At 41.0% G+C, this 72,089-nt stretch overlaps 2 protein-coding genes and 2 long non-coding RNA genes across 7 annotated transcripts; 2 read left to right on the top strand and 2 right to left on the bottom strand.

Moving 5' to 3' along the window:
- Window positions 1–16,276: 16,276 nt before the first annotated feature.
- LOC145445171 (uncharacterized) lies at window positions 16,277–21,405 on the bottom strand. The gene is made up of 2 exons (XR_013916909.1): window positions 17,547–21,405; window positions 16,277–17,311 (listed from the first exon to the last, which is right to left on the bottom strand). It is a non-coding gene; the product is annotated as an uncharacterized LOC145445171 (long non-coding RNA).
- Window positions 21,406–22,371: 966 nt separating this feature from the next.
- Window positions 22,372–26,816, top strand: LOC145445170 (uncharacterized). Of its 2 annotated transcripts, none has more exons than XR_013916907.1 (3): window positions 22,372–22,708; window positions 24,354–24,845; window positions 24,966–25,490. It is a non-coding gene; the product is annotated as an uncharacterized LOC145445170 (long non-coding RNA). The 2 variants fall into 2 exon arrangements; XR_013916908.1 differs by lacking the exon at window positions 24,966–25,490 and adding an exon at window positions 25,544–26,816 and having other exon boundaries at window positions 22,382–22,708; window positions 24,354–24,533.
- Window positions 26,817–34,487: 7,671 nt separating this feature from the next.
- Window positions 34,488–35,898, bottom strand: LOC145445169 (uncharacterized). 3 transcript variants are annotated; one of them, XM_080323315.1, is made up of 5 exons: window positions 35,626–35,897; window positions 35,494–35,563; window positions 35,031–35,202; window positions 34,797–34,938; window positions 34,488–34,736 (listed from the first exon to the last, which is right to left on the bottom strand). In XM_080323315.1, the coding sequence occupies exons 3-5, from the start codon at window positions 35,153–35,155 to the stop codon at window positions 34,668–34,670; spliced, it is 336 nt and encodes a 111-aa protein (XP_080179441.1). In that variant the 5' UTR covers window positions 35,156–35,202; window positions 35,494–35,563; window positions 35,626–35,897; the 3' UTR covers window positions 34,488–34,667. The 3 variants fall into 3 exon arrangements, with proteins under 3 accessions (XP_080179441.1, XP_080179440.1, XP_080179438.1); XM_080323314.1 differs by lacking the exon at window positions 35,494–35,563 and having other exon boundaries at window positions 35,626–35,898; XM_080323312.1 differs by lacking the exons at window positions 35,494–35,563; window positions 35,626–35,897 and having other exon boundaries at window positions 35,031–35,487.
- A 943-nt stretch (window positions 35,899–36,841) lies between these two features.
- LOC145445168 (uncharacterized) lies at window positions 36,842–69,337 on the top strand. Its single transcript, XM_080323311.1, has 11 exons — window positions 36,842–43,073; window positions 43,135–43,280; window positions 51,209–51,442; window positions 52,210–52,367; window positions 52,432–52,509; window positions 52,573–52,725; window positions 56,492–56,724; window positions 59,846–60,176; window positions 61,977–62,452; window positions 64,313–64,599; window positions 67,579–69,337. The coding sequence occupies exons 1-11, from the start codon at window positions 42,973–42,975 to the stop codon at window positions 68,697–68,699; spliced, it is 3,318 nt and encodes a 1,105-aa protein (XP_080179437.1). The 5' UTR covers window positions 36,842–42,972; the 3' UTR covers window positions 68,700–69,337.
- Window positions 69,338–72,089: the final 2,752 nt, after the last annotated feature.

Here is a 72,089-nt window from a genome sequence, read left to right as displayed (position 1 = left end):
AATAGAACACTACCTCGCGATTTCACACGCAATCATAAAACACATCATTGTAAGGGTCTAGTTCGTCCGGTGACATTTCGAAACGGTCATCGCCACAAGAGATCGGTATCATTTTGAAACGACATCGTCACAAGTCTATTGACGTCGATTCTGTTGGTCATGTCAATCCGTTTCACAATCCACCGTTTTTCAACTCCCCGCACCATAGTGTTACGACACAGACAAGAAGCGTCGGTGGAAATGTTAAAACACGGAAAGCACACTTTGGTGTTATTTGACATGGATTATACACCCGACGAACCTTACATTCGAGTGATGCATTGGAATGACGCTTGTATTATTGACGTAGAAGGAACAGAAATGTATCGATTTATTGGTTTCGTACATATCCAACAAAAACCAGGGTATGTGATTGTGCGTGGTTCGCATATTCGACTGTGAACGCTCTATTTGTATACGCTGTATAGTTCACTTTCACCGTCATGCGAATAACCCATGTTACGGTTCGATGTTTGTGTGTCTGTATGTCACGCTTCAGATTGACTCAGAGTCATTGCAATGTGGCTTATTGGTCTTGTTATCGGGTGTGATGACATTCGATCTACATCAAAACTACCGGCTATGATAATGTCTGTGGATCGATGTTTGTATACCAACACATTGCATGCAATGTCACACACCTCCATTTACGCGTATACTGATGTGGGCAAACAAGCGCGACGTATGTCTGGATGGTATTTTTTCGTGGAAACACAGGGTGTAACATGTTTACTTTGAATATTGTTCATTGGTTTATCGATTCAGAGTTGATATCCGGATCCGGTTACATACTTTATCAGGGTTTCCGATTTCAAACTGAATGTCGAGACATACATGACCAATAAAGACACAATATAGTAAACACGCGGGGGAAAACTCGACCTGGAATTGTTATCGCGATGGGTGACATAAATCCAACCGATTTCCGAACACCGTTATCCACATACCAACCATCGTCGAGGAGGTGTTTTATTCAGACATTTTGACTCTGGAAAATCCAAAGCGCGAACCCGGACATCGCAGAACTATCGAAGCCTATTGTCCAATTTTCCAAAACATGCATTTCTGTGTACAAGAGCATATTGTATGTGGTTAACCGATGATTTTGATGGGTTGCATCAGCACAAGTGAATATGCGATTACACAAATGTATTGGAGTTGTTGTTGGTGTATATTTTGTCGCTATCCGTTGTAACAATATACAAAAATATCAAATTGTCAGGTGTGTTTGTCAGATTTCAAAATGAAAATGGTTTTGTTACTCTAGGAAAAGCTAGATGACCAAGAGAAAATGTATTGTTACACTGGGTAAACGCCAGATCCCCAAAGGAAAATGATATTTTTACTCAGGTAAACGACGGACCGCCAAGTGAAAATGGTTTGTTACCCGAGGAAAAAATATATTTCCAAGTGAAAAAGGTTTGTTACCCGAGGAGAAAATAGATTTTCAAGTGAAAAAGGTTTGTTACCCAGGGAATAAAATATGTTTCCAAGCGAAAAAGGGTTGTTACCCGAGGAAAAAAGATATTTCCAAGTGAAAAAGATTTGTTACCCACGGAAAAAAATAGATTCCCAAAGGAAAGGGGGCTTGTTACTCTGGGAATAAAATATGTTTCCAAGCGAAAAAGGTTTGTTACCCGAGGAAAAAAGATATTTCCAAGTGAAAAAGATTTGTTACCCACGGAAAAAAATAGATTCCCAAATGAAAGGGGGCTTGTTACTCTGGGAAACGATGGACCCCCAAGTGAAAATGTTTTGTTACTTGGATTAAACGATAAATCTCCAAAGAATAATGGTATTTTTACTCAGGTAACGGCTGACCTCCAGGTGAAAATGGAAATTTTACTTGGGTAGGTATCGTATGTTCAGTGTCAGTGATGTTGTTAAACGTTGTTGCTTGACGTCGGTATCCCGTTAGTGTATTATTAGGAGTGTGAAAAGGATTTACACATCTTGTGCAGAGTATCAGAGTGTTGCGACAGTAAAGATATTTTTCGCGTGACGAAACAAGATCGCTGTTTAAATTTTAATGCATTTCGATTACCGAGTTGCTGTACAATAGAGATGACTCTACATTAAACCGTGCTGTGTACTTCGATTAAAACCACAAGACCACATGTAAATCTATTCGCACAACTCCGAGATGTTGATATAGTGTTACTAAAATTAATTATTACATATTTACACAACATAAAAATAACAATTCATATCGTAGTAAGTTTCTTGAACTCGTGCTTGATGAAAACGAATGGTAACAAGTATGCTTTTGTGTTTAAGTGAAAAATAATTATTTAGAGTAGTGACAGTTTGTGACCAACGAATGCAAATTGATCATGATATTACAATATACGCTTTCGTCAACATAACGACTTGGCGTAGAAATACTTTCACGTTTTTTGAATAACTGGATTCTCGAGACTTGTTACTTGTACGATGTACCATTGGTGTGCAAACTATAACGACCATTTTGTATGATAGTATGTTTTATTTGTATTGTTGTGAGGACAACCATATGATGACTCACCACTTTTCGTTAGCAAAGTAGATTGATTTGTGTGTAAGATGTAAGCACCGTAACTAGAAAACATATGCACTCTGTTGTTGGAGTAGCTGATTTATTGCTATGACATGGACATATCCTGAAGCCTTGGTTTGTTGTCTTACGAAAGATGACGCGACCTCGGTGTCATAAATTGTGTTTACTAAACTCGGGTGGATACCACAATTGTGCTGGACTTACACATGGTATTCACATACTGTACACATACAAACTTTTGTGTAAACAACTCTGATGTTTCTGTTCGTACTAGTTCTGTGTTGAACTATTTGATTATCAAGATACGTGAACATCCATTGAGGCAATAAAGTTCTTGAGGTATCGAAGCATTTTGAAAGCGTAGTCGACCATTCTCTAGTATCGAGTGACGTCGAATATTTTTGTGACGTAAATATTTTTCATATGCCTTTGGTAAGAAATGAGTTATGCAGGATAATCATACACAACCTACAAAAGTAAAACTTGTTGGGTTTGATTGTATACTTTGTATCGATGTCTTTGTGATGTTGAAAGACGGCTGTGTTTACATTTGAATATAGTAAGCGGAGTAACTCAAGTAATAAATTTTACTCGTTTGAAAATACCGAACAATGGATAACAGTATCAATATGAGCGGTAATTATTTTTTCGTGATATACAATCAATCTTCCAAGCATAACTTTTCCAAAAATCGTCGTGACATAGTCGGCTGTTACGAATTCGAAACAAATGTACTTCGATTATCACGATCAAGGGAATTGAGATCAACGCAGTATTTCGGAAGTGGTATGTTCAATAATCACTAAATGACAAAAATATCAAACTCGGTTACGTGAACGATACAGTTACAAATCGGATGTAAGCTTGATTTTCAGATGACAGTCTGATGATGTAAAGCTCAACCACTCCAGTGTGTTTATTGCAAAGTGTTTGACACAAACAAAATATTTAACGAAGACCCACCACTTGGTTTCATTACCAGGTGAGTGAAAATTGTTTTCTATTGGATGGATATGATTTACCTTTAGAAAAACGATATAGACCGATTAAGCGACGCTGTTTCATACCCAATGAGTGAGTGAAATTTCTTAGGGGTTTGATTTAGCTAGTTAATTACCGGTGATTCAATCACATACAAGTATATCGTGTTTTTTTTTTAGTGATTGAGTATTGTGACGACATTTACTTTGACGAATGACGATGGGAAAATTTCCAATTTCTCTGATCGTGTGCGTTGCGCAAATAGTTCTAGTATGCATTCAGTGAACATCAGACAAATTGACAACGAATTTCAGTAGTTTGGTTAGATGATGACAATTATTCTGGAGGTTCAAATCGATATCACTACTATGAGCAGCAATACAAAGACATTTTCTGTAGATTTCAGTGTAGCACATACTGTGATTTTATTATTGATATGAGTTTGTATTAACCAAGTCTGTGGAATAGGACGCATCGGTAAAGATATTACAATTGCTTCTGTGCTGATCAAAACCTTGAAGTGTAGATCTATAGACTTCACATTGTTTGTTTTTTTACATTTAGGACGTACAATGGTGGGTGTGAAAGGATTAAATATTCATCACACGATTCGAACGATCCTGGATTAATTTCCCGATCAAAAACATTTCGCACATGCAAGTCCTCGTTTTACAAATCGATGCGTTAATTAAAAATATCCCTGAAAAGTTTGTTGATATCACAATAACCAACACCGGTGTAATTACGTCATGATTCAATAATCAAGTCATGATCGACTATTACAAAATCTCGTATGTCAAACTAAAGTATCAATCCTTATTATTACACCATGATAATATTCAATATAACACCTGCGTTCGATTGTAAGAAATGAATTCTCAACTACGTTGCTCGGACTTTGAAATCTCGTATACTCAAAACATGTGTTAATCTCAAGTTGCGCGCACCGAGTAGTAATTACTTTTGTCTTACAAAATATACCGAGTAGTAATTAGTTTGTCTTGCAGAATATACCGCGTAGTAATTCCTCTATCTTACAGAATAGTAACGACTTTTCAAGTTGAATAAAAAAAAAGATGTGTAGGGATATGAATACAACCGAACTTGTTATGGATTTTAGGTTTTAGTGATTGTATGGACTCGTGTATGTTTGGCTGTTTTTCATACTGATACTGTTTGAGTTGGTCGGGTAACGGATTTACTTGACAATGTTTTCGTGGTTGACTCTTTGAATATCGTAAGATGGTAAGATGTCAGGACGTAATACTATTTCCGTACACTCAATTACAACAAAACATAACCCGCATTCAAATAATCCGTAAGCTACAAGTGGATTTAAACTTGATGCTGTTTTGTGGTTAACTCAAGTCAGTAGTCATGTTTGTGTTGATTTCGGGAATGATCATGACGAGTTGGTCGGGTAAATTAGGTAATGTGGTAGTAACTATGACCTTACCGAGTTGCTGACATTCAAATATCTTTTACGCTGTAATATACGGATTTAATTGTGATAAATTATTTCTCAGTTATTGTTCAGACATTCAAATCTCGTATACTCAAAATATAATATGTCCAAGTCAAAACGTATATGCACCGATTAGTAAATACTTTGTCTTCAGAATAGTAACAACCTTTACAATCGAATAAAAAAAGACCGAGCATACGAATACAACCAGGATGAATTAATTCAAATTCACGAGTTGCAGTGATATAATCAAGTAATTGAAAACTAGATTTTTAACAATTGGTAATGTTGTGAATAATTCTTTTGAGTATGGTAAGATGTAAAAATATCTCTTTGACAAACGGAAAGCCAGACCGTGAATAGAGTTGTAATGTTTCATTACTTGTTTCAAATCAAATGTGTGTATAATATCGAAACGGGACTGTGGGGAAGTTGGTAGTCATGTTTGTCAATCCTATTTCAATTCACACTATGTCAAAGTCCAAATATTTCATTTTGGATTATCTGGATTTAGCTTTAGTACACCCCGCGAATGGATTCCGACACCGTACTATAACGTTTTTGATAATAAGGACTCGAGGATTTTCAATCAACAATACTGGAATTTTTTGATAATGTTAGAGCTGGCAAATGATTAGTTGCGTGTTTTTGTTAAGAGTTTGATTTCCTGTTGATAAAGACAATAACTGTATAATACACATACTTGTGATTCTTGATTCTTGTAGAGTTATAGTTGTATTGATTCTATAAGTGCGAAAACAGCGGCGCGGAATGTGCGAATAATTCGATGCGGCTGAAAGTCGGCGTCAGTAATATTCGGTTACGGTCGAATCAAAAGATTTCTCAAAATAATTAGAATTGTACCGAATTAACACATTCAGATACGAATCAACTTGGTTTGTGTAGTAAGTTTCATTTCAAGTTGACAAATTGACACATTACTTGTATATTCACATGATTCTTATCATACAACTAAAGTCAACCACGTTCCGAAGTGTCAAAACATATAGCAAGCACCAGAAAGTGTCAAATTGTTGGTTTTCGAATCACCGTCTGCGACGGCTCTGTGACAAACTAATTACCGAAATATTACCTTGTGAGCGATCGGTATGTCTTTAACACCAAGTCACTAAAATGGTTATGCCCGAGACATTATCTTGTTAGCGATCGCGAGATTTGCAATCTATTTTACACTTTTTGAAGTGTTAATTTACGAGTGTGGTTATTTGCTGGTTGCTTTTTGTGTCACTGCTGAATACTGAATACTCCTGAATGTAATAGTGCTGACTGGATTAGTGTAATAATCGATACGATAGTGCGCGGTTGGCCGTGAAACAATTACGCACGCAGGTCATTCGAAATATAGGTCGCACGCACTGCTTAATCCTCTTGCAAGCCACGTTTCCGTTTGTGCGGTTATTGTTGGTGACTATTCAACACCGCGCGAGAGATGCCTGAAAGTACGAATCACGACCGCACCCATAAGAACACATGGCGAATCACCAACACAATCTATACGCGAAAGTACGGCATGCGAAAGTACGATGTGCGAGAGATGCCTACACCCGAAAGTACGATATGCCGACGCAACCATAAGAACACATAGCGAATCACCAACACAGCCTATACACGAAAGTACGACATGCGAAAGTACGATGTGCGAGAGATGGCCACACCCGAAAGTACGATATGCCGACGCAACCATAAGAACACATAGCGAATCACCAACACAGCCTATACGCGAAAGTACGACATGCGAAAGTACGATGTGCGAGAGATGCCCACACCCGAAAGTACGATATGCCGACGCAACCATAAGAACACATAGCGAATCACCAACACAGCCTATACACGAAAGTACGACATGCGAAAGTACGATGTGCGAGAGATGCCCACACCCGAAAGTACGATATGTCAACACGAGTTTCTCAGCCGCTTGCGACCCCACCCATAATACATAAGAGCCGCATGCCACCCCCGCCATAAGACGAAATAGCCGCATGCCACCCCCGCCATAAGAAATAAGAGCCGCATGCCACCCCCGCCATAAGACGAAAACGTTAGCTCGCCACCCCCGCCATAAGACGAAAACGTTAGTTCGCCACCCCCGCCATAAGACGAAAACGTTAGTTCGCCACCCCCGGTTTCTCGTTAGCTCGCCACCCCGCCCATAAGAACCCCTGCCACCGGTTGAGCGATCATATATACTACTATCGGGATATCCATTTTTGGTCAGAATGGATTTAATCCAATCTAATTCTGCGGGCAATTTTTCTTTAGAGCAAATCATAAGTGCTCGATGCACAAGGGTGGAGATCAAATTTAATTTACGCTTTTTCGGGCAAAAGGAGTTCCACCTAACATAATGGCCGGTAAATGTTGGTTTTCGATAAACTGATGTGGTGAATTGGTGACCCGTTTTTTCTACCAATACATCAAGAAATGGTAGGGAACTATTTTGTTTTTATCTACTGTGAATTTAAGAGATCGATGCATAGAACTTAACGTATCAAAAAAGGCATCACACTGTCGCTCACTTTGAAAAACTACAAACGTATCATCAACGTATCGATAATGCATAAGAGGTTTATCAGAGCCCGAGAATAACTTATTCTCATGGAACCCAACAAAGATATACGTAAAGAAACACGTAAAATCGCGCGTAGCGCGAAGACCATTTTCCAATTGAGTAAATTGGCAAGAAAATATTCCCCAGCATATAGGCCTAATTCCACAATGCATCTCGTACCCCATGATGTGGTGCTCCGTAACCCGGACTACGGACCCTGGTTAAGAATATAAATGTCCAATCGCCCATGAATTCATTGGTGTTACAGCTGTGGAGCGTACTACTACCTTACTTTCCACCGATAATAATATGGATTAAGATATCAGACAACACGTAACATGTAACCAACTATACGTCACGGGGGTCAAATAATGCCAATGGCTGCCATACTGACCTGATTAGATAGCTATATACCCTACGCAACGCAAGCTACCACCTTTTGATATATTACTGTTCCCCATGACAGTTTCATAGATTGTTGCGTCCGTAGGATTGCCAAGTCACCGTTCCGGGTCGCAAGTCCTTCTCCGATTTTAACGTTTTTGACTCGACTCAACTCAAGTCATTTTTATTTAATTACCCAGTCAATCCGAAATCGAGTAATTTTACGAAAGATCGCACAAAACCAAATCACAATATTTTCAGTCACGAATCATGAACGGGTCATGTTTTATCATCATTAACAAGAAATGTTACGTAATAGCTGATCTTCTACCGCATGGTAGTTTTTAAAAGTGATGTGGTGGTGTAGTTTGTTGAGATGTCAGTGTTTTTATAGCAGTTTTAGGTTGAACTTCAAGTTTTTATATCTAAAAAAGATATGTGGCACTGGAATATATTGTCGAATACTTGAAATTCCAAAATGCCGTCGCGGGCCGCACAAAATGCTCTCGGGACCGCATGCGGCCCGCGGGCCGCGTGTTTGAGACCTCTGTGCTATGCTGTCCCATACCCCAGTCTATTGAGGTATGGGCCGGCCCATACCCCAACCTGCTAAAAGGCCCATACCTCAAACACTCCATCTTGGGGATTCTTATCATAATTTCAAGATCCGAGAGATTGACAAAGCTTGTAACTATTCTCTACAGATAGCATATTTCTATAGCTTTCACACCATAAATAAGTCTAATCCAGTGGTTCCCAACCTTTTTCGACTCATCGCCCCATTTTGAAGCTCCGCACCGATCATCGCCCCCCAAATATTGGGGACCGAAAAACAGCACTTCGTCAGGCCCCCAAAAACGTTGGTCTTTGGCCCCACAGGGTGATAAGCCAGACCCCCCTCAGTCAGTGGGCTTTTTGTCGCTACCAGACATGGGGTAATCGTGATTAGTAATCGTAATCGATTACGACGATTACAGCATTTCCAAGTAATCGTAATCCTAATCGATTACATTCGCAAAAAAACCGAAGTAATCGTAATCGTAATCGATTATTTCACATATCTAATCGATTTCTTGGTGAAAGAACGATTACTTTTGATTTTTAGAATGACTATTGGCTGAAACTGAACAGTGAACAAGGAAGAGTGCCATATTTTACCATGTTATTGGTAGGAGATGTCGGCTTTTCAAGCCCCGCTGCTCATTATCACGTCACAAGCATTAGCTTTGCTCTTCGATGATTACGTAACGAATTATCCACACATAGTAAATATATATTCGATATATATGTAACCGTGTGATTCTAAGAATCGTCGGCATGTCGTATATCAGGTTAATAATATACTCCAGACATCACCATCTAACACAGGCCTGGGCAATGCGGCCCGTGGAGCGATTCTGTGTGCCCCGCCAAAGGTTGCTTGAAATTCAAAATATAAAACCTACTTTATAATGTTGCTGCTTGTAAAGTAAAGTCAATGAAGCAAATTATGCCGTTAGAATTAAAGTCACAAGAAGTCACCAAACCTTCTTTGTTGCCATTGTCACATTACGCATTACACGGTCTGTGTTTCAAATTCTACGTGATGTGTATCCAAATCCATAATTCGTAAAACAAGTGAATCAGTGCTCATCATTTCTCTGAATATATCACCACCCATAAAGGATGTCAAAAAAGAAAGCTGAAAGTTGAAATTCAATGATGGCTAATAACTGCTCACCACCCATAAAGGATGTCAAAAAAGAAAGCTGAAAGTTGAAATTCAATGATGGCTAATAACTGCTACTTTGGCTAAACAACGAGGCCATTTCGGCAAGCTGCACAGTGCCCACGTCTCGGAAACCAGCTACCAAGACAATAAGCTAGGCTATATATTACCCTCAGGACCGTAACACCCGTACCCCAAACCCCCCAATTGGATGGCGAGCTCGACGGGCGCCCAAAATTATTTTGTGAATGAACATAAATTATAGGGTATTATTTTGAAAATTTATGCAACTTAATTCAATTTTTTTTCGCCCTCGGTGCGATTTAAAGATCAATTGTTTTTAGAATTGGGCATTTCGGCGTTAGCCATTACCGCGCCACGAAGCACCAAAATAAATGAACTTTAGGCCAACACGGGATTCCGAAAAGGCACTGCAATTGCAACTGCTGATCAAATTAACTAAGTAAAGGGAAAAAAGCTCGACGGCGAGAAAATCTTGGCCGAAAAGGACTGCCCTTATGTTGACCGAAAACCTCGAAGTCCAATGGTCCATAGGCAATATTTGCCAGTGAAGAAATACTAATCGGGAATCGGGTGCGTCTTTTTAATTTGGTACGCTTTGGCGATTTCAATATCTTTTCACATAGCAGACGAGAGGTCACGAAATAACAACATGTAGCGAAGTAACGATACCAACTGGCGCTCCCGAATATTAAAAAATATAGCAATATATATGCAATTACCAATATTATTGACCGATTAAATCATGAATCATGAAAAAATTCTGCGCTTCGCGCGATTAGGGCATAAACGTTTCCAATTAGTGTATACAAGACATCTCGTGCATCGTGGGTGCAACTCTATGGGGGGCCCAAGACCAACGCTTGGGGGGATGACGACGGGTTGTTTCGGTCATTCCAAGTACATTTTAATGTATTGATATAAAAACGCGGATAGGGGTTTAAAGAGACTGTAAAATGTATTATGTTTAACATTGTTTCAAAATATGACAGCAAATAAATATTTTCTGGGTAATTAACCGTCACTTTGTCGTTCCCCAATATCAACACATCCACTGAGCACCAATTCGTGTAATTCACTGCTCCCAATCTAGAAATAAAATCAATACGCTGGATATTCTAAAATTTCTCACTCGGCCCGCCAACATATTTCTGCTTTTCATTTGGCCCGCGGAGAAAAATAATTGGCCACCCCTGATCTAACAGCATAATAATAACCGCCACTCTGCCTAGTTTTAAATAGTAACGTTTCTATGTTTGGTTATGCAGTTTTACGGTTGAGTATGAGCCTATGACTGCGTTCACCGGACAAAGATTTGAAATTTTGTACTCTTCAAATATTACGATTTCCACATCAAATCGTTACAAATCAACGTCTGTTGATATAAATCATGACCGGGTTGTTCTTTGCTGTTGTGAGTAAAAGGCAGTTCGCATTATATGTGTTAAATGGATTGTAGGCAATATGCATGCGTAAATGCGTATGTTCATCGTTCAACTGCGAGAAATATTATGCAATATTGCAGAATTTTATGTTCACTTTATCTTATTTATTCTAGTATGCCCCTACCTGAAACAGGCACTAATCGGTATTTCGCAATTCTTTACCGGGGCCTACGTATATGCCCTGTCTTTACTCGACATTTGAATGTGCCGTTATAGCCATTCGCCGTTATAGCCATAGCCACACCATATTAGCTTGCGTTGTAGCTAGAATCAGGACCAAAACAGCAGCCCCCGCAGGGTGATCAATCAAACGTCTGGGGGCGATTCCCCCCAATACCTCTGTTTTACAGTCGACCTTGCCACAACAACTGAAAGACACGATTGAGTCAATATGCATTCGGTGTGTAATCAACAATTATAACATCTTCGGACGGGCCCGTTGATATTATTACTTTGTTGCATGTACGGTTGCATTTAAAACAAAAATCAATTTAAACAAACGTTTAAAACAAGGCCCATGTTTTAAACATGTTTTTATTGTGTTTTTTTTTGTTTTTGTTTTTGCCATGACGTTACTAATATTTAATTGCGACATCGCAGTGGATTGACGTTGGCAATTGAAAATATAGGATAAACATGGCTCTTTCGACGAAAACGGCTTCCGACCACTGTCATAAACAAACTAAAAATATATTTAACGAGTTCTTCACCGTTATGCAGCATTTTTACGGTCGGCGGTAATCATCATCAGAACGCCCATTCTGTACCAATGATCAATATCTACATGTTAAAACTGTTGCACCGACAACGATTGTAAGGGTTCCAGCCTTCCCACATCGTATACATAGACTATTATGGGTGAAAACCGTTCGTGGGCTCATACTACATGGTCTTTCCTATACGTAGGCCTATTTACACACTTACGGTATAATTAGACAACGTTTGAAAAAAACAGTTTTTTTTAAAGGCATTTGTTTAAAACATTGTTTAAAACATGTTTTAAACAAACTGTTTTGAAACACCGTTTGTTTTAAATGCAACCCTAGTCGCATGTTGTTAACTGGCGATCTCCCGCCTAGTCAAAAGATATTGTAGTCGAACAAACGTTGCAGATTAAACTGAACGAAAAACACTTCGTGAGACGCATACACAAATTGTCTTTTCTTCACGGGATGTATCATTTTCCTCTATGGGTACACCGGGTGGCATTGTACTGCGGGGCTTATGTTAGGATAGGACTATTTGTCGCGCCCATTCAGCGCAGCTATGGACAATGGACAGTGGACACTGGATAGTGAACACATATACATGGACGTTTCGGCCAAGATCTTTCTTTGGTAGCACATGTTGGTCATACGTCTGTATATGTCTTGGTGTCGTGGCCCGGTCGTGGTCGGCACCGAAATTTCGATTTCTATATATTATGCATAATATTTTCTTGATGGGGAGGGGTATGCACATTAAAATCAAGATATCTAGCGACATGAAATCGCGAAGGGTGAGAAAAATTTTCAAGTTAAATTAATCATTCAAAAACACTCTTTAACTTATTTTGATTTACGAAATAATCTGGCCCTCTTTGAGCTCGCGCCCCACCGAATAAGGGGGTTTGGTGTGCGGCAGTTATGGCCCTTTTTAGAGTGCAAATCGTTGGATCTGAGAAATCATCATCATCATCATCATCATCACAAGTTGTATTGTCTTCCAATATGTCTTCAAAAATAAATAGAAAAAGTAAATGTAATCGTGAGTAATCGTGATTACTTTTCAAATGTAATCGTAATCGTAATCGACTACTTCCAGATTTTGCTGTAATCGTAATCGTAATCGTAATCGCGTGATACCGAAGTAATCGTAATCGCAATCGATTACATTCATAAAGTAATCACCCCATGTCTGGTCGCTACATATCGGCTATACCCTACTTCATGTACTGTTTGGTGGTAATCACCGTATTTCGCCTAAACGCGCGAAGCGCGAAAAAGTTATATAATTCATGTTAGAATCGGTCAATATGATCGGGAATTGCATAATATTGATATCAATTTTATATCCTCTTTCTGCTCACGTAATCAGATTTTCCGGTAGAGCTGAGTGTGGTGTGTGTTGGAAAAGGTAGGACCCCTAAATAATAATTTAACATCTTCGGGCGGAATCGTTGCTATATTGACTTCGTTACATGATACTCTTTCGTGACCTCCTATATCTGCTATGTCAGAAGATATGGAAATCGTCAAAACGTACCAAACTAAAAGACGCACATGATTTCAAATTGGTATTTCTTTACTGGCAAATATTTTTTCCTTGCGGGATGGCATTTGTCCTGTAGGGTTAAGGTCGCCAGGACAGGAACATTCGGCGCCAGTCATTGAGGTGCCTATGGACAATTAAACATATATCTATCGAAGTTTTTGGTCAGGACAAGGGCATTCCTTTTTGGCCAAGGTCTTATCGCTGCTGATCGTTCTGGCATACTTCTCGGAGTCGCATGTTACATGGCCTCTAACTTCATATGTCTTGGTGCGTCGTGGCCCAGTAATGGCCGACGCCGAAGTCTCCCATTTCCATAAATCATTCGTATTTTTGTTGGGTGACTGCGGTATCTCAAAATAAAGATATATTAAAATATTAAAAAATTTTGAAAAAGTTGCACGAATTTCTAAAAAAGTTACTCCATAATTTATGTTAATTCACGAAATAATTTTGGGCCCCCTTCGGGCCCCACACCCCAATTGGGAGGTTTGGTCCAAAATAGCCCTTTTAACGCGCCATCGCCCCCTTCGTTGTTTTCGCCCCCTATCGCCCCCCTCGTCCGTTTTCGCCCCCCTATCGCCCCCTTCGTTATTTTCGCCCCCCTAGACCGCCAAATCGCCCCCTGGGGGGCGATATCGCCCACGTTGGGAACCACTGATGTATATAATACTAAACACAGTGAGCAGTCTTTCACTTGGTACCATAGTTAGTGGCACAGCAGGAAATCTTTCTTCATTTCGGTTCCACCGCTCCCTTGCAGGGGATCTTTCCTTCAATGGTTTAACCAAATATTGATATTGATATTCTTCTGACAATGCACCTGGAGCCTTCAGCACATCATTAACAAATAGCTGATGAAAATGTGCAAAACAACTCAAATTGTCCACGTTTGCAACTGCTGCACCCATCCCCCATGGGCCTTTGACCAGCATTTCAACAATCAATTGATCAATATTTTACACTCTTTCATCAGAATTGGCCAATGTCATCATGGAATCAAAAATTTTCGTATCAATTACTGGCTTTATTCCACGTTTGCTTGATTTTCTTGCCCTCTATGCTCGCATATTTCTTATCATGGTGGCTCCGCAGCCGCAGGCCTCAGTCCTAGACGACTTCATACATTACTGGTATAATTAGCTCTGTTGGTACCGAACCGGGAAATGTTTGGACGCGACGCTTTTCTCTATCATTACGAGGGTCAGTCGCAGTCCAGCATGATTGAAGTTCTCATTTCTCTTACTGATTGAAACCTTCTGCAGACATCTATCCATCCAGCTGCTCTCTGTCTTTGGTGATCGATTACTGCAGGGGGATTCCCACGAAGTCAGTGGGGCATAACGGTGGTTAGTGATCTATAATATTTTTCACATAGGCACGCCGACTGCCCTGTATGCAGTATGCATTATATGCAGCTTGGCCATTTATTTTTATAATCGACCGTCCTCACGTCTTTCTCCGACTTCTCTTGACTCCCTGCCACCATGTTGTGACGTCACGAAAATGGCCGATATTTTTTTACCTTCAATGGCCGATACCGATATTTCTCTCCAAGCGTGATATCGACTCGATATTATCGGCGAGCCGATAATCGGTCGGGCTCTAGTCACCGGTGTTGTATATTCGTGTTGTTGCTCTAAGGTCGAACAGTTTTGTTTTCTTCTGATATATATGATCTTCATTATATATATATTCGCTCTTTCGGTAATCTCGCATGTTCAACGAGTATGGCTAATAGTTTTATTCAGAAAATAACTAAATAAAGTGAGATGTTGTACGTTTAGGAATATGATTATCGAAGCGTGACTTCTAGAATATTTCGGCGATTCAAATTTTACGTCATCGCGCCGGACAAAGATTTGACGCGCAACAGGTCGCAGCCAGGCATAGTTCGCTCTTTCTGTATGGTAAATGCCGTAAATATATAGGAATTACGCGAAACAATAACTTCATATTGTTAATTTATTCGCTAAAAGCTTTTCGACTAACTCTCATCAGTAGCGAACGTTAGTGATGGGGTGAATCAAATTCGAAATGTAAGAACTATTTCGTCTGTATGACGTAATAATAACAAAAACAAACAACTAGTAGACGGGCTAGATACGGTAGTAACGGTACAAAACAAACGGTACGAGTACATATTCGGTTATAAATAACCAAAAACACAACACATAACATTAATGAAATATTCCAAGAGTGTAGAGGCGTTCCTTCTGGCGACAGAGAATCGGCTTTCGTAGCTTTATGATCGTAGATTCCAGGACCTTTAAATGAAAAAGAGAACGGCCACGAGCAAGTATAGAAAATTGACTGTCGTTGTAATGATCAGCACATTCTGGATGGGATAAGAGATGCTGTCCAATAGCCGAATTACAAGCAGTAACTTGATCATAATCACTCTTGGAATATTTCATTAATGTTATGTGTTGTGTTTTCGGTTATTTATAACCGAATATGTACTCGTAACGTTTGTTTTGTACCGTTACTACCGTATCTAGCCCGTCTACTAGTTGTTTGTTTTTGTTATTATTACGTCATACAGACAAAATAGTTCTTACATTTCGAATTTGATTCACCCCATCACTAACGTTCGCTACTGATGAGAGTTAGTCGAAAAGCTTTTAGCGAATAAATTAACAATATGAAGTTATTGTTTCGCGTTATTCTGAAGTTCTGTACCACAAATCACTTGTTTATATAGGAATTGTGACTGACTGAGGTAGCGGGTTAACGGTATATACGCAGTAGCATATAGCTTATGGGGTATTTCGAATTGCCTGTAGTATATAGGCCTGGTTACATGTTCGACTCGACTTGGCGTTCAAGTCGTCTCCGGTGACGTCACGCCTCATCTCCAAGCTGACTCGTTAAAGGGCCCTGTTTACATGATCCTTCAGGAAGCTGTATCGTGGACGACCCGGTGTCGCTTTACCCCTTACAAATATATATCCGTAGTAACTAGTAAGTTTGGTGGGCAAAGGTACAACGACAATGTGTGTTTGGTTGTACTCTGAAACGTTTCTTATCCTCGAAATTAACGAGGATAATGAGATACTCATAACATCGATATTTGTAGAGGAAAATAATCTTGTTTATATAATGATTGTAGAGGAAAACAACAAGTATAAGTTATCAGCTAGCTTTTTCGGCGTCAACGAAAATGGGCCGTGGAGTATAGGCGGGAGTAACGACTGTTTTGATATTTCAGGCATCACTTGTCAATGCGATTAAAATAAGGTCATTAACACTCAAGTGACCCACTTGCAACCCCCATGTGGCCTCTAGTTGTTCGGCCGCTCCTCTGTAACAGACTACCCCATGTATGCCGGTGATTCAAGAGTCACGATACAACAACTACTGCAGAGATTTTATTGAAGCATCTTGTCGGCATGATATACCAAATAGGAAGTCAACAATACCAAGAATGTCTATAAAAACTGTCATAAAGAGCAATATAGAACACTACTACTAAATTGCTACCCACCAATTAAACTTTGAGAAGTGCCAATTTCAGCACCCTCACAAACACATAGGCTACCATGAATACAAGATCAAAACGGCAAGCTGAAAATCGTGAACACCCGCACGACCGCATCATATCAGCAGAACACTATAACCCAGAACCCAGAACTAAAAACAAAGCAATAATCCTAACACCGCTGCGCTTCATCATCACCAGGAGAGTCACAAATCTCCATATCATCCTCCCGGGAGAGACACCAGCTCCATCCCATCACACGCGCGCTCACATCAGTTTATCCAGTGGAACAGTATGTAGGAAATGCAGCAATCGTTCATGTATTCCCGTATCGATATAGCACGCTGCAAGGCCGCTTCTTCATCAGTTCACTATGCATGTCGTAGTCGAATTGTAGTACAGGTACAATCCACATCTCTTCCGAACTGTAGTCTGAGAAGTAGAAATACAGATGCAACGTTTTACCTTGTAAGCCATTTTATGTAGCTGATGACAGCAACTAGGCTACTACAGATCGAAGTGTCGCAGCCAAATAACAAAGAACACATAGGGAATCTCTAATAAAACTGCCGTAAATGAGCACGGTTGCTACACCGGTTACCGGTACACCAGTTACCGGTACTGGTGTACTACATATATATTCCATCGTAAACAAGCGAGCACTTACAAAGTAACCCCACTTTTCCTTGCCATGTTTGCCCAATTTCTCAACATCAGATGAAAAACACGAATTACGATGCCAAGAGCCCGCGCGGCAATACCCAGCGCCGTCGAACGAAAATCGCCGGACGCCGAATCGCCGATGGCCGAATGCTCAAGCCGATCGTAAACCACATTACACAACAGCTTCAGGCTCGAGTCGACTTGAAGCAGTTTGCCTTTCTCTCTTCATCGAATACGAGAGAGTCGGATCGACGAGTCAGCTTCGAAGCTGACTTAAACCGTCATGTAAATGGGCCTTATGATGCCTAGAGCTGTTTGACTTTCTGCAAAACAGGTGTAGACAACTATAGAAAAGTTTCAGCTTTTCTAGGCTAGAATTAGAGCTAAACCGTTTTTTCCGAATTAGATTACAATTATATTGCTGGCATTTCGCTCTAATTTAGTGAAATTAGACCACTATAATTATCTAGTTGTCCAAGTCGCTTCAAACATCTGAATTACCGGTACCTATATACCTACGGTATATCATAATATTTATGCTTGAATTTTCTAGGTATATAAGTCATAAGATACATACCTGTAGAACACTGATTCGTGATTTTATAAAAGTTGGTGCAAGAATGGACATTTTCAACTTGATGTTGATTAATGGAGCAAAATTTGATATTTGAGTGCAATTATACCTCGAATCCAGTGACAAGATTATTAATCGTTCAAACCAAACGCAGCTTGTTTATGTTGGCCCAGAGCATTTGGCTAGCCAGACCATATTGATAGAATATGGTCACAGTAAGATAATATTTTGGGCTAATTTACATGAACTTTTCAACATTTGATTTGATATGTCCGCTAAAACAGTTGTTTTTCTGCTTTCGAATAAGACCTAAATTGCTGATTTCAATGGTAACTGTGTTTGTCAAAGGCTGTAAAGGTAATTTCTTTTCCATGTTAGATGTTTGTTTGTGATGTTCATGGTGGTGGTTTGACTACACTGGTCATTTTACACCAGGCCGGTTCTTATTATTTTCATTCCGTATCTGCCCGATTACCAGCGAACTTAGTGAATTCGGCCGCACAAACTCGGCACTTGGTGAATTCGGCCGTGGTAGATCTCGTAGCGGTACCGGTCGCCATGATTGGTTACTGGAATGTTTGCCGGTGAACTTGGCACTTTGAGTGGTTGTCAATGTTGTACGGGGGTGAGGGCATGCGTAGATCACACAGTCACGGCATGATTAGATCACAGATTGCGTAATCGCGGGAAATAACGCGACGCTCTTCACTTGGTGAACTCGGCCCTTGGAGGAATTGGCACTAGAACACCTTCGCATTAGAAATGCATTTAATATGAATGAACAGTATCAAAAAGGAAATTTAAACGTGTCGTGGCTCGCGGTAGATCTCGTAATCTTGGGATCCTTAAACCCTGTTATCGAGACACCCTAACCCCAGAGTGGAATCGTCTCTCCAAAGGCAAAAAATAATTTATTTTGACGTGATCATGCGAAACATTTGTTGATGAGGAACACTGGCTTGTCGTGATCGATAAACGAAGAAGCGCCGCTTGATCTTCCACATTTTCGATCTCACATACAACGCCAAGATCCATCTTCTCAAAACTTACACGACACAGGCCCGTCACTCACGCCATCGATTCCAAGCAGACCACGCGTGGTCGGTATATGAGCGCTGTGTTATTTCCCGCGGCTACGCAATCCGTGATCTAATCACGCCGTGACTGCGTGATCTACGGATGCCCTGACCTCCTTCCAAGATTGACGAATCACTTGATAATACTATTATTAGTTTAATAATTCATATTAATAGCTGTTAATACACTTCATTACAAAATTTCCCGAGGGCCGAATTCACCAAGTGCCGAGTTCATCGGCAACCATCTGCCAACTTATAGCACGGCCCACTCCTAGGCTTTTTAAGACATGGCTATGCGGATCAGATGGCGAGGAGGAGCCTAGATAAACGGCCAACACTTCGGTAGGAATTATGGAGTCGACGTGTCAGGCTCAAACCCGCAATTCATTGGTGTTTAGCTATAATGGAGGGTACCAATACGTTACCTCGCCATACCTTGTAAAATGGGACCGTAGCATTTGGCATTTCGTGTGGCAATTGACTTTTGTGTGGAAAATTGTGTTCGTTTTAGAACTTATCCGAAACTTTTATTCCGCCATAGATTGTATATGATAAAACGAAGCGACTCACCACAAAGGAGGATTTAAAGAAGTTTGATGACATATTGAATGAAAGCAAAAGCCTTTGCAAGCAGTGGCGTATCCAGGGGGGTTTTAGGGGGTCGGAACCCCCCCTTTTCAAAATCCTAAAAATTGATGTAAAATATAGCCTCTAATATTTGCTAATTTATTAGTTTAACATATTCGTTTTTACGTATGAGAAGGAGAATATGGCGTGTTAATGTTATTTAAGGGGACTAAAACCCCTACCAAATCTTGGAATCATGCGCCGAATTAGTCGAAAGGATAAAATAGGTCATTATATTTCGCTAATTCCATACGAATTCTGCGCTTGTTCAGCTACATTTCAGCGGTAGTTGCTGATGTTCTCAACTTTCTTCCCTCGATTTCTCTCTCGCCTTGCTAAAACGAGACACGCATTTTAAAGAAATCTAATCTAATTGGCCGACGCGATGCGTAATTGCAAAGACGAAGTTGTCGGCAATCAACATCGCCCGCGAATTCGCTGCGCCTGCTCCCCTCGAAATCCTAATTACGAATTGCACGGCGTGTTGATTGATCAGCGAGACGCAGACACGGCGGCACCAGTACGACAATGCTATTCTCAAATCCACATTGTCTTCGCGATTATTGGCGAGAAATTGTATACGATTGACATTCACAATTCAAAATACAAGCCTAGCAATCCACGTTAAAGATTGTTAGGTGGCTTGCTGGCGTCCAAATACAGGCCTGTGTTGTCGCTGAACGGGAGAATTGAGTAGGCCTAGTAGTAAAGTTAACCTAATTATATCGGCTGACAAGTTTCTCTGTCGATCAAGTTATTATCCCAGTGTGTACTCTGTATTAATTGACTGACTTGCGTATTTGCAATTAAAGTCTAATTACCTTCGCGCGTACTACACGCTCAGCCATCGAAAAGCACCCATTCGTGTACAACGTACACTGTTCACACCACACCTCTCTGTGGCGATTGCGATCGCCCTCGTTTATGCTACCGCCTTATTCCGCGCTTGTTCGTCCGCTGCGATACTACCGACATGCGCATAATATCGTCAAAACCCAACAAAATCGCGCTTCTCTGGCCGGAACTAGGCGCTTGGAGACGGGCGGCGTTTGCTGGCTCGTGACTAAATGTGAGCAATTACGAATTTCTTTCAATCATACCGTAAAAGAAACGAGATTTTCAGGCAATGTCTGTATCTTATTCGTACATCTCCCACTCACCGCAAATCTCTTTTTATTATTAAACTATACAATATCGCAGGGGTGGGCAAACTTTTCAGCTCGCGGGCCGCATTCAACATCTGAATCCATTCGCGGGCCGCATTATATAGAATTGGGATTATAAACCAAAATGCAATATTGGCATTTGATTATAGTGAGGACATGGAGATAACATATATGCTTATTCAAAACAAACCTTGATGCTTTGATGATATCGTACACGCGTCACAAACAGTGGCGATATTTCATAGGCTGGTCGAGACCTCAATGACCAATTTGTCAAAACTATAGAGATGAAAGTCGGTTATCCCGATTCTTAGAATAGGATTGAAATTTAAATCTGTGAGCAGCGATCTGTACATAGATTTACTAATTCCCATTTGGATTCAGTTCCAGGACACACAATGCTGACAGCATCATAACCATGTTAGCTTCAAACATGATTCTACTAATTGTAGATAGAATATAAATACCATACAGAGCACGAATCTACATATGACAATATGACATGCGCGAATTGTTTTTTTACAAGCACGCCACTAAAATAAAAAAAAGAGTGGCCAATCTGAAATCGCACTCGTGATCCGAATTATGTCAATCTCGTTTTGGATTTATGGGATGTTTAGCAGTTGAAACCTTTTATACTGCGAGGGCCTTGAGATGCTGGTCGTGCCAGAAATTAAACATAAAAAATATAGGAAGTAGGCCTATTTACCTTAGAACAGTGGTTCTCAAACTTTTTAAGACACGACCATCTTATGATGGTGAAAGATTTCGCGCTCTCTTATCATCAGATCACAAAATGAAACCAGGATGGTAGCAAACCTAACGGATAGTTTGATGGCATGGAAGGTTACGACTGTAGATGAGAGACTTTTAGATATGAAATTCAGACCAAATACAGAGCAATAACTAGGAATTGGGCGGAAATCGCGCAGAGCAAAATTTTTTTTTAAGTTGAGCTCATGAGCTTCGTTTCCCCCTTCAGATAATTTCACGCGCCCCCCTGTTTGAGAACCACTGCCTTAGAATTATCATGGTGAAATATACTAAGAAAAAGTTTAATCAAGTCCCTGCATTAATTCGATATTTAGTACGCATTTGATCAATATTTTTAATAAGTTTCTTTAGGCTCTCGCGGGCCGCACAGAACGGTGTTGCGGGCCGCATGCGGCCCGCGGGCCGTAGTTTGCCCACCCCTGCAATATCGTAAATATTCGCCATGGCGCTGAGACGAGTAATTGTAATGATGACGTCATAATAGCCAATTTCGTAACGCAAACCCCCCCCCCCCTTTTTCGCGCTCTGGATACGCGCCTGTTTGCAAGAGATGTGGTATGTTGAATCTGTTTTGTTATTTTCAAATGCTTGCCGATAGCAGACGGTGTATATAAACGTAAGATGTGGAAGCTATCAAGGTGTTATGTTTATTATTTTTAGAAATTCAGTCAGTCAAAGTGGACGATCGTATTGCTTGGATTATATTTAGGCTTATTTTAGCATCTTTGAGATGCAACTCTGAACGTGGACGGTCATGAACAGTCAACTAATTCTGTTCCTATATTGACATATCAGACATTTGCACTCGTACCGTTGGCGGCGACAATATTGGTCAGTCAGCAAAAAGCATCATGAAGAAGGTTGCCAGTCTGGTGAAATTATAGCAGAGTCGGAAAGAATGGGAAATACGCTTTCATCAACCTCCATTTGAACAAGATCACATATAGTAAGAGACATTCATGATATGCTGCAAATGTCACTGTGTTCTTTGTCTAGTCACCCCACTCATGTAACTATTGAGGCTTCATGCCAGGGTCGTAACCAAGTCACAAGGCTCCGAGTCGCAAGTCAATCTCACTTTTATAGTTTTGACTCGAGTCATTTTCAATTCACCACCGAGTCAAGTCCGAGTCCAAGTCAGCGAGCAGAGGTCCGAGTTATGGTATTATGACTCGAGCCAGAGTCATTGTGTTAGCTGCTCAGTTTCCAATTTAAGTCTTGTTAAACGAACTTTTTATATATTTTTTGTGATATCGAGTGGGTCGCATTTATAATATACGAATTTTCCTTACTTTTAGCAGTTTCTGGCCGCATTTTCAAATAAGAGTATCAATAGACGAAATCCCAATAGCGATTTGCTGTACTATTCTTTGAAATAATCATGAAATGTCGGTCTTGGCCGTCTGAGTCTCAAGTCATGCGCAATGAGTCGAGTCATTTCAGTACTTTGAGAAGATGACCTGAGTCAAGTCGAGTCAACAGAAAATCCCGACTCAAGTCTTACAACCCTGCTTCATGCAATGAGCATTTACTTTGAAGATAAATAGTAATTAAATAACTGGTTGGTGGTACAAAATTTTAATACTGCTTTCAAAAGTACCTTCATGATAAACGTTATTGAAACCCGAAAAACTTTTCGCGTGCCTATTAAAGAGCTACTGGCACCATAAAGGAAGCAAAACAGAGTTGAATTCAAAAGCAGATGGAGAATTATGACGCATTAATGTCGAATTTAGAAATAACATCAATGGAGCCAGAACACAGCAACAATGCAGTGCATAACAACGGTTGCGTAAAACAGTATGACAGCGTGACACAATTCTTTAATTATTTATGATAGTGGTGCCCACCGTAAATACTATTTTATTAAAATCCGAATTTTTCGATGTCAATAACTCCGCTTCCACTTGTTTGAATCGAACCAAATTTGATGAACATCGTTTCTATACATAACCTAACACTTTCATGGGGTGAACAGAAAATTTTCAAATTTTTTCTATTTATTTTTATATAATAAATAGAAACTTTCTTTTCCTGTAGCAATGCGGCTACTGGTTGGAATTGAACCAAATTTGGTGTGTAGGCTTGAATTAGGTAACCTAACAATTTTATCAAGTAGCAAGAACGATTTGAGAAAAAGAAGTCATTTTTTAAGAGCCCTAATGTCCATGTCAGAGAAACGTTTTAGGGTAGGCCTACTCACATGTCTCGCAGCGTTCTCTACATAATTGTCAATTGCGATACAAACTGTTCGCTTGTATTGGTCAAGCCATCCAACTTCAAATTGTAAAATGTTGGGAGTCTTGATATCAAATTTTTGAAAGGTGCACTTTGAGAAGATTTCGGAATCTGTCAAATTATACAAAAAAATTTAGCAAATTCTTTGACATATTTCATCCATTTGGGACTCGATCAACGTAAAAGAATTAGTAATTATTTTATACAATATATTGTATTTGTAGTTGAAGTATAGTAATAATTCTTATGGTTACCGCACTTGTAACGATTCACGGCCATAACTGGAATAATTAGAATGATGTAACTTTCAAATTGTCATGCATTTTGCAACAACATTGTTCTCAATTTTCAAGGTGCTGACCATTGGAGGAAGAATCACCCTTAAGCCGGGAATTCACGATCCGTAAACGCGGCCGACTGTTTCTCTCCTCAAGAGGAAGGAAGAGAAAAAGGGAGCAGAAATAGCAAGAGTGTGACAAGTCGCGTCCATTCCCTTTAATGCGTATTTCCATCCGCGAAGCGCGAAGTAGTAGGTGGGAAAACTAATGGGCGTTTGGTTAGCGCTTTATAAGGTTGACTCCAGCGCTGTATTTGCTAAATGTTGCGGTGAAATAGGGGTGGTGTCATTTGGTATCAATATTGACTATTAAAAGACCATTTGTTAGTGGTCATGGATTTGTTCGGCCAGTATGCAGTAATTTCTGATGGTCACTTCCCGGGCTTCTGTTCTCTAACCCCTCATGATTGTTATTCTGCTTCTAGTAAGACTGTCGATTCTAATGTTTTATCGTATCATTTGTCGGAGGTTTCGCTCGCTTTTTTTACAACGTTTTGCTCTCTGCTAGGTCCACGACCGCCCACGCTGGAGGCGCTTGATAAGGGCCCAAAACTGATATCTTGATGTTCCTTTGTTTCCTGTTTTCTTTTGCCCTTTTATTTAATTGAAAGCCGATATATATATATAGGTCAATTACTGGCTGAGTATCACTACAGCCTAAGAAACTGCACTAATTCTCATTTTAATGTCTTGCTGGTTATCTTGCTGTCAATTCTAAAATTTGTTAATGTCTATACCAGTGCCGCCACTCAAATGTTTTGTTCTCTGTACACAATATTGTTAGGTCTTCAGCTTTCCAGGCAGAGTATCATTCCACTTTCTAGACTTGAGTATATATCTCTCCAACTAGCTGCCAAATAACTTATTCATTTGGATTGTTGAATTGATCATTTTTGGCAGAATGTGAAGAAATTTTAGTCAAGAATTCTTTTTGTGTTGGTGGCTGTTTTCAAAGATTGCTGAAGTAGTCATCGTTGATCTTGATAATCAAGTAGAAGTGGCGATTGAAGTCAGTTCTCTAGTCATATAATAATAAAAAATATAATAATAAAAACTTGAAAACTTGAGTGGAAATAGTCCAGAATCAAATCCATTTTAGTAAGTATGGGTGAAAAAAATGTAGGAGTCATTCGTTACTCGCTACCTTTGCCATTTTCGCAGTACGAATGTCTTAGCTAATAATCGTCATTTTCATTTTATTTCTAGAGGGTGTTGAAAAGAAAACGCCAGAGGGATTATCATCATCAGACGATGAAACCTGATTACTGACTGTTCTCATAGTTTCATTCATTGCTACTTGGCCCTACAAGTAATTTCGCTCGTTTCATTTTTTACACCGGCGTTATTTACTTGCCAATTCGTTTTGAATTAAATTACCGCAAATGGGATTAATATGTAGTAGATAATGTGGTGTGTGTGTGTGTACACAGCCGTGATCAGGTTATGCCCAGTGGTAGAAAACAGGTTATTATATCAGGATATTCTTTTAATGTAGGATCTACATTCTACTCACCATGTTTAAAGGCTGTAGCATCTGCATAATATTTACATTATTGAAGGACATGGAAAAGACATTGAATTGAGTCGACACAAAATCCCCCTTTCTACGACCTGCCGAGATCTAATATCTACTATATCGGGCTCGGCTTTCTACATCTTCGGTCTGTACTGTGTTTACTGGGTGTTTGGTGAGTCACCGTATTTCGCCTAAAACGCACAAAGCGCGACAAATTTATACAACTCATGTTTGAATCGGTCAATATGGTCGGGAATTGCATGTAGCCTATATCGCTATCAATTTTTATCCTCTTTCTGCTCGCGTAATCAGATTTACCGGTAGAGCTGAGTGTGGTGTTCTGGAAAAGGTAGGATCCCTAAATATTAATTAAACATCTTCGGGCGGAATCGTTGTTATATTGACTTCGTTACATCATCTTATTTCGTGACCTCCTATATCTGCTATGTCAGAAGATATGGAAATCGTCAAAACGTACCAAACTAAAAGACGCACATGATTTCAAATTGGTATTACTGTACTGGCAAATAATTTTTTCCTTGCGGGTTGGCATTTGTCCTGTAGGGTTAAGGTCGCCAGGAAAGGAAAATTCGACGCCAGCCATTGAGGCGCCTATGGACAATTAAACATATATGTATATCGAAGTTTTCTGTCAGCACAAGGGCATTCCTTTTCGGCCAAGGCCTTCTCGCTGCTTATCGTTCTGGCACACTTCTCGGAATCGCATGTTATATGGCCTCTAACTTCATAGGTATTGGTGCGTCGTGGCGCAGTAATGACCGACGCCGAAGTCTCCCATTTCATTAAATCATGCGTATTTTTGTTGGGTGACGGGTAGGCCTACCCCAAAATCAAGAGACATTATATTCTTAAATCGCGCGCAGCGCGAAAAATTCTGAGAAAGTTGCATGAATTTCTAATAGATTACTCCATAAATATCGTTAATTCACGAAATAATTTTGGGCCCCCCCCCCTCGAGTTCGAGCCCCCACCCCAAATTGGGGAGTTTGGGATGCGGTAGTTACGGTCCCGACTCCAATATAACAGTTTTAAAGCGCAATCGCCCCCTTCGTTGCTTTCGCCCCCTTCGTCCGTTTTCACCCCCCCCCCCCTATCGCCCCTTCGTTATTTTCGCCCCCCTAGATTGCCAAATCGCCCACGTTGGGAACCACTGGTATAGGCTAACTAGCTGTTGCCTCCTTCGATTATATCTGCTAGCGGACATTGCTGTGATATAATCTAGAACCAGTGAGCCATCTTCTTGTACCGAGCCGGTATTGTAATCATTATTTGAGTAGCGCAACGGAAATAAAGTTCTGAATGTTATGCTTGCACAGAAGTTTTGATTCCTTTATAACCTATACTAAACATGATAGTTATGGCCGAATAATCATAGTGGGAGGATTGGCAATCAATCGACCAGGAGAAATTTCCCAATGCTTTGAAGGAATGGATGAGTGAAGTGGAATTAGTTGTGGCGTATGTGGCATATTCCCCACCGTGAGGGAACTCAAGAAGCTTGGAAAGGTGCATAAACTCCCGTCACCAACTGAGCAAATTGACATCGACCGGGTAATTGACATTTTGAAGATTGCTCACCACAATCGTCATTCGTCATTCATTCATGTTTGGGCCACGGCTTGAGGAATTGGATTTAAATCTTGTTGTTCCACTTGCCAGGCGCTTGAATGCTGTGTTCTGTGACATTGGTACTGATGGCATATCTACTTGTGATATCAAACCATTAGGCCTGCTATACCCCAAATTTTGCTGTTCAAATTCGTAGCTGATTGAACCAAATCTGGAATATGTTTGTGCCTCTCTGTCACTGGCAACTCTTTTCTTGGAAAACGGATCTTCCTTTCTTTTTATATGAATAAACATATCAATTGGAATCGTTTGGTGCATTGGTTACTTCATCTGAGTGAGAGATACCACGCATACTTTTATGAATATGCTACATCTTTCAGGCAATAAATTTAGCTTAGGCAGAACTCCCATTTTGAGTTGCTTTCTGGTTTTCAGCTGAATAATGATATCAGACTCCTCGAAATGATTCTCGCAGATCTCGGCTCTATTGTAAATTGCTCTAGCTGTTAATTCGGTTGAAGTTGAGACAGCTGCTGGCTTACGTCTCCAGCGACGTATTGATACGCGGATTATTCACATAGCTACATCCAGGGATAGCGCAGTTGTTGATCATAATTGCAGGGGCGGTTCTATTATTTTTATCTGCGAAATGTACAACGGGATGTAAGGCAATGCGATGTAGCCTAGTGAACAGAAAGGAAGATGTCAAAACAAAAAAGTACAATGTTTCAATGTAACATCCACCTCGGCCTAATGCCCGATGAAACAGTGTACGATATTGATCTTTCGTAAGTGATAATTTTTTCTTTGCTCTTTTTCATTCGCTGTCCGTGGGTAGGCTATCCGTTTTTTTATCGTTTGCGTATGCACAGAAAATAGTTTGGGCAGTTCTGTACTAGAGATGTGAAAAAAATAGCAGACCGTTAAAAAGTAACAGTTAAGCTTTTCAAGTAGCAGTAGCAGTTACCTGCTAACCCAAATCACAGTTAACAAAATAGCACCTAAGCACATAGCCGTAACATTCAATATAGCCTACATTTATCGTGGTAATTCTCTGATGTGTTTCATTATTCGACAAGCGAGTGCCATTACACTACAGTCTCAACCGGACTCAGGGCCGTAACAGCACTTCGTCAGCTCCCCCCCCCCAAAATGTTGGTCTCGGGCCCCCCATATGGTGGTAAAGCGAACTTCCCAGACCCCCCTCCGACTACACGCTGTTTATGTGTTTACATTGGCTATACGTGTTTGTTCATTGGGTGTCCGTTTAGTGAATCTGCTTTGCTTGTCTAATCGCGCGAAGCGCGAGAAATTTCTATAATTCATGAATGAATCGGTCAATATGATCGGTATTGCTTATATATTGCTATCAATTTTTATCCTCTCTCTGCTCCCGTAATCTGATTTACCGGTAAAGCTGAGTAAGGTGTGCTTGAAAAGGTATGACCCCTCAATAGTAGCCTAATTGAACATCTCCGGGTGTATACCCGTTGGCAGGAACGAAAGAGCACTTCGTCAGGCTCCTCAAAAAACTTGAGTCTTGGGCTTCCATAGGGTGATCAACCGACTCCCCCCCCCCCCAATCACGTTGTTGGCTTTTGCCACGAAACGTACAGTTGTATTGTTCAGTTAGCCAGCGCCAAGCGCGAAATTTTTTGATAATTAATGATAAAATCGGTCAATAAGATCGAGAACTGCATATGTATTGCAATCAATTTCTTATCCTCTCTACTCACGTAATCGGATTTACCGGTAGAGCTGAGTGAGGTGTCTTTGAAGCTGTAGAGACCGCAAATAATAATTAAACATCTTCTGACGGGCGGACCCGTTGGTATGAATTCGTTACATGATGTTATTTCGTGACCTCCTGTCAGCTATATCAAAAAATATAGAATCGCCCAAACGCACTACACTAAAAGATCACATGATTTCAAATTGGTATTTCTTCACTGGCATATAATTTTTTCCTGTGGGATGGTATTTGTCTTGTGAGGTTCAGATTACCGAGACAGTAACATTCAGCGCCAGTCATTTAGGCGCCCATGGACAAATAAACCCATATGTATTTCGTATATATAACGAAGTTTTCGGTCACCATAAGGGCAGTCCTTTTCGGCCAAGGGTTCTCGCTGCCGATCGTTCTGGCACACTTCTTGGAGTCGCGTGTTACATGGCCTAAAACTGTAGCCTATGTGTCTTGGGGCGTCGTGGCGCGGTAACGGCTAGCGCCGATAAGCCCATATCTATAAATCCTGCGTATTTTTCCTTGGAGGAAGAGTAGCCTACCCAATAATCATAACACTTGGCAAGTTGAAATCGCACCCAGCGCGAAAAATTTTTGAAAAAGTTGCATAAAGTTTAAAAAAATACTCTATAATTTATGCTAATTCACGAAAATATTTGGAGCCCCCTTCGAGCTCGGGCCCCCCCAATTGGGGGGTTTGGGGTGCGGCAGTTACGGCCCTTACCGGACTACCACTTCACACTTCTGAAAATAGCAGCGCTTATCTTCAACCACCACCACATCCTCGGTTGCAAAATTGAATCCATATCTGTCATGAAGGGAATAAGATGGGCCGTTCTGTAAATATATTCCGTGAATGAATGGAATGGACGAGGCTAAACGACTCCGTATGATTATGACTTCAATCATAATTAATTGTTAGTTTAAAGTTTAGGTTTGATATCGGCGAGTTTAGAAGTAAACCAATACATTTGAACTTTTTCGACTAAATTAGCGGTCAATTGTAACGTAGGCTTTATACCTCCAATATAATTGCTAAAAAGTAACAGTTAAAAATCACAGTTAAGATTTCAAAAGTAACAGTTCGTAACTGCTACTGCAAAATATCGGTTAAGCCAGTGGTTCCCAACCGGTGTGCCGCGGCACACTAGTGTGCCAATTGGACTGCTCAGGTGTGCCGCGAGCAAATGTGGTAAGCTATATGTCGAAGTATAACAAAATCCCAATTTTGAGTGTGTCATTGTTGGTTTTTCTATTGAATTTACCCGATCAAGACACGCAATGCACAATCCGATGCAAAGAACATACATAAGGATACCGAGGCGACCGTAGTTACGGGATCTCAATCTAGTATTTCAATCTGGCATCCCCATTAGGTCATGGATTGGGTCTTTCTCTTGGCTTTTTATTGTAAAGACGCTCTGAGCACAGCAACGTATAGGGGCGGATAATCTAATAAATCTGCAACGCTGTCTAACTTGCTACTGCACTGCCATGAATCAATTTTGGGGCCTCCACCGTCAATGGGTGTGATATGCTAGTTTGCCCACATAGTAGCATCAGTAGGATTTAGGACGGTGACAACTAAACTCGTGTAATTGGACCGTGATATTGAGGTGTGGCCGGAGTGTTCGCCTTTTACTTGTCTCCCATCAGAACCGTATAGGCAGAACAGGGACATGACGCAGGTTGATGACCTTTTATGTTTCTATTTGTATTCGTATTCTTGCCATGTCTTCGTCATCGATGATCATTTAACACCATGTCGATATTACATATTTGATTGCTGAGATGCCAACTTATAGCACGGCCCACTTTTTGTAAGACACTGCTTTTGCAGATCGGAGGACGAGTAGTAGTCTACATAAACCTCCAACACCTAGGAAGGCATTCTCACCATCGAGAAATTACCTCATTTGAAAGTGATGTTCATGTTTAAAAATTAGAATTGCCAACATAGTCATTCACATTGCGATTGTTGGGTAGCGTGCCAGCACTGCAGGTAAAAGGTAGGCTCAGTGCGCCATGTTATGTTGCAGGCGACAAATTCGAGAATTGAGATGTAGGCCAGACTTGGACAACTAGAAAATTTTCAGCTTTTCTGAATTAGATTAGAATTAGAATTAGAGCTCCACAGTTTTTTTCAAACTAGATTAGAATTAGAATTAGAGCTGCACAGTTTTTCCAAATTAGATTAGAATTAGAATTAGAGCTACACAGCTTTTTCAAATCAGATTAGAATTAGAATTAGAGCTACTAAGGCTTTTCCAGATTAGATTAGAATTAGAATTAGAGCTATACTTAGTTCGCAAAAACTTGGAAGTGGAATGAAATGGTATATGGGAAATGAATACAGCAAAATGCAGTTCACATCAAATCACAGTGCGTGGTGCAAAAGGCCGTGAGGCGATAGGCGCCGCATATTTTTGTTTAATAAACAACAACAATAGTGCATTGCCATAAACATGAGAATGGTTAACTTCTGCACACCAAGCTTGGCTCGATTTTTACTATACTTTAATAAAATATTACTTCTTTTATGGCATCCATGGGCATCGCCCATGTTAGTCAGAATGGCAATGTACTAACGTAAAGTTTTAGAAACTAGAATGCTGTTCGCAGACTACAAGCTACTCTAGCAGGCTATATTTGTCATAATATCTAATATGACTGCACGGTGTAAGTAATGCGATGGCGGCTTGGCACTGGATTTACCTGCCCAAGCGGGATATTCTTTTTAACTCACTGCAATAGTGCAATATGCCTCGGACAAAGAGGCATTTTCAGGAAAACAATAATTAGATTAGAACTAGAATTAGAGAATACGGACATTTCACGAATTAGATTAGAATTAGAATTAGAGCATACGAACATTTCACCAATTAGATTAGAATTAGAATTAGAGCATGGAAGCATTTCACAAATTAGATTAGAATTATAATTAGAGCATGGAAGCATTTCACAAATGAGATTAGAATTAGATTACTGGCATTTCGCTCTAATTTAGTGAAATTAGAAAACTAGAATTATCTAGTTGTCCAAGTCTGATGTAGGCTACAGTTAATCAAATTATATCAGTTACAAATTTCCCCGCCGCTTAGGTTTATTATCGCGATTTGTTGGAACTACAATTGAACTGCGGGTGGCTGCCAGTAAGACTATTGAGGTATACTATCCTCCACAGGTGCTATTACACGATCTGCGTGGAAATGCGTTTGGCATCCATGTATATTGTATAATACACCTCTGTATTTGTTTGTGGCGATCGTGATGGACTCTTCGATGCGACGGTTAATTACATCGACAACGCGGTAGTGGGCATATTTTATTGTCAAGTCAATCTTATGAAATTAAGCTGAACCTGAAGTTTAAACGAGAACTCAGCCGGCCAGTTATGTGGTAACAGAGGTAATAGCTGATAATTCAAAACCTCACACGGAAACGGAGAAAGCTCTTCTTCCGGCCTGCAATAAAATTGTAAACAAAAAATGTTTGGGAAGAATTGAAAACGATTCCCATGTCAAATGATACCATTCGTAGACGTATTTGTGAGAGAGAGAGAGAGATGTCCGCAGAGATAAAAGAAAATTCAAGCAGAGAAACACCTACTTGAGTGCTCCGAAAAGGTAGCGGTACTTCGTCAGTGACCCCCTTTGTAAAACTATGGTTGCGGCTATACGCATTCTGGTAGTTTGCCTGTGCCGTAAGCCAAAAGAGTTCGGAACCACTGTGCTAGTGTGCCGCGAACTATTTTTAATTTTCAAAGTGTGCCGCGAGGTCAAAAAGGTTGAGAACCAACTACTAACCTACGGATAGATAGGCCTGTACAACACCCGTCGTCACGCTTGCTTGCTCGGAGGAAAATACTGCTCAACAATCTGAACGCAACGTAATTGCCAATCCCATAGCTGACGACCCGAGTCCTCAAATTGAATAAAGTTGATGTTATCTGAAAGCTACTGCCGCACTGATTCTGAAAATATACATTAAAATCAGATCAGGACGATGGAACCGCCTCGAAATACACCGCAAAGTCTGAAAATCGGCATTGTTCTGAACAATCGCAACCACGCAAGGGGCATTGTTATGGCCATTGTGATGCGTCGCGCGCTGCGATTGTTTAGAACAATGCCGATTTTCAGACTTTGAATGCTATTTCGGGATGGTTCCATTGCCTTGATGAGACTGTAAAGTACATTTTCAGAATCAGTGCGACAGTAGCTTTCAAATAAGATTAAATTTATTTAATTTAAGCGTTCGGGTCGTCAGCTGTGGGATTGACAATTACGTTGCGTTCAGATTGTTGAGCAGTATTTTCCTCCGAGCAAGCAAGCGTGACCACGGGTGTTGTATATCTATCCGTAGGTTAGTTATCTATAGTTAAAGGTCAACTGCATCTTCATGACAACTTTGCGGAATCATGTTCAGAATTTTTTTTCATAACGAAATTACCGACTTTCCGTGTTTCAACTCAATCGGAAATTGCCGTAATTTTGACTGAAAGTTCCAATATTGGCATGTTTACAGAAAAAGCAGAATGTGCATCGTGACGTCAAGTGAATGACACATATTATCAACACCGGTCACAGCGGCTGTTTGTGTTCTCGCAGTTTTTATTCTAGTCAGTAATGGCCGAGGTTTCCGTTGTAACGGATTTGCCAAGTGATATTGAGACTGAGTCTGAGTACTCCGATGTCGAATGTGAGTATCGTTTTTGCACGTACTTACAAAATTACCGTTAAAATGCCGGATTGGTTCAGGTGTTGATGCGCTCGATCCCACGTCAGTGGAACCCCTTGCAGCTTCATAATAATGATTGGTCATGAACAGCCTAGCTTGCTCAGCGCGAGCCGCTCGTCGAGACTAAATGAAATACAGTTGTATATATAGTATGTAGTGTAATAGCTCGTTTCAGTCATGCATCTTGATAAGTTTGTGCTGTAAGGGGGTTCCGAGAGTTACTGACAGAAATAAAGTGTATCACAGAATTGCCAGGATTCAATGCAGTGTGTCTGGACGTTGACGTATTGGAGATGTCCTACTATGGATATCAACAGGAATATGGCCGCAGAATAATAACATCGAGTTCGATGTATGAATGGGATGAGTCTCTGATCCGGTTGCCAAATACTTTTCTCGCACTAATGCATTTGTTTTCACTTTTCAGAAATTGTGTTCGCTGGGTATGGGGATTCTGTGGCAAAAACCAGCGGAAAATCCTGCCTGCATGCGTTGTTACTGCTGTCCGTACAAAATTTACGTCAAATTCTTACAAAGGATTCAAGTTCAGTAACGCCACATTGTGAATGTACAGTTGTATTCCAAATAATAAACGCATGTAACTAATCGACCAAAATGACTACCGTGTCGGGTGTCAGGCAGAAAAGCAAATCGGGTTTTATGTCGGGCAATAACTTCCTCTCTGCTAATTTTGATTACGCTGCTAGTCAGAGGAGGTGGAGCGGTCTCAGCACAATCGCTCAACTCAACAGTTTCTGGTCCAGTTCTGATGAGTGCTTGAACTTCTTCGACAAGCTCATTGTAGAAATCTAGAACAGGCATAACAATATGAAGAAATCTTATGCTGCAGTCAGATCAGCGCCAGTTACCAAATGTTGAATTTTCAAGTATCTTGTGGGCCGTACATTCCCCATTTTTGTACTTCCGGTATTTGACCACGGTGCTCCTTCTTTCGACATTTTCTGAGTTTCCGAGCAATTTTCATTGAAATGCAGCATTGCCAACTGCATCCTACAAAATATGCATAATTGATGAGGCTATTAATTATGCCAAAATCTGATATAGGTTAGCTTTGAATAGCCAAGACACTGCAAGGTACCTACCAGGCTTTTATGACTGAAATATGGTTGTACTGATATAACTTTGGGCAGAAATGATTGAGGGCATTGAATGATTCACTTCCAGCAGTGTTTCCATTCGGCGATAGATGGCGGATGTCATTTTCCATTCGCGTGGAGTAGAGAACATAGCAAATCCTTTCATATGCCAATGAATCTGAAAATGGATTGCCATAATGGTAAACAACAGAATCAAAGATGCTATTCATTGTAACTTAAATTTAGGCCTATATCTATCATGTATATATGCTGAATGAAGCAGTTTGTTTCTTTTTGATACAGTCAAGTAGGCTTTAAAGGATGTAACGCCATCTACACTACCCGTAAATCAAAATCTGGAGTATGAGCAGTTAGTGCAGTCTTGCTTGATTCTCAGTGTGCTACCTAAATCAGACTCTTGCACGTTCGACTCTGATTGACACATTGGACAATGTTGAAAAATGCTCACTAGATTATTTCTGTCCACAATCACAAACTGGGTCTTGCTATTCTCCAGACATTCCTCTGAATCTGAATGCCTGCAAATCATTATCTTGGTGAAGACTTGGTACAAATATGATTACACTGTTCAAGTACTCACTCTGACTCGCCATCTAACTCTGTGGGGTGGAAGCTATCGTCACTTGACAGGAATTGGATATCACTTTCACAGTCTTCATAATCCTCTCCGGCAATAGGGTTTGGACATCGATGAAAAGACACTTTGGGTACGGAATATTGCGTATTTCAGCAACCATACGCGACACAAGATGTACCTCCGTGCCTCATCTTCTTCATACCTTCCATATTCACAATCAAATTCAGTATCAAAATCAATCCCAACACGAATACTATCTGTTTACCAGACTGAGCTATACCAGGACTTTTGCCGTGTCATTCACATGACGTCATTTCATAGCTGAATGATTTCATATCCGTTTTTCCGCTTTTCGATTTATAATTTAAATTACTTGAAAACTATCATGTAATTTCAATTATTATTATTTTATTCATATTCCTAACCACATAACGTACGAAATAAGGCAAAGTCATTTTTAGATGCAGTTGACCTTTAAGCCCATCTCTATTCTGTACCGGTATCATCGGCTGTCAACGGCAACTCAATTATTACCGCATAAAGCCTTATCAATTATAGCATTGTCTACGAGTTTACGGGATTCGAACATATAGTCGGCCGCGGAGAAATTATCGCTGAATAAGGCATCGTGTTCTGGGTTGAGGACAGTTGTGAAATTTTTTTAGTGAGAACATATTGATGCTTCCTCGTAAGATGCAAAATTTTAAACGTCTACCTCGAATATTTCCACCCTTTTTCGGCGGTCAAATTCATCCATGTATTTCCGAAATTGCCTATATACTTTTACTTGTAAAATAGGAAAATGCGACTTTCGCGAACGGAATTTAACTACGCAAAGTCAAGCGTGACGGATCTAAACTGAAAACAATGAGTCGTCGCTCCATCCTACAATCTCTATATTCACACCATCCCTATATATTATTATTATTATGGATTAGGATTTGGATTGGATTAGGACTTAGAAATTCCAAATCCGCTCATCTCTGCTTGAAGTATATGGAATAGCAACGAAGGCATATTCATTATTGATAGGGAAAGAAGACGGCTTTGATCGTGATTGCGTAATGGATAATGACCCTTGCCTTGACGTATGTAGTCTTTTCTCGGCCAAGCTCCTCGTCTCGCCATGTCTGCTCTAACTGATTAACCAAGCGATATGGTCTCAGATGAGTTGTGTTCGCGGATGGATTTACCACTAAATTGGAGGAGGGTTGGTTCGATTTGTTTGAAATAACGTCAGTTTTGTTTGAAATAAGGGCAGTCTCATGTTTGAAATGAGGATAGTCATGTTTGAAATAAGGTCAGTCTCATGTTTGAAATAAGGTCAATCTATCAGGTATATTAATATTTTCATCATTTCAAAACACCACAAACTGCGATACAATGAAAAGATAGGAAGGTGTCCAAACGACTTGAAGTAGTCTTTAGGATCAATCAATCAGGTTTATTAATATTTTCATCGTTTCAAAACATCACAGGACTGCGATACAATGAAAAGATAGGAAGGTGTCGAAACAACTTGGAGTAGCCATTAAGATCAGACACCCACCTTAGCCTAGGCGAAGTAAATAAGAGGCATGCACACTGAATGAAAAGTAATGCAGAGAATATAAGACGCAAGCGACAAAATGAGGTGGCATGTGGCGAAGTGAAGAAGAGGCATGCACGCTGAATGAAATTAAAGCAGAGAGTATGTAAGGCAAGTGACAAATTGAGCGCTGGCGGAAGGAAAATCGAAGAAAAATTCAACGATGGTAGCAAATGATCAATGAAGCAATGTCTGGGCGAGGTAGGGCAACAGTGTTAGTGTAACGATAACGACAGGAGGTGATCAAGTAGGGCTTTTTTGAATCTATCATAAGGCAATTCACGGATATGTGGTGGTAGGCCTCATAAACACCAGAGGACTGCCGTACAAAGTTAAAAATTAAACTTATGAAGTACCTGAGGTTGAAACATTCGGTCGCTGAGACACTCAACCTAGGCTCGGGGAAAATATGTAGAAAACGAGGAAACTGCGGGACACCCTAATTTTCGAGTATAAAGCAAATTAGAAAATGCGGTATACCAAAATTTTCAAATAACAGAGTTTTTTTCTATGTTCCCTTGTACAGACAGCTAAGTTTCAAGTGTCAGATTGTACAACTCCAAGAGCTACAGTACCGGTACATCTAATGGACACAATGGCGTATGCCTGCCTACAGCTGTTTTGGAGATATTATGGCCGAAATGGTAATTTTTTGGTTTACCAAATTTTTCAAATAACAGAGTTTTCTCTAGGTTTCCGTGGGCTGACAGAGTGACAGCTAAAGAGTTAAATCTGTAAAACTACAGAAGTAACAACTGTCATATTTTATATCTCCCTGTGCGTTTCCAGAACTTGGTTGCTTGCACCTCAATATTATCGACTGTTGTCCCTGCCTCACCACCAGACTACGGTCTCTTCTCTTGAGAGTGCAACCCGACATGCAGTAATTATAATACACGCAAATGTGATAACGACACAATGGTAAAGTGAAAGGAAATGATAATCATATTTACAGTCATGAACCGATTAATCAAGATGGTATGAATGAACGACTGCAATGGGCATGATTTTGCGGATTTAGCGGCAGTCATTCTGATAACCAATGAAATATATTTTCTCCTCGGAATTGTTGCCATCACTGTCGAGGCAAGATTCATAATACCATTTGCGGCATTGGATGCAAAGTATTTGCTTGTCTTCGCTTTTCCCACCACTGTAGAAGCTGCTGTCGCAGTTATCCCATTTCGATTTGTTTCGTATGGCGTTTTCGGAAGACGAGTCGGCAATATTTGAATATTGTACACCAATTTTTGCTATTAATTTCCATTGTTCGGGAACAGCATCTTGTATTGTTTTGGGTAATTCACTCGGTAATTTTAGCCGCTAACAAGGCTCCGAGCAATTGACTGCCAAGTCGTCTACCCAGAGGCGGCAAACTCCCGATGAAAGGTCCAGCGGCAAGGGCAAATCATTCGCTGTGCAATACGTTGACAATGACGTGGATGCTACTAGGGTTGCATTTAAAACAAAAATCAAATTAAAACAAACATGTTTAAAACAATGCCCTAATTTAAAACATGTTTTTATTGTTTTTTTTTTAAGCCATGACGTCACGAATATTAAATTGTGACATCATAGTGGATTGACATTAACAATTGAAAATATAGGGTGAATATAGCTCCTTTGACAAAATATCTGTACTATTAATGTTGAACCGACTATTTTGGGGGTTCCAACCAGCATCCCATATCGATGTACGTCAGCTATATCGGGTGGTAATTGTCCGTAGGCTCATGTAACATGTTTTTTGGAAAGTATTTACACAATTATGGCCTTATTTTACAACTTGAAAAAACACAATTTATTTTTAAGGTTTTTGTTTAAAACATGTTTCAAACAAAGTGATATAAAACACTGTTTGTTTCAAATGCAACCCTAGATGCCACAGTCGAATGTGTTCGCTTGTTTGCAGATGATACATCTCTCATCTCGTAACACAGCTGACCTTAAGTATTCATGCAATTCAAATCTAATAAAAATATATGACTGGATGTGTAGTGATAGACTAACAATCACACTCTGTGTTCTTTGGAAAAGGTACTCGAAAAGACATAGTACTAAAGCTCAATAATAAAAAACTTTCTCGGCATAATTATAGATGATAAGCTATCCCGGGGAGATCACATTAACTCAATTTGCATTAAACTATCGAAAGCCATAGGAATCTTAAGAAAAGTCAGTTTTCTATTGCCACTTTCCACACGACTAACAATATATCACACACTCTTCCACTCACGCCTGACTTATGGTGTCTAGGGCTGGGCAAAATCGAGTACCTGAGTGATTCGATTCTCAATCATGCAATATGCTTCGAGTCGAGTAATCGAGTATCACTCATTATGACGACATAACTGAATTAATATGTCAAAGTTCAAATATGTATCTTTTATGCGACCACAAAAATAGAATGCCCGTTGCCATCACATTAAAGATGATTTGGTATTTTTTCGACCATACCGATTTCATTGCACTTGGTGACAATGTTGTGGGATGGCCATGACTTCGGAAATATGCTATTTCCAGTAACGTTTGTACTTTGTATACTATATGTTTCGCATGCTGCGATACGGCGAATCAAGGCTTCAACAGTGTGAATTAGTATCGAAACTCGTTGATAAATTAACTTTCAGTGGCAAGGAGCGTATATTTCCAGTACTCGAAAAAATCGTCTTTTACTACTCGACTCGAATCATTAAAATTAATACTCGAATCAGATTCGAGTACACGAATCATTATGCCCAGCCCTAATGTTGACATATTGTGGGGTTCAGCCAAAGCCAAATAGTTGAATCGGATTAAAAGCCTGCAGAATAAAGCAATCAAATTGACTTGTCTCTCCAATCGCAGAGATAGTGTAAATCCTTTTTCCTGTATATGGTCGCTTGAACATCTTAAAAGTTGAAGATATTCACTTATATGAAATAGGTAAGCTCATGCGCGGCTACTACAATGAGAGCCTACCAGAGATTTTCCTAGACTATTTCACTTAACTCACCAGTCACCATTCACACAATACCCGAGGCTCCTCTATGAATCTATTATTACCCCGAGAACATCCTAATACAATCAGTTTACAAGGTCCTCGTATATGGAACTCCATTCCGCCCCATAGGGTTAGGGTTTCAAAACATCTGTTTCAAAACATCATGTTTCAAAAACATCTTGTAGGAAAGTATGCAAATTTTTTATAAATTTGTTAATCATTACCGGTATCTCTTTGCCTAGTTCATTTCAGGCTGTAGCTGAATTGATGATCTCTCGATCTCTTCGCTACAGCTTGGTTCTGAATGATACTTTGCTTTGTCAGGTAACTAAGTATTTTCAATGTTCATGGAACCGAATGAATTCTTTCTCTCTCTTCTGATGATTATGGGGCCTTATTCGCCTTATACTCGATAATCAGCGTGTCCCGCAGTACATCATCATTGGTTTATTAGCAATTTTATCAGTTCAATAGGCTACACCACAAAAATGCGATATAATGAAAGATTAGAAGGTGTCGAAGCGTTTTCCCACGTTTTCCAGATATTTTCCACAAAACCGGTAGGTTGAGCGTGTATAATGGTTAGTGACCAAATGTTTCACCCGTAGATACTTCATAAGTTCAATTTTTAACTTTGTGCTACAGTCCTCTGGTGTTTATGAGGCATAATTCACCTTATATTCGTAAATTAGAGTGTCCCGCAGTTCCCGCGTCTTATTTTCCGCAAGGCTAGGTTAAGCGTCTATAATGATCAATGGAAGAATGTTTGACACTCAGATACTTCATAAGTTTAATTTTTAACTTTGTACGACAGTCCTCTGGTGTTCATGAGGCCTAATTCGTCCTATACTCGAAAATTAGGGTGTCTCGCAGTTTCCGCGTTTTCCAGATATATATTTCCGCCAGGCCATGTTTAGCGTCAATTAGGGTCAGTGACCAAATGTTTACCCTCAGATACTTCATAAGTTTCATTTTTAACTATTACGACAGTTCGTGGCCGTTTTTGAGGTTAAATCTGCCTTGTACTCGAAAATGATAGGGTGTCCCGCAGGTTCCGCGTTTTCAAGACACTGTCTTTTCCGCGATGATATTCTTTTTCGCCTGCACCATTGAGATGCCAGGTTGAGCGTGAATAATCGTTATAGTTGCCGAATGTTTCAGCCTCAAATACTTGATAATTTCAATTTTCAACTATTACGACAGTTCTCTGCCATTTATGAGGCCTAATTTGCCGTATACTCGAACATTTGTGTCCCGCAGTTTCCGCGTTTATATCTAGATATAATCCGCCAGGCTATGTTCAGCGTCTATTAGGGTCAGTGACCGAATATTTAACTCTAAGATACTTCATAAGTTCGATTTTTACCTATCACGACAGTTCCTGGCCGTTCCTGAGGTTAAATCTGCGTTGTACTCGAAAATTAGGGTGTCCCGCAGTTTCAGCGTTTTCTAGATTTATTCCACCAGACTATCTTCAGGGTCATCAGTGACTGAATGTTTAACCCTCAGATACTTCATAAGTTCGATTTTCAACTATCACGACAATTCGCGGCAGTCTGTGAGGTTAAATCTGCCTTATACTCGAAAACTGTAGGGTGTCCCGCAGTTTCCTCGTTTTCAAGGTATTTTCCGCGGGGCCAGGTTGAGCGTGTGTAATCCTTAGTGAACGAATGTCTGACTCTCAGATACTTGAAAATTTCAATTTTCAACTATTACGACAGTTCTCTGCCATTTATGAGGCCTAATTCACCTTACTAGAAAATTAGTGTCCCGCAGTTTCCGCGATTTCCAGATATATTTTCCGCCACCCCAGGTTTAGCGTCTATAAGGGTCAGTGACGTAATGTTTAACCCTTAGTTACTTCATAAGTTTAATTTTCAACTATTGCGACAGTTCTCAATCGCTTTTGAGGCCCAAGTTTCCTTCTTCCGCGTTTTCCTCTGTTTAGGAATCGACGTTTCCTGCTGTTTCCGCGTTTTAGGGGCCATTTCCGCTAGTTTTCCGCAGTATCCGCTCTCCCTCCTTTTAGGGTTACCATTTGTGGGGTGTGTTCGGCCTGTGCTGTCATTCGGGCATGGTGTCTGAGGTGTGTTCGGCCTGTATTGCCGTTCAGACATGGTGTCTGGGGTATGTTCGGAATGTGTTGACACTCGGGCATCGTGTTTGGACTGTGTTGACACTCGGGCATCGTGTCTGGTGTGTTCGTATATCACGTCTGGGGTGTGTTCGGCCTGTGCTGCCATTCGGACGTGGTGTCTGAGGTGTGCCAGGCCTGTGATGCCATTCGTATGTGGTGTCTGGGATGTGTTCGGACTGTGGTTACACTCGGACATTGTGTGTCTTGGGTGTGTTCAGCCTGTGCTGTCATTCGGACATGGTGTCCAAGGTGTGTTCGGCCTGTGTTGACACTCGGAGATGGTGTCTGGGCACTGGGGCATGTTCGGAATATAGCGACTGCTGACCTTATTTTGAACATGAGATTGACTTTATTTCAAACAAAATTGACCTTATTTCAATCAAATGGAACCAACCCTGTAACTAAATATAGGTGTTTCAAGTCAAGTAGGCTATGCACGAGGTTTTAGCGAGTTAAAGATCGAGGAGTTATATAATACAGTTGCACCAGTGTTATTGTAGCACGGAAGAGACATTAAGTATAACATAAAAATGCGCTAACAATTTTCATACTCTTTTCAGTGTAGATATAGGCCTACCTTGTAAATAAGTCTAACTTGTAAGTACCCAATACTATTGTTTGTACTAAGAATACGGGTGTGCTATGACAGTAACGTATACGCACGAGGTTGCAAATTCTCGTCTCTGTGGATTTTCCAAACTACTTCTGCGATGGAACGGCAGCGTCTACAAGTTATTCTATAAGTAAGATTGCGGCTACATTTGCAAAGTAAGCGATTGGGCGAGGAAACGCGTGCATTTGCAGGGAGTTCTTCATATACATATTCCTTTACACGCTGCTGTCAATATGCTACCGTCACATCGACAACCAGGATTTTCGCGACTACTTCGAGAAATTATGTCTACAGTTTCAATCCTACACTGATTTGGTGCCGATAAGCTTTGTCCTAGGTGAGCTGAATATTTTTTGCAAAATCATGACTATATTTACAATTGTCATATGCACCGCTTGTCTATTTCTGTATTCAGATAAGGAGTTAAGCCTTTTTGTTCTCGATGGCCGGTGCTTTGTTTAGTAACATGATTACCAGTGAACTCGGTACTTGGTGAATTCGGCCCCACAAACTCGGCTCTTGGTGAATTCGGCCGTTGGTCAACTGGGCCCATGGAGGAATCGGCACTTGAACAATTTTGCATTAGAAAGCTTGGGATGCCCCTAACCCCAACCCTAGTATTGGGATACCCTAACCCCAACTTTGACCCTAACCCCCCTCCAACCCTAATGCTAACCCCCCCCCCCAACCCTAATGCTACCCCCCTCCCCCCAACCCCAATATCCCCCCTCCCCAACCCTACTCTTGGGATACCCTAACCCCAACTTTGACTCTAACCTTTCTCCAACCCTATTATCCCCCAATCCTAATCTTAGGATACCCTAACCCCAATTTTGACGCTAACCCACCTCCAACCCTAATATTCCCCTCCCCCTAATATCCGTCTCTCCAAAGGTAAAAAACAATTCATTTTGACGTTTATGAATTTTGACGTGTTCATGGGAAACATTTGTTAATGACATGGGTGGACACCGCCTCATCATGTTCGTAAAGCGAAGAAGCGCCGCTTGATCTTCCAAAACTTCACTCTCACATACAATGCAAAGATCCATGTTCTCAAAACTCATACGTCCGTCACTCACGCCGTCAAATTAGCAGACCACGCATTGTCGATATGTGAGCGTCGCGTTATCTCCCACGCTTACGCAGTGTGTGATCGCGTGATATAATTACGACATGACTGCGTGATCTACGCATGCAGTGACCTTCGTATAATATTGACAAATCACTTGATATTAATAATATTAGTTTAGTAATTCATATTAATAGTTGTTGATGCGTTTTAATGCAAAATTCTCCTAGGGCCGAGTTCGTGGGGCCGAATTCACCAAGTGCCAAGTTCACTGGCAACCAGTAACATGCCACGCTTTGATGTGACTGCTGAGTGTTGACGCACTGCTATATCGCAGAAATGTTCATAACATATCTAATCAATTCATAAATGTAGGCTAAACCTTACGTTAATCTAGTTTATTATCATACAACCAACTTATTGGCATCATCGTAGTTGCATTTGTAGATTCCCTATTATGGCAACATCCAATCTTTCTTCGAAGTTGGACCTATATCAAAAAACACTCATGTTGCTTATAAACTCGCCAGACGGAACGTTAAGTTTGTCAACAAGGGTGCACAAAGAAGAACAACGTTTTAGTAAATACCCATATCACGTAATTCGTAAACATTCATATCCTGCCGATGAGCTGTTTTCCAACGTTGTCAGGGCGATTTCAGATAAGAGAGAAATGAGGTACCAACATGTACCAACACGAGTGACGATAATTGCATCACTGCTTTAGCCAAATATACTAGGTTTCCCCTTCCAAGCTGCTTCTTACCGGATCAGAGCGGTTTGCACAACACAATATCGGTTTTCTCGGACTCGGGTTTTGTAGGAGGAAATTAAGATAGTAATAGTTGTCTGCGTCGAAATCGGTAACATGTTTTACCCAAGCAAGCGAGACAGCCACGAACAATATTAGGCTATATTTGCTGCTTCATATAGTACAAGGGGCATTGCCACTCATCGCTGATGATTCAACCAATCATTGAAACTGATATAAAGAATATGTCGCTGTGTAATGTAGAAATCCCCGCAGGCGTAAGGGATCCATCTTGATCTGATATGTTTTTTGTAAAATAAAAACCAAATCCATGTGATTGTTGGAGTGTTGGCGACTGTATAACTAGTTTACGGGGTAATATCGGTAGAAAATATAGCAACCCGTTTTACACTCTGCTTAATACCAATAGCAATGGTAAAACACCTAATACCATTGTCCGGTCTGGCCTAAACTGTTCCTAGTCGAAATTGCTGGCAAGGCGACGGAAGATAGGCCTATTGATTTTATGGGATTATGATAGCATTTGATTGCTTCAGGTGATGCATTTGGTGACGTTTGAAAATTGGGCTTGTAGGCTACATCAGCATTGTGGTATAATGTGGCCTGAGTCGTCGCTAGGTATCGTGTACAGTACCTTAACCTATCACTTCACTGAAATGAAGGGTTAGAAATAGCAATATGATGTCATAAGATTCACGTTCGCGTTCACACAGAACCTTTCAAAAAGGTTCGCGTTGACACGAACCTGAACCTTTTAGGGGTTCGCACCATCCCTAATTAGTAGGCTATTGTCAATTTGGCAATTGAAATGAGTTTTCACCAGGGCTGTGGAGTCGGAGTTTCGCTCTGGAGTCGGAGTCTCTTTCTAGAACGCGTCGGAGCTGTGAAAAAAATTCAGCCTGGAGTCGTAGTAGGAGTTTGTGAAAATGTTCCTGACTCCGACTGCAACTTCTTTATTATGAAAACAAGTGCTTTCAAACATCTCTTAATAGGATTTGTATGTATCAAATTTATGCAACTTTTTCAAAATTTTCTCGCGCATTACGCGGTTTAACGTAACATAATATCTTGCTTATTGGGTACCTTCCCCCAAGACAAATGCCATCCCGCTCGGAATAATTATTTGAAATTGTGTGCGTCTTTTAGTTTAGTACGTTTGGGCGATTTCAATATCTTTTGACATAGCAGACAGGAGGTCACGAAATAACATCATGTAACAAAGTCATTAGAGCAACGGGTCCGCCCGAATATGTTTAAATATTTTTACGGGACCTACATTTTCCAAGACTGGTCTCAGGACTCAGGTCTACTGGTAAATCTGATTATGTGAGAAGAGAAAGGATACAAAATTGATATCAATCTATATGCAATTCCCGATAAAATTGACCGATTCAATCATGAATTGTAGAAATTGTTCGCGTTTCGCGCAGTATAGCCCGATGGTGGGGTCTGGTAGCGAAGCCCCATAAGCAGTGGCGTATCCACGGGGGGTTTAGGGGGTCGGAACCCCCCCTTTTTCAAAATCCTAAAAATTGATAAAATAAAATATAGCCTCTAATATTTGCTAATTTATTAGTTTAACATATTCGTTTTTACGTATGAGAAGGCGAATATGGCGTGTTAATGTTATTTAAGGGGACTAAAACCCCTACCAAATCTTGTAATCATGCGCCGAATTAGTCGAAAGGATAAAATAGGTCATTATATTTCGGCAATGCCATACGAATTCTGCGCTTGTTCAGCTACATTTCAGCTGTGGCAGTTGCTGACGTTCTCAACTTTCTTCCCTCGATTTCTCTCTCGCCTTGCTAAAACGAGAGACGCATTTTAGGATAATCTAATCTAATTGGCCGACGCGATACGTAATTGCAAAGACGAAGTTGTCGGCAATCAACATCGCCCGCGAATTCGCTGCTCCTGCTCGCCTTGAAATCCTAATTAGGAATTGCACGGCGTGTTGATTGATCAGCGAGACGCAGACACGGCAGCCCCAGTACGACAATGCTATTCTCAAATCCACATTGTCTTCGCGATTATTGGCGAGAAATGGTCTACGATTGACATTCACATTTCAAAATACAAGCCTAGTAATCCACGTTCCCGATTGTTAGGTGGCTTGCTGGCGTTCAAATACAGGCATGTGTTGTCGCTGAACGGGAGAATTGAGTAGACCTAGTAGTAAATTTAACCTAATTATATCGGCTGACAAGTTTCTCTGTCGATCAAGTTATTATCCCAGTGTGTACTCTGTATTAATTGACTGACTTGCGTACTTGCAATTAAGGTCTAATTACCTTCGCGCGAACTACACGCTCAGCCGTACGGCTAGTAAAGCCATCGAAAAGCACACATTCGTGTACGACGTACACTGTTCACACCACACCTCTCTGTGGCGATTGCGATCGCCCTCGTTTATGCTACCGCCTTATTCCGCGCTTGTTCGTCTGCTGCGATACTACCGACCATGCTCATAATATCGTCAAAACCCAACAAAATCGCGCATCTCTGAGCGGAACTAGGCGCTTGAAAACGGGCGGCGTTTGCTGGCTCATGACTAAATGTGAGCAATTACGAATTTCTTTCAATCATACCGTAAAAGAAACGCGATTTTCAGGCAATGTCTGTATCGTATTCGTACATCTCCCACTCACCGCAAGTTTCTTTTTATTATTAAACTATAGAATATCGTAAATATTCGCCATGGAGTGGAGACGAGTGATTGTTATCATTACGTCATAATAGCCAACTACGTAACGCAAACCCCCCCCTTTTTTTTTTTCGTGCTCTGGATACGCGCCTGCCCATAAGTATGGTTTATCACCCTATGGGGGGCCTAAGACCAACGTTCTATGATCAGGGCTGACGAAGTGCTGTTTCACTCCTGACTAGAGCTAAATTTCTATTGTTTTATTCACATTTTAATTTTACAGGATGGGATATATATCATGTTTGAATGATTCCGTTTCAATGATTCACATATTTCCTTCATAACATTGACTGACAACTATACAAAGTTCGATCTCTGTGTGACTACTGGAGCGTGCAGTTCTATTGGAAATTTCAATAAATTGCAGCTCCATTACGGTGGCGTTCTGAAGAAAACGGCTGAGGCCAAAATTTTTATTTCGTTTTGCCCTTTAATTTGAGACCACATCATTTTTAGAGCGCAGTGCCCCTTTAAATGCAGTCCTATAAACGCCATATGCATCTCCGTTTTGCTCTGCACAACCTCTCTATCATGTTCATGGGAAGCTTGTTTCGGTTGCACGTTTGACATCGACTTGTTTTGAATCGTACATTGAAGAAGCGCCGTTGGGTTGCAAGTCGAGAACAAATGCAGATATTTCCTGCTAGTTTTCAGCCAGAAGATATTATTCTAAGGTATTTAATGCCAGTAATACTTTTCTGAACAAGAAAGCGTATTGGTTAAGCGTCCGGCTTCTTGAGCGGTAGGTCGTGGGTTCGATCCCCGGCTGGGTCAGACCAAAGACCTGATTAGTAACACTGGTACCGGTATCCATGACTACCCCGCTTGGCGCTCATGCATTACTGGGATAGCATGGAGGGGAGGTGCAAGACTTGTAAAGCCATGCAAGGTTATATCTGTACCTTGCTTGTCCAGCGGCATATGCACATTGCACATCATGCACAGATTGTGTGTATGTATATTGTGAGTCGGTGTATATGCAGCAAAAAACATCAAGGACAAAAATAGATACGTCATTTCCTACCTTTAAATAATCTGTCAAATACCGAGTCATCTTATTTTATGGTAGACTGCAATTAAGTTGAAAAGGAATGTGTGAATCACAGCAGAGAATGGGTTTTCCGGACCCACCATGAACAAGATTCAAGTCTTCTCACTATTTGGTTAGATATTCTGGTCCCTATTAGGTCGGATACTCATATGAACGTATTAGTCACTCCAAGTTACCGACTGTAGATCAGGTTCTACAGTATTTGCTATATCTAAAAGAAAATTGCCCCAAGACTACCACAATGCAGGACTGTGTTCTTCTAAGTAAGAAGTTCCAACTGTTGAAGAGGTTGTCAAAGTATAGAATATGACAATAATACCAATAAGGCAAGCGCAGAACATTGTGTTGATGCATTGTTTCATATGTTCTTCTATAACTAAATTGCACTCTACCATAAAATAAGATAACTCGGTATTTCACGGATGATTTAAAGTTTAGAAAAGTATTACTGACATCACATACGTTTAATAATATCTTCTGGCTGAAAACTAGCAGGAGATATCCGCGTTTGTTCTGGACTTGCAACCCAACGGCGCAACTTCAATGTACGATTCAATACAAGTCGATGTCAACAGTGCAACCAATACGTGCTTCCCATGAACATGATAGACAGGTTGTGCAGAGCAAAACAGAGATGCATATGGCCTTTATAGGACTGCATTTAAGTACAATTTTGAAAATATATCGATTTTGTTGCAAAATCCCATCTCCACACGGCCGTTTTCATCTGATGAAGTCACAAAGCAATAAACCGGTGACATGGTCAACACTACATATCCCGTAGTAACGAGAATTGCCCCATGTATCTTTGGGGGCTTTGAGGGGAAGGAAGGTCAGGACGAAGATGACCAAAATGGCGTATGAAAGTGTTTTTATGTACTAAACTACCATTTGGAAAACGGCGAACGAAGTTTCCGGAAAATTTTTCAAATCTGAACAACCCTAGTGGACACCTTGATGTTGGCTAATGAAAATATAATGAGTATGACCGGGGGAATCGGACAATTGATCCGCTGCCGCAAAACTCCTAATGATTTTAGCGACATACAATTGTATTTCAAGATATATTCTAATGGTAGGCCTACAGTACTTTTGTTTCATGTAATTTTGTAGGTGATATCTCTACATTACTGCTCGCAGTGCGTTGGCACACTAGCTTTGTAATGAGCTTTTGTTGTGATTCTCAAATAATTCGTTCCGTAGATATTTTACGTTCCGCTGTTGATGATTTGGCAACCTACATCGCTGACATACGCCACAAACAATTGGGGATAGAATTGGTGCATCAGGGCTGCTTAATGGATGATTTCATCCAAAATAATTAGGATATAAATTCCGGAAAATTTCCATATGTCAGAAATAGAATATAATCTGGGAGGTTGGGCAACTGCGAATATATGGAAAAGGTATCAAATATGGTATGGAAGAATGTTGCTGTAGTATGGAATATTGTAAGTATAGTATGCAACGATTGAGGCGGGTATATAGTATAGAAAGTTCCCCTTCCACACCATGCCCTGACCATGGGCGTATAATGTATATTCACACCTGTACATCAGGGTGGTACACGAGTGGAAATACATATACTCTTTTTGCTAAGAGCGCGGCGTACATGAAAATCTGCATGGGGTGCACCATTACAAAAGGGTGCACAGGGGTGCGTGGGAAAATTTATTGGGGTGAAACTAGCGATTTTGTCGACCCGCTTGTAGGAATTAGCTACTGTAATTGACTGTATCGGCCATGTGTAAGTGACAACCTTTCATTAGTTCCATCATGCAATTTATGTAGCATTAGTTGACGAGGGTGCATGAGTCACAGCTAAAACTTGAAAGGGTGCACCACTCCAGAAAGTTTAAAGAGCACTGATGTAGACGATGAATGATGGGAAAATGATGACGAAATGCGATAATACCATTGATTTGGAGGGAAGGGATAATCCACACCTTGACCTACCAGTTAGCACACTTAATGGGAATTATCCATGCAATTTCATGTTGAATATGTAATCGTTCATTTACATACAGTATGTGTATTGTGTACCCTGTACACATCACTCTGTTTGAATTTAGACCCTGTTCGGTTGGCTAGGATGTAATTACTCGAACCAATGTCAGACTCGCGTCAACATCAATCTTAATAGTTATACCGTGTGTTTCAAAGCAATTCTCGATATTATTCACGAGAAGAATGTCCAAGCCCATTGTCCATGTCAAATTGATGGTTAGGTTACCTAGTTAATTGGCATTTAAGTAAAGATATCTATATTAAAATTTGCTTCCAATTCAAAGAACTGATGGCAGTTGTTGGGTTACTGCGTGAGGTTAGCGCAGGTCACATATATTTGATAGTTCCGGCTAATGGCATTGTCATGTTGTTAACGCGTATTCCTGTAATGACATGGTGACAAATTTACGACCTACTGCGGGTCTAGCTATATGCAATAGAACAGGCACAGCACAGTTGGGTAAACAAGTGGCGGTCTCTGCAGCTGGTTGAGTTGATTCTAACGTTGACTCAGGTCTGTACTGAATCAGAGTACTCCCATTCTCTAATTGTCATCAGCGGTTGAACAAACAACGTCTGTAGCTCTTGCAAATATTGCATCTGTTCGTATTCATGGTACGGTTTACATCTAGGAATAAAAAGGTGTGTGCATTTAGGGTTTTACGTCAGCGTTGTTGTCACGCGATGGTGGGGACAATTTTGCAGCATGCCATGGCCGGACCGAACTATGATGTTAGTGGCGTCAAACGTACACGGTTCGGATCACCGCGGTCGCCTAATCAGAAGGACCCTGATGCGATATCTCAGCCTTGCTGAAGTCGTTACCTACAGGTCAATATCGACCTCCGTTTTCAAAAGGTTCCCGACCATGCAACATGTTATCAAAGCCGGTAAGTCACCACGTTTGAACTTTTAAAGCCAGGCCGGTAAATCTGATATCATGTGATCTACATCAGAATATCAGTTCTTCAGTCATACGATACAACAGCATGGCATCGATCAAACAAATATTACAGACTTTTGCTGACTTTTTCATAACTGCTGCAGACAGGGGCGGGCAACTTGTGCAGTCCGCGGGCCGGATATGGGAAAATGAAGTGCTTGCCGGGCCTGATTCCTGAATCGATATATCAATCGCGTATTCATCCACCTATATAAGAAATGAATGGTATTTAATGTAAACTTTAAATTTGAAGCATTGAGACCAGAAGCAGTAGCCTACTTTATGACTGTATTACCGTAATGTACTTTAATAGCTGTTGAAGTCAATGAGACATCTGTGGTCGATCAAAGTTGCAACTCATTGAACTCTTGCTGCACGTCAGATATAGAAATCCTTTAGTAAAGACTGCACGTAAACGTCAGTTAGATAGGATCACAGCTTGGTCCATGGTCCAAAATGTTTGCTCAAAAATGTATGAAGACCCGCGGGATTTGAGTATGGATATGGATATGAGTGAAACAGAAATAGCTTCTAAAAAGGAGAAAGATTAACGTCAAAGAAGACTGTGAAATCAGTCAATAGTTCGAGGTGGATGCCAGTTTAAGAGACCCCAACTGGCCAGTCGTTCAGCATCCCAGTATCAGTTCATACATTGTGTGTGTGTCTTGGGCAGAGGCAAATATAATCTGACGATTGTTGATTTATCGATTACAGGGTTTATGACACCGTTGGAGTATGAAGAATATGAACGTGTGAAAACAGACAAAAGTGTTAAATATTTCGTTCCTTTTCTGTGGTTTGCAAACTTGCTCTCGAAGGCTCGTCAGGAGGGTCGAATCTATGATGACGTCACGTATCAACATATTTTAAAGGTCGGCGGTAACATCATCTGTTTTAAAATATGAGACCATAAATCCGTTGCTCTATTCACAATAGGAGATGAATGACCTTAGGTCTAATTGCGGCACCTTATTGGGATATGATTGGATCAGCATCCCGTTGGTTTACACGCAGGTAATGTCGTCGGCTGTATTGTGGATATTGGATCTCCAAATATATGCATTTGCTCATTTCTAGGTTGTTACCGTTGCGACGTATGTTTTCTTTTTGTCTACGTTGCTGAGCCGTCAGTATCTGGACATTGGACGACAATATCCTGGCCACGAAATCGACCTTTACGTGCCGATATTCACCATATTCCAATTTTTCTTCTATGTTGGTTGGTTGAAGGTATGCGCTTGGATTTTCTGCTTATGGGGCCCTTAATACTGTCGTTGGCTCAGTGGGAAAACTTTTAGTGAAGACATACTCTACTGGTTGCTGACGAGTGCCAGCCGAAAATGTTGGGGTTTAATATTGCTAATATTAATTGGCACATTATTTTGGGCGCATTGCACATTACACATTTGACTTTCGTGATCTTGTGGATGACTTTCACTCTTCCTCTCACTCACGCGTCAGTCTCTCTCGCTCTCGCTCCCATTAGTTCCAATCGTGGTCTCTGCTGCCGACTTGTAGCACGGCTCACCTTCAGACTGGGCTTTTCAATGCACTACGGTAGTTGTGATATCTACGATGAGGAGCCCAGAGGAACCTTCTGACCTTGTTTCAATGTGAATATATTTTTCAATTGTATATTGTAGCTCTGTACCTCAAAGTGTCTCATCATTAAATGATTATTTGCTGCAATTTTAAGCTCTACCTCGAATGGCTTTATGGTGCACACCAGACATGGGGTGATTACTTCATGAATGTAATCGATTACGATTACAATTACTTCATAATCACACGATTACGATTACAGCAAAATCAGGAAGTAGTCGATTACGATTACGATTGCATTAGAAAAGTGATCACAGTTACTCACGATTACATTCATTTTCCTTCTTAGGACTGTAATCCTAGAAGATATCAGGGATATATCCCTGGAAGATATAATGGAAGACAATATATTAAGGATTGCGATGAAAAGGCTTAATGAGATAACAACTTTCTTTATACAGCATGTGTCATTCGTTTGTTACGTCATAATGAACCCATTGCCCAACTCTATAGGGTACGATTTATCGCACCCAACTATTGGCATTCTTGCCAAGTCTGTAACTGCTGCACCCAAATTCCCCAATAGGATGGGGAGGGTGCTCGAAGGGGACTCAAAAAGTATTTCGTAAACCAAGATAAATTAAAGAGTATTTTCGTGAGATTTAATTATTTCTTGAAAATGTTCTTCGAACTTCGCGATTTAAATGTCTCTAGTACAGGGGTCACGAACGCGGACCAAATGAGTCCTCCGCGGTAGCAGTAGCAAATCTCCGAATTAGCGAGATTTGAAAGTTGAAGCTGGTTTCATATGAGTAGGGCGGAGTAAAATGGAGTACCTAAGTGATTCGATTCTTCGAGCCGAGCATTCGAGTATCACTCATTATGACGTAATAACAGAATATAAGATCTTTGTACCTTTTATGTGTCCACAAAGAATACAATGCCTGTTTTCCACCAATTTCATTGCACTTTGTGAGATGGTGTGGGTTGATCGTTGCTTCAGATCGTTGCTTCAGAAATATGTTATTTCCAGTAACGTTAGTGGCTTAGTACTATGTGTTTCTTATGCTGCAATACGGCCAATCAAGGTTCGCAGCCTTCGGAAGTGGAAACTAATAACGAAACTATAATCCTCGTTGATAAACTAACAGTTCCGTGGAACGTATATAAAAATCTCGTTATAATACTCGACTCGAATCACAATAATTAATAATACTCGATTCAGATTTGAGTACTCGAGAATCATTGTGCCCAACCTTACATTTGAGCAGCAGTTGAACATAAGTCAGTCGACCCGTGGCCTACTAAAAACAGTAGACCATGGTCGACCCTAAGGAACATACGAACGCAGTCGCTCGGGACGTTGCTTGTAATCGCCAACACGGAGACGTAATATATCGTAACGGGATTGGCGCTTCGGCGCCCAGTGCGGCAACGCAACTGAGCCCGGAGGAGCTGCTATGAGTCCCGGCGAGTGAGAGTATTTTCTTTTTGGTACCTTGCCCATTACTCTGAATGTCTAACTTTGATTGAAGAAATTCAACTGAGCGCAGATAAACGTCATGAGTAAGTCATGGTAGCCCGTCGCAATCATCAATACACAAGCTTGGTTTGAAATGCATACCTCTCCCCCTCAAGAAAAAACATGCACATATTATTGGGATAGGCATTTCGGTGCCGGTTATTACCGCGCCACGACACACCAAAAGACATATGTGGTCTCGGCCAACACGCAACTCCACGGAGTGTGCTACTAAATAAATACCTTGGCCGAAACTTGGGGTATTCGTCCATTGCCAATATCCTCGCTGCGTGGGCATAACTAATAGTCCTGTCCTTCCAATCTGAGCCCACAATGCAAATGCCACCCGGCGCACCCACAAAGGAATGAAGGCATAGCAATTTGTGTGTGCGTCTGATGAAAGATATTCTTTTAGTCTGCTACGTTTGGGCGACTCCAATATATTTTGATTACATAACAGACCGTAGGTCACGAATCAACAACACGCAACAAAATAGTTATAACCACATACCAGATGTTATAATTATGAAATACGTGCCCCAGCTCTACAGGTAAATCTGAAACTTGAAGGCTGAGAGAGGATTTAAAATTATCAGTTATATAATGCAATTACCAACATTATTGACGAATTTCAGTCTTGAAAATTGGCCAACGTTTGGAGTGGGGGACGAATTGCTGTTTTGGTTCTGATTCTAACTACAACCCACGCTAACATGGCAGGCTATATAAGCGGATGGCTATGGCGGCAGGTCCAAATGCTGAGTAAAGAATTGTGAAATAACGATTGGCACCCGTTTCAAGTAGAGTCGTGAGAATAAGACAAAGTGAACATAAAAATCCTGCCTTCCACTTAATACAGCAGATACTGCGAGCTGCTGTTACGAGAAACGATCAAGAACAGCTCTGTTATGATATAGGCTATATCAGCAGCTGTTTATTTTAAATGCTTCGTTGTGGAAACCATAATGTTTTATTCGACGAGTACAAAATTTCGAGTCTTTGTCAGTTGTCCGTACGAACGTAGGCCAACTGCTCCCCAAGCGGCAACGGCCAAACTGCGTTTATCTAATCATAACCAAACAACAATACATAAGTTACTTTCTTGAACTAGGCAGAGTGCATGGTGATTAATATCCTGCTTCGAGGTAGTGTCGTCTGGAGTGAATTGATAACCTGATATACACCACGGTGGGTGTTCTTACAATATCCATCAAATATCCATCTACGATGTGTGGATACTTATAACGCAATGACGAGCAAAGCTAATACTTCTGAGGTAATAATGAGCAGTGGCGTTTGAAAATCAGACGTTTGTGCTATGACCAACCTGGTACAATATATCTTCCTTGTTCACGTATATTCAGTTTATGTCGTAGTCCTTGTACAGATAAAATGTAATCGTTCTTTCACAAAGAAATCGATTAGATATGGGATGTAGTCTATTGCGATTAAGATTATTTTGGATTTTTTTCGAATATAATCGATTGCGATTACGATTACTTCAAAATGCTGTAATCATCGTAATCTATTACGATTACTAATCGCGATTACCCCATGTCTGGTGCACACATGTTCACATTGCGACGCGTGTCACCGTAATCACCATAAATATGAGATGTTCTCTTGATCGAGTATGCATTCAATATTTCCCAAATCCGACTTCGGCTCTGGATTTCAGTTTAAACTGCTAATTTGCTGACTTCAAGTTCCTGAGAAATATTGACGCTCACTACGGATAGGAATCACTCGAAAAGCTTTGAGCGAATGCATCAACCATATGAAGTTATTGTTATGGCAATAATATTATCAAAATCGCAAGTGATGCATTGTCTGTATGTTTGTTTGTTTTATTCAAAACATTGGCGCTTATCGCATATAGGAATATCTTGATCCATCATCAGGAATTTCTCATCCGTATCGACAATTTTCCAGGTGGCGGAACAATTGATAAACCCTTTCGGCGAGGATGATGACGATTTCGAGGTGAACATGGTAATCGACCGCAACATCGAGATCGCGCTGATCTCAGTGGACGGGCTGTACTTCACCCATCCGAAATTGGAGAAAGATATGTACTGGAACAACCCAAATCCTTCGATCCCTTATACCGCGGCCGCTGCTAACCATAAAGTCGATGTGTTCCTCGGTTCTACGATGGATATGAGGTGAGAAATATATCATAATCGCATGGTACTATTATATTATATGCACATCATGTAGTTATGCAACCCTTTACGTTTCAATCAGTTTGTGTATACTTGTCATAAATACTGTGATGGCGAGAAGTATTATCGATTAACCAATGACTGTCAATTTGCAACATATGTTGCAACATATATAATTTTTTTCTCATTGATATATACATATAGCTACTATAAATATTCATTACAATGTTGCGTAAGACATATACGCCACCCGTTAGAACTAAGTATCATACGATGCGAGAAAACTCGTTTCATGCGGGCTAACACGCAACACGCATATGCCTGATGAATTCATATCAGAATATTTGAAGGAGATCAAGTGTTTGTAGCTGCTACCCAGGGGCGTAGCCAGCCGAGAATAAAGGGGGGTGTTCTGATGTAAAGGGGGTTGTTTTGTCAACAAAGGATGTTCTGGATCATACCCGATTTATTGGGCGAATTGTATGTACAAGTGCTACAGGAATCAGATAATCTCGCTCGTGTTAACAACTCGATACGCATATACATAGCCCTGTTATATTAAAATATAACGCTAATGTCGTACGCTACAATCAATAGCAGCCCGAGTACGTCTCTTCGTATGCGCGCCTCTAATTACTGAGAGCAAGTTACGACATCGACAACACGCGCACGTAGATCATATTTCAGTCAACGCAGCAGTAGGAGCATAGGCGCCGACTTACGAGGTGGCGCAGCCACCTCGTCACCACATTTACGAGGTGGCGGCCACCTCGTACAAAATGCTCAAACGCCCAAGTGATTTGTGACCAGCAATTAGTCATCAGCCTAATCGATGCGACCTCGTTAGAGACGTCTTCGTGGGGTCGAACCTTCCTATTTGAAACGCGAAACCCCGTCATTTTGAAATGAACATTCTAACTCTGATATTCAGTTGCAATTCAATAATTCTATGCGCGTGAATAACATTGATGCAATTCCAAATCCTCAGCGACGTAAATTCTGATTTTTGTTCGATGCATTCCGTCGGACCTCGGACGGTAGCTAATAAGTCTCGTCCTCTGATGCTGATGAGAGATTACAGACAGACTGTTCCGGCAGAAGATTTATTAGATTAGAGCTAATAATCCCAACTACATCTGCAGAAAGAAATAATGCGGGAAAGCAACATTACTGCACTACTGTTAGCGCGAGCGGCAACATATATGAGCGGTCTTCACAACACACGTTGTGAGGCAAACTTGTGACTTCGCTATAGCAAGAATCAGGATATAACAGTAGCGCAGTTACATTTCGAATGAAGATTCCATTTAATAACTCGTCTGCATGGTTTGATATCAATAAGTGCAGGGCCGGTATTAAAACGTCACACGAATGGTTTAACATGTAGCATAAGTGCAGGGCCGGTATTAAAACGTCACACGAATGGTTTAACATGTAGCAAAGAGCGACGATGACGTCATCGATATGAAACAATTATGACGTCACAAGACTTTGCCACCTCGTAAAAAAATTAAACTTGGCGCCTATAAGTAGGAGATCTTATAATTTCGCATTCAGATAAGTAGCGGCCTCGGCTGAATATGGTACCATAACCAGATTCACGAATGTTAATATATGCAGTCGGAATCAGATACAGCGTGATAACTTGTGACATGATTCAGTTCGATGTACCGCCCGCCCGACGTTCCGATCTTTTTTATTTCGGCCCGTAACTCATCCACGTAACCCAGTTGTGTTATTACGATATAGCACCACAACTGGTAAGCTGAGATAACAGCAGAAACAGACATAACTTGTCCTTAATTACCAAAAGTGAGCAGTGTGATCAAGTTACAATACAGCCAGAGATATTGCCGTTTCGCGCTCGCATAAGAACGCGACCTCGAGTCGGGTATCATAACAGATTTCACAAATAATAATGTTGAATGCGGAATCTCTTATTTATTGATGAAATTGGCGATGAATTAGCTCGGTTGTTGGAGTAACGACTGCCCGTCTTGCTAATCGTTACTCGTCCTCTAACACATATCCTGATTGTCATGGTTTAATATTCGCGCAAATACACCTTCACCTTTGCTATGAAATGTTCACAGATCGTTTCTGCGGATCTGGATTAATTCAAATTATGCACCATGATGAGTCTTGATTCAACATAATATCGTTCGCTAAATTGATGTAGCATGTTTTCTATGTTGGGATGGTAAAGAGTAAAGACCAAATGCGTTCGAAAGTGCGATGCAATCGTTAATGTCAGTAGCCCGTCTCAGGCCCAGGCTTAGGCTCAGGCTCGTAATCGAAAAAACATTCCGTAATTGGATTACGATGCAAAAGAGACAAATGTGCATTATGCAGGACTATATCATCTCGTTCTTACCACATTACATCGAACATTTATAGAATTGTAGTACATAGCTAATCGCTGAAATACCTAATTTTTCGCGCCTCCGATGCGTTTATGATTGTTTCTATTTTTGGCTGAATGTGTGAAAGCAGGACAAGACTCCAAGAGATACCATAGCACTGAAAGGCGGGCAACAGGCAGTCGTTACTCACACAACGAGATGTATCAAATTCATTCATGTTTCAAACAGATTCCGCATTGGGCATTTGATTAAACATGGCAAGATATCAAGCTTGAGTCGCCAATTTATTTGTAACGCGAAATAGCGAGATCTCCCACTGTGTTGTAACATGACACCTGAAGTACTCTCGTTATCACAGACTAGAGAAGAATCAGAGAAAAAGGGCACATTGGCATTGATCGTTCAGTGAAAACACTCGCCATGCATTAATTACGAATACGTGGTTATGCCATGAAATAGTACCTTTAGATTTGCGATTAAAAAGGGGGGATATTCTAGTTTGGAGAAGGGGGTGTTTGGACACCCGAAACACCCCCTGGCTACGCCCCTGCTGCTACCTATCAAAGGCAGTCTTTGGTGAAATTTAAAAAGTGGGTATATAACAACAACGCATATCATGAAATACCTCACTGAAATATAAAATCACAGTCATCATATCATAGTAATAGAGAGCTCGCATGAAATGGACCATTATCGTTTCGAGAGGAAATCATTCTGTTATCGATTGTGATGCTACATCACAATGTCCTTGTTTACAGCGTCGACAAGGAAGATATGCGCATCATTGATGAATACAGCTCCTTCACTGAATCAGCGCGGGAGCTAGGACACGACAACAAACTCAACAGAATCGACAGCATCGCAACCGAAGACACGTCCCTGTCGCCGCCTTCGCACGCGCGTTCCAACAAGACAATGAAAAAGTCGTCGGGCTGTAACCTGATAAACTTCTTGCTGAAGGGCATCGCCCGGGAAGACGACATGGACGGTTCCAAGACATCGCTGCTGAAGAAAGACGGGAAATCGTCAAACGACAGGCCTGATGTCACGAAATCGCCGATGGAAAAGAATCATATGACGGCCGATGAGGCAAGCGGTGTAAACAGATTATTCTGTGTACTTTAATTTCTAGACTTCATTTCTAGACTACCAATGTAGATCGTCAATGTAAGCCTAACGCAGTGTGGACCCTTGATCCAGACTTGTACAAACTACTGGATTTTCAAAACTCGCCGTTAGAACTGGAACTAACGACCTTAAATTATCCGCAACTAAGTACAACACAACTAACTAGATCAGGGGTTTTCAACCTGGGGGGCACGCCCCCCTTGGGGGGCGCGGGAGGCTCTCAGGAGGGGCGCGAGAGATTGACAAAGTCTGTATAAATTGTGACTAAACATGTGTTTCACAACCATTCAGAAAAGACGATTGTTGAAGATTAATAAACTTATTTCGTATTCTAGAAAGCTTGCCAAACTCAAACTCCAACTTATCGTAGACCCCGGTCGACGCCTAATTCAATTAGTATGTGTTGGCGGCCGTATACATGCAAATTGGAATTACGAATTCACTCCCGATTTTTCCAAAGATTTTATTTAATCTTGAAATTTTCTTCGCGCTCCGCGCAATTCAACAAGACTTTGATTTCAATGCAGTAGCGCCCTTCTTAATCTGAGCCTGAATGGGAATCGTCAAGAAATAACTATTCATTGGCGGCACTGAAAAATTTTCGCGCTCCGCACGACAGCATGCACTCCCAGCAACTATTCATAACATTGCCACTCGCGATAACGGTGCGTACAATAAGCCGTTGTGAAAAGTAGAATAGTCCGGAGTTCACCGGGAATGGATATAGACAGTTTACAATAGGTGTTTTGCGTCCAGATCCTTCATTGCGGCTATGCCCTGGAATGCGGCCTTGGGCTACATAAGTAATCGAAATGCGACCATGATTAGCAAAAAGGTTGCCCACCTCTGTATTAAATGATGTGCTTTTTTTGACATGACGATAAATGCAAGGGGGGGGGGGTCAGGAGGGCGCGATTATTTTGACCATCGCCAAGGGGCTCGCGTGTCAAAAAAGGTTGAGAACCGCTGAACTTCATTTTATCGGAAGTCGACTCTGCTTTCCACATAAACATCGGTATAAGTGTCAAATGGGAGAGGGTTTCGACCCCCAAACCCTACCCCATGGTCACGCCACTCATAGTGGTGATGACTCTAGCTGGCAATGCCAGCCAGACCATCACACTAACACCGAACGTGTTTCATAGTTGTCCGGCAACTAATTTTTTCGAATGCGCAATGCGGTGGTCAGTAGTTAGGCAATCATTGCTTTCCTCTGATTGCTTCTGTTGCACGTTACATTGTCGCCATTGTCTTGTCATTCTATCCTTTTCTGTTCTGCTGTATGTTGTGTTCTGTTGTATGTTGCTTAAAGCCACCTTGGTTACATTTACTTCAATTAAGCTTTAGTTAGTTATGTCGACGCGATAGTCAGTTTACGACACGCAACTCAAACTAGAACTACTCAAAACATATGAACTGCCTAGATTGATAGTTTATGCAAGTCTGCTGTACCTCCTTGCTACGTACCTGAAAAAAACGTTTGTTTCGTCGTTTTGTGCGGATTGGGGGTCATCATGCGATTCGTTGCTGATTCGGGGACGAGATTTCGAAATGAAATTTTCATAAACCTTTTGCGGTGAATCGATTCATTGGCCTATTCAGAATCGCATTTCGGTATGATCGTAAATGTAAATGAAGTGATTGTTTCAAAATATTAATCCCTCCTAACTATAGCTTGTATAAATCCTGAGGATGCAAAAGATTTTATCCAATCTCAGTAAGCACAGTAATTTGACGAAGAATCATATGATATGCGTTTAGGATTCAGCGGACTCGGACGTAGGTCACGGCGGCGGCTCAGAAGACGAAGGCACCGACGACAAGCGTAGAAGCAGTTTGTCGTCCTTGGACGAAGCAGTACCCCAAAAACCTCAGAGTAAAACCACCGGCGACGTAGCGGTCTGCGTCGGAAAGCACGCCATCGAAGAACCCGAAGAGAAACCAAGCGCCAAAAGGCCGAAAAGCGCTTTTCCGCACGCGGGGCCTGGCAACTCGCGCACGATGCCGCGGAACGGTAAAAGAATGCAAGAACCGATGAAGCACATCGCTAGCGAGGGCAGTTTGAAGTCGCTGGGTGGTCGATTTACTTTCGGAAAGAACAGAAAAAGCTCGAAACGAAAATTGCCGGCTCCCAAACCCGCGAGAAAAGGCGATTTTAGTGTTCCTTTCTTCGGGCAGGTGGACGACGAAAGGCTCAACGCTCAAATGAGAAATTTCAACATCCAGAAAAACAACAAGTAGGTCCTTATCGACGCGTATAATTATAGCTTTAAAATAGCTATAAAATTAACTATAAAATCGGTCCAGCCTTGTTGTTGGCTGTGCTCAAGGTGGTTTTCGGCCACAATGGTCGTTTACGCAAGACCACACTATTCTTCATTATGATTCCTTGCCAACTTGTAGCACGACCCACTTCTAGGATCCATTTCCTTATCAACTTTGTGAACTTCACATTCCAATTGTAATGTCTGCTGTGGTTTGAACAGATACTCGTCTACTTTCGCCGCGCACGCGTGGGTCGCGCTATTCGAATTTGGCAATGGCCAAAACAACTTATACCAGACATAGTGACTCAGTGACATCACCATTTTTTTTTAGTAAAATTGTAGTGAAAGAGAGCTCTTTGTCAGCGAGACAGCCATGACGTTTCTTCTGAAGGGAGTCCTCCTGATGACAGGTGGCTTTAGCACAAAATTATTGCTGTCCACCATATCAGAATAGATGTTGTCGAACAATTTATCGATGTATATCATGATAGATTCCCAACCCATGGGTGACATTTGACACACACTAATTTTGAATGTATAAGATATAGGAATAGGACGTTGTATATTTTTGTCCTTGATGTTTTTTGCGGCATATACCACGACTTGTGATATACATACACACGATCTGTGCATATGCATACCATGAGTGTATGATGTGCATATGTCACTGGGCAAGAAAGATACAGATATAGCCTTGTTAGGCTTTCTAAATCTTGCTCCACCCATCCATTTTACCCCGATAATGCTTCAGCGCCAAGCGGAGAAGCCATGGATACCAGATATAATCTGGTCGGGAAACTGCAACCCCCAATATTGCCCATAAAGTTGGAAATAGCCGTTGCTACGTTTAATCAGAACATCGCATACTTATTGGTCACCTCGTCGAAGCAACCTTAACAGGTCCTTAATTGCGGGAATCCGATTGCTCGTAACAATGCCGATTTCTTACTTCGTCGGAAATTTCTGAGAATCAATTGCTCTGGCCAGACCATGAGTCATATTTTCTTAATCAATTCGACAATAACCTTTCTTTAAAATTAGTTCTCACGAATCATGCGTTGGGGTAGCCAGCTATTTCTATATATCTGGTAAACATTACCATTATCTGAGTTGCTAGTTCAGGGTACAGTACATGAAGATTGCTTTTATTACAACATCCATTGCTTTGCAACATTCATCGCGCCCGAAAAGTCTTTGAATTTATATAATTGTATTACTGCAATGGATGTTCTTGAATGAAAGCAATTACCATATATATGTCAAGTGTCAATATTCTGTTGCGCAACCCTGCAGTTCTATGTGTCTCATCGAATCTATAGGTTATTTTTCTGCGATGTCCTGCTCCTTTGTCACTGTTGCAAACGTTCTAGATATAGGAGTTCTAGATATCCCTGGCAAAGTTTTGTTTTTATTTTCTCAAATTGCAGCATATGATAAAACGATAACAAACCGGCAAAAAACGAAAACAAAGCCAACCTAGTTTGTGTCTACAAAGGAAGTTCCTGTATATTCTAAAAATAGTACAATGAGATTAAGCCATCTGTTCTCCTTGATTAATCGAATGTTCATGCCGGTGACGTCATATTTAGTGATACAATTGTTGATATGCGATGTTCTTTTCAATTCTCTACTAGTTGCTGGCGATTACCACTGACGAGTGGCAGCCGAACATCTTCGGGTGTATTTCAATATGAATACATTATTCAATAGTATATTGTAGTTCTGGACCACAAATAGCCTCTTTGAATGATTATTTGCTGCTCCGAATGGCTTATAGTGCACAAATATTCTTGTAGTGATTATATCATTCAGAATCATTTCCTGTTTCAGGCAGAAATCTGTAATCGCGCTGCAGCGCAACGCGCGCAGGGTGAAATACCCCGGAAACGCTTATCTTCCCTACAAAAACCTGCAGCTGTGGCCGTCCGATCTGAGCGCGCCGGACTATGCGTCTATGGCAAGCGGCGCCGAAGAGAGGCCAGACTTTGATTCGCCTTTCGGATCCATTAATTCTTTCGCGACATCGGTGCCCTCTCCTCGACCGCTGCGATTCTCGTACTTTTCGAAGCGCACCCACCTCGAGAGCTTGTGCTCGTCGTGTATGACTAGCCCGGGAGGTGAGTTCAATTTGTTGGCTTTTCAAGTATACGGCGTGATCTGCATGAAAACTGGGGTCGTTCAAAATAATTTTTTTCTTCAAATTTGACTAGCTAGTTCAGTGATTCCCAACGTGGGCGATTTGGCGGTCCAGAGGAGCGATAACGGCCAAAAATAACGAAGGGGGCGACGGCGCATTAAAACGGCTATAGTCGAGTTAAGTCAGAGAAGTGACCTTTTTTTTTAGTCAACGCACAAAAATTTAGCTGTAGAAGTGTAATTTTCGGCTCTTAGTCAACTCGCCGGTGATTACAGTTTGTATATTCCCATTTTTCTGTTCCCAATATTTGGGGGGCAATGATCGGTGTGGAGCTTGAAAAGGGGGCGATGAGTCGAAAAAAGTTGGGAATCATCGAGCTAGTTCATAAAATTGTTAACTTGGCTAAAAAATGCTGCACGCCAAATCCGGCTCAATTCCAACCGGCAGAAGCGAAGCAAGTAATTAGAGTTATAAAATTCTGAATTTTCCTGACTACCCCATGAAACTGCTAAGTTGTCTAGAAAGATGATGCGTAACAAGTTCGGCTCGATACCAACCAGTAGAAGCGCAGATATTGAAGTTTAAATTTTTGATCAAAAATAATAGTATTTATGGTAGAGAATTCTATATAATTAGTGATAATTAAAAAATTTCCCACCGTAAATAACAGTGATCCTCACCTACTTAAGTGTTGAAGGTTTATCTAGGCTCCTCCTCGCCATCTCATCCGTGTAAATCAGGGGTGGGCAAACTTTTTAGCTCACGGGCCGCATTCAACATCTGAATCCATTCGCGGGCCGCAGTATATAAAATTGGGATTATAAACCAAATCACAATATTGGCTTTTTCTTATATAGTGAGGACATGGAGATAATAGATATGCTTATATAAAACAAACCAAACATTGCTTTGATGATATCGTACACGCGCCAGAAACAGTGGCGAGATTTCATAGGCTGATCTTCAAAACTATAGAGATAAGGCGGTTGTCCCGATTCTTAGAACAGGATTGAAAATTGAATCTGTTTAGCAGCGATCTGTTCGTAGATTTACTAATTCCACTTTTGTTTTTGGCTCCAGGACACACAATGCGGACAGCACGATAACCATGTTAGCTTCAAACACGCTTCTACTATATGTGTAGATAAAATATATCGGGCTGTCGCGCCAGAAATTCAAATAAATTCGTTTTAAAATGGGTTTGATATTTATTAGATATGATAAGATTACTAGCTATTAAGCAATGAACAATTTACGGCGGAGAATCAATACGACATACGTCCTCCTTTAAAAGGATTTTTCCTCGTTTTCCAATAAAGCTAAAATGTGATCTGAGGGCAGCTAAATGTCGTCGTTTTTGGCAATTCGTCCTCCTTTATGGCAGGATATTGTACAAAAATGCCATAGTTAACATTAAATGTGGATGTCGGTGCTAGCGAGGGCATTAAGGCATGGTTGCCTTTGCCTAGGTCAACCCAAATAAACTGGACCTGGGAATGGGTATTTTGGATTGTAACGAAAAAATGACCATTTTTAGTCAGCCCGCCTATGGCTGGCGGCCGTATGCTGTCGAAATATTTGAAATGAGGCCGTGGACAACAAAAAGGTTGCCCACCTCTGTATTAGAAGTAGCCTGAAAACAAAACTATTCTAGTAAAGTACAGTACATACTCTTAGCGAAAAATGTGGGTATTCACGCGCGTGTACCACCCGTGATATATGGGTGTGAATATACACCTGTTGTAGACGACACCAGACTCACACCAAGGTATAAATCAAACACAACATTTCAATCCAAATGATGCTTGCAGCTACGGACGCAGGAAGGTGTGCACGTAGTCACGTATGATTTATAACCGCGACATAATTCTGAGCTAGGTTCTGTTATCGTGTAACTATTTTCGGTAAGAGTGCAGTACCAATACGTGAGTAGCTAATAAGTAGAAGTAGGCCTAATTTGATATACTACTACGATTACTTTTTAGGTATTTGGATTGCTATAATAGTAAATCTCAAGTTGTAACTCAGTAAACTACGCAATTATTGACGAGTCGCATTCATCAAATATTCAGATTTATTGACGCTCGCAGTTGCCGCATGTCTTCTCTGCTTATTATTCAGCGCCTTTTGCGGCATATGCGTGCGCATCCAATTTCTTGGCTGATGGACTTCCAGTTTCCGCTGTTGCGACGTAGCAGTCGCTGGTCGACCGAAGTCGACTTCAAGGAACATACAATTATACCTGCGATTTTACAACGTCTCCAAACGCGAACGCTTCCTTTCTCTGAAATCCGCAACCGCATCTATTTTTGCAGAATGAGCCAATGTGAATGCGCACGTAGAGTATGAAAGGGCGCATTCAGATTAACTCGTATGAATAGAGTCATAATTCGGGATATTTAATTCGCGCTTCAAATTCAGGGCCGAAGCTAAAGGGATGGAAATCTCCTTCGCGCAAATTTCACATTCGACGTCACTAGATCATTGTAGTTGTCTATTTAGAATAATTAGAGTGAAATGCCGATAATCTAATTTGACAAATGTTTCTATGCTCTTGATTTTAATTCTAACATCATTTCTTGTTTTCCTGAAAATGCTGTTGGAGAACTGCAGGCTATAGCGCGAAACGAGCCAAGACATAATTTGTCATTCTCCGTGCTTATGGGAATGAAATTAACTTAATTTTTATTGTATTCTTTTTTAGTACTGAATTTGATTCAATTTCCCAGTTTTTGCGAATGCAGTAATTATAATCTAATTTGGAAAAGTTGTAGGTTGTGATGTGACTTGTCTCGCAATCCATCCGTGACATCGTGTCATTGTTAAAAAACTTTCGCCCCGCAAGACTTTGATGAAACTATAGATAACTAACCTAGGGTAGGTAAGTTATCTATATTTAAACGCCTCTCCTAAATTAATTTGCACGCCTACCTCTAACACGCTATCAATTCCCTTCCAGTATACGACGACTACACCCCGGCATCCGCCTTCATGAACGCGTCGTCCAGCAAGATGAAAGACGACGTGAGTAACCGCGTCAGCATGCTGCCGTTCACAGAAGACCTTCGCCGGCGTCTACGTGTGGTCAGCACCAGCTCCCCAGCTTCCTCCAAAGTCACGTCGCCTCTGCTCATACGAACGCAGCTAGGCAGTCAACCCCCGCCTTATTCCGCGCAGAGATCAAGCTTCAGCGAAACAGACGACCAGCTGCTCACGTTCAGTCCCACTGTCAGCGTTACGGCCAACGGCGCGAACACGGTGTTAAAGGCGATCGGCGAGGCTACACACGCAGAAATCTACAAAGAAAGCGCCTCGGACGCCAGCACAGCTCTTGGCACGGAATCCCAGCTGCCCGTGAGCAGCGCAGGCAGCGACACTGATAGAAACGACCTAGCGACCAGCAATATTGAGGTAACAGATGAAAGAAAGCGTCACAAGAGTGTAAACATATCTACTAGTTGCCCGTTACCGGCACAATGCGAATCGCTTTCAGTCGCCGAAAATCACGTAGATGGCAAGCTGCCCGGTACCGATGTAATAATAAATGTCAATAATGAAACTACGAACGCACCAGTCAATAATGAAACTATGAACGCACCAAGTTCTAACGAAACAGCGGAGAGCAGTGCGATGCACAGCAATTCCAATTCCGAGACTCTGATCGATTTCAGTAGTCCTGCTAACGTCACGGACGACGGAGTAACGCTTATCACGGAAACCTCGTTTACGAAGGATCAAAAAAATCAAGATTTGTACAGTCCTGAATCTTATGTATCCAGAGATCACGCTTACCGTAAACTAAGCACGGATGATAATCCCCTAAATATTTTTGGTACTACAAGTACAGCGGATGACCCGGAGTCCGCATTTACAAGTCGGGCTGCTGAACCACACGCTGTCGTGCGAGATGGAGTGCAACCGAATACAATTTTGGCGAAACCGCCTCTACCAAGCAAATACCGAGTGGCGTATTCAAAATATGCGGTGTCCATGGAAAATGACTCGCAGATTAAATGCACAGACGTAGGCAATGAAATTCTAGCTGAAAATGCTGGCGCGGTTGTGATTGACATTGCTTGATGTAATGCTCTGCCGCATTCACGAATCTTGAATCTTAATCCTAGGAGGAGAGCGAGCTTGTGGAATGATATAGTCCTATTTACCTGACGGTGCAATGGGTTGTTATAACACTGGCTTCACAGCATTTGTAAATGTATTTTGAGATCTAAATTTCTCCATATGGAAAACAATACGCTTGCTTTTGAATCGAATCAGTTCGCCGTTTCCGCTGTTTATATATTAACATGCCCAGGGCCCACTGTATAGTAAGTTATTTTTTAGTAAGTTATTTTCTCAACGGTTCAATTTCTTCGTTTTAGTACAATTTCTGCTGTAGCCTATACCCTTGTTGTTAGTACAGTACAATTTCTGCTGTAGCCTATAGTCCTATACCCTTGTTGTTAGTACTTCTATTTTGTAACGATCTATTCGCGACTATATTCCTGAATCAGGAATTGATATTTTATGAGAACATGCCGAACTACTGCTACCCAACGTAGCAAAACCACACATTTACTTGGTTCTCAAGTCTGGTCTCTTCTGCAATCATTCAAACGCTATACATTCTAAACTCGCATCCCTAGAAATTATCATAACGCGTACCAGTACTGTACACTTGTGTGGATGGACATGTAAATAAATAATTGTTCTGTACCGAATTGTGCCAATGATCGGAGCTGTATAAGAGGAGATAGTCGAGTAAATCTAATTCACATAAAACAGACTGAGAAAGGATAAATATGTAATATTTAATATGTGCATATTGTGCAACTACCAACATTGGTCGGAGGTTTATCTTGGGTCCTCTTTGCTTACGTCGCCGTCGTACAGCGACAAAAAATAAACAGAAAAAAAAACCGATGAAAGAACGCAGTCACAAGGAGGAATGGATTGAGCGAGAAAGAGACGCGGAATAGAGATTACCACCGAAAAAAGAACTGTGACATCGGGCACTAGGTCGGGGCAGATGTCAGTTTAAGAGACTGCATCCGGTCGTTCGGCATCCTATGTTTGGTGTTTCGACTGCATTTGTCATTTTAAACCAGGCTGATACTCTTCATTTTTTATTCCGTATTTACCGACTTGTAGCACGGCCCACTTCTAGGCTTCTTTTTAAGACACCGTTTATGCCCAACCTTTTTCGACTCATCGCCCCCTTTTCAAGCTTCACACCGATCATCGCCCTCCAAATATTAAGAAGCGAAAAATAGTCGTACAAACTGTAATCACCGGCGAGTTGACTAAAAAAAAGGTCGACTTTTCGCCTCAACTGCGAAATTACACTTTTACAGCTAAATTTTCGAAGAGCTTCTTGGAGGTACAGAACTTCAATATACAATTGAATAGTATATTCATATTGAAATGAACCCGAATATTTTCGGCTGACACTCGTCAGTGGTAATCGTCCGCAACTAGTAGAGAATTGGAAAGAGTATTGTATATCAACAATCGTATCACAAAATTTTCGTGAATTAACTAAAAAAAAAGGTCATTTCACCGACTTGACTCCAAGCTAGCCGTTTTAACGCGCAATCCCACCGTTAGTTATTTTCGCCCCCTTCGTTATTTTCGTCCCCATAGACCGCCAAATCCCCCCCGGGGCAATATCGCCACACCGCTGGTTTACGCGGATCACGAGGCGTGGAAGAGCCTAGATAAACCTCCAACAGGAATTCTGGAGTCGGACTCGAATCCGCAACCCATTCATGTTGCAGCTGTGGATTTTACCACTACGCTATCTCGCCACATTTCGGCATCCTATCTGTTCATTACATCGCATAGTAGCCTACATTGTGTGTCTTATTCCGATTAAAATATAATAACTTGTCATAACTGATTACAGTGATTAGCCTACACATCCCATTGCCCATTTTTTCAATTTCATGATAGAAAATGGTGACTACTCAAATTATCTGAAAACTGCCAGAGTTGTCCCGGTTTACAAAGCCGGAGATAGAACTAATGTCACCAACTACCGATCTATATCTGTCCTACCGTGACTTGTGTTCGAAAAATTGCTCCGCTCCCGCCTTGCTCCGCTCCCGCTTATCTTCGTTTCTCGCCAAGATGTCTATCATTTCTCCACAACAATTCGGCTTCCGCAAAAATCATCAAACCTCGCATGCCCTGGTTAACAGTGGCTGAACAGTACTATGACATCTTGGAGAAACGAAGTGTGGGGTGTAGCATTTTTCTTGATCTAAAAAAAGCGTTTGACTGCGTCGATCACAGTATTCTTCTCCCAAAATTGGCGCGCTATGGGTTCCGGGGTCCACAACTAGAGCTCATGAAAAGCTGCCTGACTGGGAGATATCAAATGGTTTCGATATCCAACTCTTCGTCCTTCCCCGCCTTGTTACCTGTGGTGTTCCGCAAGGCTCTGTTCTTGGACCGGTCCTTTTTACTTTATATGTCAATGATATCTTTGAAACCTCATCATTGAATACCACACTGTTCGCTGACGATACTCACCTCCTATCTCACGCACCTACTACCGCAAGCTTGAATGCCGTCACCCGTGATGAAATGCCCAAAGTGCATGAGTGGATGTCTCATAATAGCCTTCGGGTTAACGCTGCGAAATCCCAATTATTGGCCGTGAACTCCTGCGATAACCAAACCGTTGACATCGTTGGCCAACCAATTTCCAACAATAAAAATGCCAAATACCTTGGTGTTTTACTGGATTCGGACATGTCCTAGAAGAGTCACATACAATCACTCAAACCACAACTATCGAAGGTATATGTAGTCTATTTCGCCGCCTTAGCTACACTCTGCCAGTCAGGGTGCTGTTGATACTCTTCAACACTCAGTCTATTCCTATCAAAGTTACAATACGGAATTCTTTGTTGGGGTGCTGCCTGCAAGAATACGATTGACCCACTGCAAAAACTTCAACATCGAATTATCAGTATCATTGCCCAAGCCCCACAGAGGCCTGGATGTGCATCTGATAAATAGCTTCTCAAAAGATTTGGTGTTCTAAACTTAGAAGATATGAGGAAGCTAGAAATTGTCAAGTGTATGTATCAGTTCCATTGCGGTCAATGTCCCTTAGATTTCAACGACTACTTCACCTTGGAGATAAAAGCGCACATGTACAGCACACGCGCGTCAACGAAGAACAACTACCATATGATCCGGACGAAATACAAGAAAACGCATTGCTCTATCAAGCATGCCGGACCCCAATTGTGGAACAGCATCTCGCCGGTTATCCGACAGTCGTTGAGCATGTCCGCATTCAAGTCGAAATACAAGCAATTTCTTCTAAATGAATACTAGCCAGCCTTCAGGATTACCGCACCACGATTGAACAATGAACATCGACCTCGCCCTCCGCCACATGCCACCTCATTTTGTCGCTTGCGTCTTATATTCTCTGCATTACTTTTCATGCAGTGTGCA

Source organism: Botryllus schlosseri, chromosome 8 (assembly GCF_051294905.1).
Source record: "Botryllus schlosseri isolate E-star chromosome 8, Bs_hap1, whole genome shotgun sequence".
In the NCBI taxonomy this organism is placed as follows: Eukaryota; Metazoa; Chordata; class Ascidiacea; order Stolidobranchia; family Styelidae; genus Botryllus; species Botryllus schlosseri.
Note: the sequence above shows the minus strand (reverse complement) of the source record. Positions and strands in the feature narration are given on the sequence as shown.

Excerpts from the sequence above, each read along its gene's own strand:
- LOC145445169 (XM_080323312.1), bottom strand. The coding sequence starts at position 35,254 with ATGAATAGCATCTTTGATTCTGTTGTTTACCATTATGGCAATCCATTT. Across the intron at positions 34,939-35,030 it reads ATTTCAGTCATAAAAGCCTG|GATGCAGTTGGCAATGCTGC; the intron begins GTAGGTACCTTG and ends CATATTTTGTAG. Across the intron at positions 34,737-34,796 it reads ACTTGAAAATTCAACATTTG|ATTTCTACAATGAGCTTGTC; the intron begins GTAACTGGCGCT and ends TGCCTGTTCTAG.
- LOC145445168 (XM_080323311.1), top strand. The coding sequence starts at position 42,973 with ATGACAGTAACGTATACGCACGAGGTTGCAAATTCTCGTCTCTGTGGA. Across the intron at positions 56,725-59,845 it reads GGTTCTACGATGGATATGAG|CGTCGACAAGGAAGATATGC; the intron begins GTGAGAAATATA and ends CCTTGTTTACAG. Across the intron at positions 60,177-61,976 it reads ATCATATGACGGCCGATGAG|GATTCAGCGGACTCGGACGT; the intron begins GCAAGCGGTGTA and ends ATATGCGTTTAG.